This window comes from Clarias gariepinus, chromosome 1, assembly GCF_024256425.1.
Source record: "Clarias gariepinus isolate MV-2021 ecotype Netherlands chromosome 1, CGAR_prim_01v2, whole genome shotgun sequence".
NCBI lineage: Eukaryota > Metazoa > Chordata > Actinopteri > Siluriformes > Clariidae > Clarias > Clarias gariepinus.
Window position 1 is genome coordinate 15,762,627 of NC_071100.1, and position 72,089 is coordinate 15,834,715.

A 72,089-nucleotide genomic window follows, 5' to 3' on the forward strand; every position below is an offset into this window, starting at 1 on the left:
CACCTGCTTTGACTGGTATTTATATCATATAATAAAATTTGTCAATTAATTCTGTGTTCCACCTTTAATCTATCTGCATTCCAACACATTAGCAATTTTTTCCCTTTTGTTTTGAAATTTAGGGCCAATAGACCATCATAGCGTAAAGTATACCTTGTTTTTCAATGAAAATTAAATAAAATTATTAATTTTTTACATTTTTTTTTTATTATTTTGACTATTTGACTTTTCACAAAGTAATACATGTAAAGGTTTAGTGAGGAGGTTGTTTGTGAATCATTTAAACTTTTTTAATGACGGCACATAATCACACCTACTGTCTTCTGGGGTCAAAATGACCCCATTTGGTTTGACTGGTTATACAGCATAAGTATACATTATCACTCACCTCTGTGTTTCACTTTTTAGGCAACTATATTTAAACTTATTGGAATTGGCATTGACTTACTTGACATATAAAACATGTAAAGATTCTTTTCAAAAACATTAAACTTTTCAAATCAGTCTGAATATGCCCTCAGTTGCACCCGAGGCAGGTAGCAATGGCGTGATTTTTGCATATGTATGCATTGCATTATATGCACGTTTTGGATGTTTTGAAATCACTTTTGCGAGGGCAAAATTTGCACCTACTCCTTTTGAGTGATGAGCTATGAGTGGGATATGAGCAAGGGGGAGCTGCTGCAGAGTTAGAGCTGGAGCAGAACCACTGGATCTCTATAACCAATTTTTCCACTTGTTGCCATACACATGTTGCCCCGCCTTGTTTGTCATCTTCAGTACTATCTTTTGAATAGGCATGGGAAGAAAAAGATCTAAAGTAGACTTGATGTCATCTATATGAGACCTTGCATATGCGGTTGGACCATGGTGGCTTGACTCTCTTTCTGCTCTCTCTGCTGTCAGCATGTGCCGTCTGTCACTGGGAGGGATGGAAGACCAGAGCAATGTTTTATCCTTTGAATGGAAATATTCTTTCTCTTCTGTCTCAGCTGGGTCCTCTTCTTCAGATTCTTCTTCATCAGTTGATTTTTGTTCATCATAAGAAGTCCTCCACTTCTGACACTTCTTCCATTTCAGCTTCAGCTTCTTCCTCATCACTTGATTCTTCCTCTTCATCATAATAAGTACAGTCCTTCATTTCTGACAATTCTTCCAATTCAGCTTCTTCCTCATCATGTTCATAATTTTCCTTCATTTCATACCCATCAGTAAGTGATGTAGGGGCCTCTTCAGAAGAATTAGCTTATGCTGTGTACATTGGATCTGTCACATCTTTATTTTCCTGTTCTTCTGACCCCGAATCCTCATCATAAGTTGATTCTTTATCCTCATTATGTTCAGCATTGTCCTTCTGGTCATTTTTTTCCACAACACAGTTACAAATTATCTCACGAACCTCCTGTGCAGTATAGCGTTTTTGCCTCCTCATTGTGCTGCCTGTTTCTCTCAGACTTCAATGTGAAATGCCTCAACACCTGCTAGAAAAGACTTGTTTTTTTGTTTTGTTGTCATAACCTTTTCTTGATCCCACACATCAAAGATCCAAGAGCAAAGATGCTTTGGAAAGCAGTATTGTGTGATAATGTGGCCCATTGCACCACTTTGTCCTGTGGGGTGATTTTGACCCCACAGGACAACAGATGCTATTAAATTGAATAAAACACAAATAACTCACTAAAATTAATCAAAATTTCTTGTAACCATAAGAAGCACAGTGTTAAACAACCCCCATCATTTTCAGACCATTTGATGAATAAAAACACATTTTGTTGGCAAAAGATTTTTGGGGGGTCAAAATGACCCCAGGACAACACGAGGGTTAAGCTCAGAGTCTGTGTTAAAGCTCCAAGCCTGTCTGTGTTAAAGCTCAGAGTCTGTGTTAAAGCTCCGAGCCTGTCTGTGTTAAAGCTCAGAGTCTGTGTTAAAGTGTTAAAGCTCCGAGCCTGTCTGTGTTAAAGCTCCGAGTCTGTTTAGGCTCTAGATTTGTTAAAGCTCCTGCTCTGGAGAGTTCCTTTTAAGAAAAGTTTTTATTCATTGAATGTTTTGTTTAAAACATGCTTCGGCGTATAGCCTATTTACTTTGTTACTGTTTTATTTCCTTATTTAAAAAACCCTCACATACTCTCATTTGCGTCTATGGCTAATGTAACCCAGTGGCAATACAGGGTTTAAATAGCTTGATATCCCTTTAAAAGAAATAAAGGTAGTAATAGAAGCCAAAATGGCGTAATGTCCTTTAGGAAGAAATCAGCCAATCGGGAGTGATAGTTCCTCCCCTAGCTGAACATGATTGGCAGGTCACGAGGCCAATTGCGTGATTCAACCATGCGCGCGAATATGTGAGAGAAAGAGAGAAGACGAACGTGATTTATGGCGACAGGAAACGAGAGGAAAATTACAGATTTTAAATTAACAGAGTGATAAAAGTGAGTGTATTAGCAAGCTAGAGAACCAACACGGAAGAGGGCATAAGGAGGAGCAACCGAGAGTTGAAGTTTCCATCTGTATTTGTCTCGGTAAGCTAGTGAACTGCATGATGCTGCTATTGTTTGCTAACTGTGATACAAAGCTTACAAAGAGTACAGACATAGTAAGCTGATATTTAAGTTACCTGAATACAGCTGTTTTTTTTGTTCAATTGTTTGTTTTAAGAAATAGATGATTTTATTTTAATATTGTGAAGGAAATGTTAAACTTTAATGTTTAAATTCTGCTGTGAGTAGATAAAACAATTTGTTCTAAAAGGGGTACTCTTATCAGAGTATTGATATTGCAACTACAGCTATGTGTTGCAACTTAACTTAGGTAGAGCCTGTATTGTTTACAGTTTTTCTCTAATCCAGGGATATAAGAGTATGCCATTTTTGTTGATTTATTATCAACTGTTAATAATTAAGTATAAGGTGGTGCATGTTATATTCTAGATATTGAGTTGAGATTTGAAGTTGAACTAAAGTGTGATAAATAGGCTGAACATGTGGTCATTCAGTATTATGCAGCATGTGATGCTTAATGTTACATGGTTGTTATGCTTTAGTATGACTGTTGTACAACATATATAGAACATTATTTTAAATTTCCTGTTTAAAAAAAAAAAACAGGTCAGGTCTTATGGACAGAGTGAAACTACTTGGAAGATCCTTTTCTATCGATGGCGAGCCTCCCAGTCTGATCGTGAAGAGACACAGACCAACTCATCGAACGTTCCTTTGGTGGTAGGAAAGTATCAGTCGCCTGAGCTGGTACCCACTCTTTCATCCAAGTGCACACTTCTTTTAGAAAGGAGAAACTGTCACAAACCTGGTGACACACAATTTTGACATTGAACTATTGACAGGACTGATTAATACAGGAAGTGATCACAAAACAGACTTTAACGATTTCAAAAGGACAAAACCAGAGACTCAATTGTTAAAAAGGGCCTAATTTTTTATTTTTCATATACATGTCATGCAATTGTGTTTAAACTGTTATTGGCAACATAGTGTGAGTAAAAGATACTGGTTACTACTTACCTGGTCTGATAATTCCTTTTATGGGTACAGTTTATATCACTTAGCTCCTTTCGAACCTAGCACAGTGTTAGTTCACGTTTAGAGTGTAGCACGGTTACACTAACAATAAACCCACAGCCAGCAGTATCATGACAATTATTACTGTAGCTTTGTACAGTATGCTAATACTGTCCAAGCAAAACATTTTCAAAATATGTATATTGGGATTAGTTATTTGATAAATAAATAAATACATTTTTAGAAATTTCTGTTGTTTCATGTAAACATTATGTAAAGCTCTTTATCTGGACTATTTTGTTTTGTATTTTTGTGATTATAGTCAGCTTAGCGCTTCCATATACACTACCGTTCAAAAGTTTGGGGTCACTTGCAAATTTCTTTGTTTTTGTTTAGTGATTTATTTTCTACATTCTACAACAATACTGGGGATTTCTAACCTATAAAATAACACATATGGAATTAGAAAATTATGTAACAACAAGAAAAACAACAGTTAGTTGTTATTATAAGACACAGAGGTCAGCCTTTCTGTAATAATTCTTGCAAGAACAGTATTGTCAAGTGCATTTGCAAAATCCGTCAAGCACCAAAATGAAACTGGCTCTCATGAAGGCCATCCCAGGAGGGCGAGACCAAAACCTACCTCTGCCGCAGACGAGAAGTTCATTTAGAGTTATCAGCCTGAAAAATGACCAACTAACAGCACCTCAGATTAGAGGTGTTATGAAGACTTTACAGAGCAGAAGTAGCAGACACATCTCACCATTAACTGTTTAAAGGAGATTAATGAATTTTTTGGACACCTTGAGCATTCCTTTACAATGTAGAAAAAAATAAAAATCAGGAACCATTACGGAGTTAGAAAGTGATCTAAAACTTTTAAATGGTGGTGTATATAAGACCATGTATATTACATATATTTAAGACCATATATAAAAGACTATGTATCTTTGCTTTTTAAAACTATATTGGGTAGATCACGATCAACATCATTCCTCATGCAACCAGTGAGAATTGTTTGGTAGTTCACTCAAAGATGTCTTAAACACATACAAAAATCCTAAGCTATGTAAACACGGAGGTATTACAGAGAAATAATTATTCAGCAAACAAATGTTTTATAACATTCTCATTCAGAGACAATGATAATGTCACTTGATTTCAATGAAAAGGAGTTTTTTTTTAAAGAATGAAATGCTTTTAAGTGTGAAATACAACCCTAGTTCCTAAACATTTGGGGAATGCTGTGTAAAATCTACATAAAAACAGAATGCAATAACAATTGCAAATGTTTATGTTCACTCAGTACAGTGTAATAAGTTGCAGATAAAGTGTACACTAACGATAATGTAATCCTTTTTTACAGAAAAAAAAACAGTGACAAAACCGTGAAAGACTCTTGCACATTGTCTGGTCAATCTGATAAGAAAATAATTTAGATGTGCAGAGATTTTGTCTGATGTTTTTACTGTAAAGAGTGTAAAAAAAAAGAAAATCTACCAATACTTTTACTTTTATGATCATTATAATTTTTTAAATGCAAACTTTTTATTAATGTTGCTTTACAGATTGGTTCTAATTTGTTAAATATTAACAAATTACATTAAAAAGTAATTTACATGTTACCCGTTTAAAAAAAAATTAAACTTCTAATGATCTTCACCTTGAAATCTGTTCTTTTATTTAAGATTTTTACTATCTAAAAATTAATAACACTTGAATAATTTAGTAAAAATGTAATAACCAATAATCTAATAATTTAGACACACCAAACCTATTTTTATTTTACATATATTGACTGTTAAATGACAGGAATTTGGGCAAAAACTGCAAACCAACCTTTTTGCAAGTTCATATTTTCATATGAATTTTTCACTTTTTATATTTATATTATTTATATAAATATTTATTTGTTATACTTTACAGATATGAATATATGTTAGAATTATACTTTAAAAAAGTCCTATTACCATATGAATACCCCTCATATAGTGGAGGGATGACCTGTGGCATGTCCAGTAACTGACAGTAAAAACTTGTTTACTCGAAAATCATTATTTACTACTGTGATGGCAGCCCAACAGAGCCATGACCCTTGCTCATATGCTAACACAGTACTAAAAGTACAGCACAACTATAGCCCTTTCCATTTTTTGGTTAGCAATGCAGCACAGACTCAAGGGTCTGAGTTTAAAAATGCAATGCAAATGCTTAGAGATTGTTATTTAACCGACAGTAGAAGCCAACATGTTATCAACATGGCAGCAGACACTAACAACCTTAAGCATGTATCAGTTACATTGCTTTTTATACAGTTTCTAAAAAAGACAGTAATCTCCTGATAAGAAAACTCTTGTCAATAGTACATAAGATGAGTGGTATATATGATTTTTTTTGGTGGAAGTAACAAATCAAATTCAAAATTAAAATTTTATTTGTCACATACACAGTCATACACAGTACAAAATGTAGGGAAATGCTTATACGACTGCCAGTGACCCTAAAAGAGAATTAAAGTTTACAAATAAGAAATAAATATGAATAAAAGAAATACGATAGAAAATTAAAAAGAAAAATTAAATTAAACTAGGAAAAATAGAACTAAAAATAAAAATAGAAATGTGCTAGGAAAAATAGAACTAAAAATAAAAATAGAAATATGATGTACATAAAAATGTACATAAAAATAGAAATATACTGTACAAATTTAAATATACTGTACTGTGTGTGCAAATATGCATAGAACAAAGTGTCTTTGTGCAGAGGTTATTAAAGTGTCTTTGTGCACTGGTCCAGGATGTAAACGTAAACATGTAGTGTAGTTGTGAAGGTAGGTGTGCAAAGTTATTAAAGTGTCTTTGTGCAATGGTCCAGGATGTAAACGTACAACATGTAGTGTAGATATGAAGGAAGGTGTGCGTGTAATTGTCCATAGTGTCCATGGATGTAAAAAGATTGATAGATTTGATCAATTATGAAAAGATTGTGTTACTTCTGCATAGTGGTGTGGTTGAGAGACCTTATCGTCTGCGGGAAGAAGCTCCTCCTCAGTCTCTCTGTGTTGGCCTTCAGGGAGCGGAATCGCTTCCCAGACCGCAACAGAGTAAAGAGTCCGTTATTGGGGTGGCTGAGGTCCTTCACGATCTTCCTGGCCTTGGTCAAGCACCGCTTGCTGTAGATCGAGTGCAGGTCAGGGAGCTCGATGCGGATGATGCGCTCAGCTGATCGCACCACCCTCTGTAGAGCTCGTCTGTCCTGCATGGTGCTGTTCCCGAACCAGGTCGTGATATTTCCCGTCAGGATGCTCTCCATGGTGCAGGAGTAGAAATTCCTGAGCACCTTGGAGGGCAGTCTAAAGTCTCTCAAGCGTCTGAGGTCGTAGAGACGCTGCCGGCCTTTTTCACCACGGTGTTGATGTGACAGGACCATGCCAGGTCCTGTGTGATGTGAACACCGAGGTATCTGAAGCTGTCCACTCTCTCCACTGGGCTTCTGTTGATGACGGGGGTCTGGTAGTTCCTCACCTGCTTTGTACTAAAGTCCACTATCAGCTCATTTGTCTTACTGACGTTCAGGAGGAGATTGTTTCTCTGGCACCAGTTCTCCAGATTTCCAACCTCCTCCAGGTAGGCCGTCTCATCGTTGTTCGTGATCAGGCCCACCACAACAGTGTCGTCAGCAAACTTGATGATGGTGGTGGAGTTGGTAGTGGCCACGCAGTCGTGGGTGTACAGAGAGTACAGCAGGGGGCTCAGAACACAACCCTGGGGGGCTCCAGTGCTGAGAGTGAGGGAGGCTGAGACATGTCCGCCCATCCTTACTGCCTGTGGTCTGCCAGTCAGAAAATTGGACATTCACTGACACATTGATGAGCTGAGTCCCAGGTGCTTCAGCTTGGTGGTAAGTGTGGAGGGAATTATGGTATTAAATGCAGAACTGTAGTTGATGAAGAGCATTTTCACACAATTCCCCCTCCGAGTGTCCAGGTGAGTGAGAGATGTATGGAAGAGATGAAAGATTGCATCGTCAGTGGAACGGTTTGGACAATAAGCGAACTGTAGTGGGTCCAGTGTGTCTGGTAGTGAAGAGATGATGAAGTCTCTGACCAGGCGTTCAAAGCACTTCATCACTACTGAGGTGAGGGCTACAGGGCGATAGTCATTGAGGAAAGCAGGATGAGGTTTCTTTGGGACAGGAACAATGATGGACTCTTTGAAGCATGTGGGGATCACCGACTGAGATAAAGAGATGTTGAATATCTCAGTGAACACAGGGGCTAGCTGGTCTGCGCAGGCTCTAAGAATACGACCTGAGATGCCGTCTGGTCCTGCTGCTTTCCTGGTGTTCACTCTCTTGAAGGCTCTCCTCACGTCATGCTCGGTGATGATAAACGCGCTTCCGGTGCTGGCAGTGACTTCCTGTCTGCAGCCGTTAGCGCCGCTAGCATTAGCATCGCTAGCGTCTTTAGCTGCAGCCTCGAAGCGGGCATAGAAAGTGTTCAGCTCGTCTGCCAGAGACACGTCTGCGTTCATCATACCGGATGTTGGTTACTTTTGGTCCGTCCAGCGCACGACCTCCCTCTGAACCGGAACTTCCTGTTTCATCCTTTGTTTGTATTTTGGCATGAGGAAGATGGTGGCGTGGTCGGATTTACCAAACGGTGGACAAGATTGTGCCTTGTAGCCGTCCTTGACCGTTGTATAGCAGTGGTCCAGTGTCCTTTCGACCCTGGTGGGGCAGGTGATGTGCTGATAAAAGTTTGGCGCTGCGCGTTTGAGGTTGGCACTGTTAAAGTCCCCCGCCACAATAAGCGCAGCGTCCCGGTGTTGTGTTTGGTGCTGTGTGAGTGCCTCATGCAGCTCGCATAAGGCAGTGTCCGTGTCCGTGTCCGCTTGTGGTGGAATATAAACGGCTCTGATTATGACCGATGTAAACTCCCGAGGTAGATAAAAAGGACGACACATGATGGACAGAAGTTCCAGATTTGGTGTGCAGGAGCGTGTGAGAGAAACAACGGTAGTAATAGATAACAGTATAACAGTAGTAATAGATTAAATATTTGGAGGTTGACAGGTTATTGCAAGTTATAATGACAGTTGTGTTTGATTTAACATTTTTTTCTGTGTTTAACTACAAGTATTATTTATTACAACAAGAAAAACTAATTGGTAAATTGCAAGACAAATTATTTAAACTGAAATGACCCAGTGCGTAAATGAGTGTCATCAAACCTCTCATCACTACAATAGTGCACACAGAATGGATGTAGACTATATACTATAGGTCTGAGCTACTTTGACTGATAAAAACAACTCAAACTTTTTGAGTTTGCTCCGCACAAGAATACACTAGTGTGGGCCATGCTTCACTAAAAAGAGCGTTCATAAGTGTACGGGCATGTTATTCACAAGTTCAGACGCGTATCTTTCTTGTTACACTTGGTTACTCATGGCTCAAACATCCGTGGAATTCTTTGTATCTTGTTTTATTTTCAACATCAAAGTTCAACAGTTCTTATAGTTTTTTGCATAAATCCACTGTGGTTATAACGACTTGCTGTATCTTGTAGCTTACGGTCTTAAATTACGGTTACAACAACCTATTTGCTGTATCTTTTAGATTACGGTCAAAAGCTTGTGTTCTCCACAACTTCCGTATCTTAACTGAATTTTACCATGCTCAATAGTCATGCAACTATGGAATGACGTCACAGATGGAATGATGTCACAGAACAACTTACGATTATCATACTAAATTCTCAGCTAATAAACGTAATGCTTAATGCTTAACTAATGAAATAGAAGTAAACACAACAACAAATATATAAAGTGAAATATGGCTCTTACAATAAAGATACAAAGTGATTTCAAAGACTTTAGAAATTCACCAGTCTACAAGTCAGTAAATGGAGACACATTTTGGGACTGTGGTTCCTCCCATAAAGTGGCTGCCCAGTCAAAATAACCCAAAGAGCACAACAAAGACTCATCAAAAAAGTCAAGAAACAGCCCCAAGTGACAGCCAAAGATTTGAAGACATTATTAAAACTGGCTAACAGTGTTTATAAGTTTACAATACGGAAAACATTGAACAAGAACACACCTTGAAAATTTTGCTGCCAAGGGAGAGTAAACCAGTTAAGGGTTTTCCATTTTGAAACATTTTAAATGTTAAATGAGTGTGTTCAAATCTGTTATTGTTTTAAGCACATTATATTGATTGAACATCAAATCACATATAATGAGAAATTACACTTGATTTTTTCAGAAAAAATAAAAAATTAACAATTGTGTAAAAGTGTACAGGCCATTGCTCTAAATGACTTTTGTGGCCACAGGACATCACTAGTTTCTCACACGGCTCTGGTGTGATTTTGGTCCACTCTTCTTCTAGTCTCTTCCACAGTTTGGTGACTTTTTTTTCCCCACAGTTTTGGAGTTTTTGAACATAACTTTGTATTTTCCAGAGGTGTTTTATTGGGTTAAGGATCTGGGATGGCCATTTAATTATTTCAATGTGTTCAGCTTCAAGGAACTGCTTTACGCATTTTGATGTATGATAGGGGGCATTGTCTTGCATGTAAAATGCTGGCTGATAAACATTTGCATTTACTCTATGATGTAGCTGTAAAAAAGGGTTAACTCCTATCTACCTTTCACTGACTTCTTTACATACCTTTTGTTCAGTCTTTCCCCAGTTTGACAAATATAATGTTTATTATTGGACCCAAATAAATTAAACTTGCTTTCATCACTAAAGTGAAATTTGGACCAGTTCTCCTTTGGCTACACAACATGCTCCTCAGCAAAGGTTAGTCTAACCTTTTGAGTCTTTCTGCTAATGAGAGGTTTGGTAACTGCAGAGTGGGCTTTCAGTCCAAATGTTCCTAAATGTCCTTACTCTGTTCATTGCTGGCCTGGCAAGCTATTCCAGCTGCAATGTTGAACTGATTGAAGCCCATTAAAATTCTCTGCATTATCATGTCGTCTCTTGCATTTGTCTTTTGTTGATGACCAGCCTTTTTGGGGGACTTTTGTGACATTGTAAAGATATAATATTCTAGAAATCACAGATTTGGAATGTTCAACTTCTCTTCCTATGTCTGAAGGGGTCATCTCTTTGGCCTTCATCAGGACAACCTGCTGCCAGGGAGTTTTACCCACTAGTTGACTAGAGTTTTAGTCTGACTCATCTTGATGCCAAACTAGACTATGTTAACTTAGACATCTTCTGTTACATTGAACTTCCAGCTGCCTAACGCAGTATGTTGGCATAAAGTTCCTGCTATCTGGACAAACAAAATTAAAATTTTTAATAATCGTTTGTAAATAGCCATAAGAAGTGCTGGAAAAGCACCGAGTGTAAGCTCGGCCATGATCACTTGATTGCTGCTTGATTAGAAGATCAGGTCGATATGGCCCAAGCTCTTTAACCTTTTTTTCTTTCTTTGTCCAATTGCCTTGCGAAGGGGTATTTTAGCAAAGAAATTGCAAAATTTTCTCTCATATTTAGCTTCTACGTCAATCACTCTTCAGTACATTAACTAACAATCTGCTGACCGTTAATAAGACTCGTTGAGAATGGTCCAATCACATGAGCCCAAATATTTAAAAACAATATTGATTCACTAAGAACAAAAGTGGGAGGGAAGGATAATTTGAAAAAATTCAATCAGAGCTCAGCCTCAAATCACATGCTGTTCAAAAATGTACATGCCTACATAGACACTTGTTTGTCCGGCGGCCCGTGTACATGAACGCAAATGAATGTAATACGGTTTATAATTTTTAAAAATTGTGAATAAAGTATATTGAGAAATTCAGCGGACTATTGTGACTTAATGACTTTATTTCATTATAAAAAATAATTAATTATTATGTTAAATAATAACATGTTAAAGTAGCATTCTTCAGTGCCTAACTTTAAGGGGGCGGCGCCCCAGCGGCCCTTATTGACCATCCGCCACTGACTGCCAGTTAAATTAGCAGCAGGTGCCAGATAAGCACCAATAACTGGAAGGTATCTGAAAGTGTTCTCTAATTTTGATCAGTGATCTTTTTTAAATCTCATTAAAGTTTTTTATTATGTGTACACTCACCTAAAGTATTATTAGGAACACCATACTAATACGGTGTTTGACCTTCTTTCACCTTCAGAACTGCCTTAATTCTACGTGGCATTGATTCAACAAGGTGCTGAAAGCATTCATTAGAAATGTTGGCCCATATTGATAGGATAGCATCTTGCAGTTGATGGACATTTGTGGGATGCACATCCAGGGCACGAAGCTCCCGTTCCACCACATTCCAAAGATGCTCTATTGGGTTGAGATCTGGTGACTGTGGGGGCCATTTTAGTACAGTGAACACATTGTCATGTTCAAGAAGCCAATTTGAAATGATTCGAGCTTTGTGACGTGGTGCATTATCCTGCTGGAAGTAGTCATCAGAGGATGGGTACATGGTGGTCATAAAGGGATGGACATGGTCAGAAACAATGCTCAGGTAGCCCGTGGCATTTAAACGATGCCTAATTGGCACTAAGGGGCCTAAAGTGTGCCAAGAAAACATCCCCCACACCATTACACCACCACCACCAGCCTGCACAGTGGTTACAAGGCATGATGGATCCGTGTTCTCATTCTGTTTACGCCAAATTCTGATTTTACCATTTGAATGTCTCAACAGAAGAGACTCATCAGACCAGGCCACATTTTCCAGTCTTCAACTGTCCAATTTTGGTGAGCTCGTGCAAATTGTAGCCTCTTTTTCCTATTTGTAGTGGAGATGATCAATCAATCAATTAATCAAATTTATTTAAAAAGCACATTTAAAACAACTTCCGCTGACCAAAGTGCTGTACAAGTATAGAACAATAAGTCTGCAGGTACTCTATAGGGTAGCTACTTAATATTCATTAAGATGAGTGGTACTCGCTGGGGTCTTCTGCTGTTGTAGCCCATCCGCCTCAAGGTTGTGCATGTTGTGGCTTCACAAATGCTTTGCTGCATACCTCGGTTGTAACGAGTGGTTATTTCAGTCAAAGTTGCTCTTCTATCAGCTTGTATCAGTCGGCCCATTCTCTTCTGACCTCTAGCATCAACAAGGCATTTTCGCCCACAGGACTGCCGCATACTGGATGTTTTTCCATTTTCACACCATTCTTTGTAAACCCTAGAAATGGTTGTGCGTGAAAATCCCAGTAACTGAGCAGATTGTGAAATACTCAGACCGGCCCGTCTGGTACCAACAACCATGCCACACTCAAAATTGCTTAAATCACCTTTCTTTACCATTCAGTTTGGAGTTCAGGAGATTGTAATTGCCTAATGATAATTGCATAATGATAATTGCATTAATGAGAAATTAAACAGGTGTTCCTAATACTCCTTTAGGTGAGTGTATATGGCTATTGCCACTGATGTTTAGTTGTTAGCTGTAATTGAATATGAATATAGGTAAAGTTTAAAGATTTAAAATTGTCTAAACCAGTTGGTCTACTTTGCTGTGAAATATACAAAGTTCATAATTTAAACAAATTATTATATCACCAAATTATATTTAACTGTTTACTTCATTGAACAATAGTAAATGAGAAACTTTTGTACATAAGACTATATTTACAAATGTTTTTATTTGTCTTTATTAACATTTACAATGATATATTTTTAGAAAATGATGAAAACAGCATGGCCATATTAACTAAATATTAGTATATTTATTAATATAAACTATCTATAACTGTTTTTCTATTTATTTATTATAATTTTCATTTTTTGTTTTATTTGTTTAAGCAAAGTACTTTTGTTGTGTTTTTCCAATTGATAAATATAAATTAAAATTTTCTATGAGAGAAACACAGCAAACTCTTTCATAGATTTTACTATGTAACTATGTATTTTAGATGTATGAACATGGGAAGTCCAAAACAAATCTGCAATTAATACAGGTACTGGACATCAGGTGATAATTGCAAGCTGATTGAGTGTATATCTTTCCATCATCATTAATGTCCAATACAGTTGCCATCAAAAGCCTTCAAATGATCATAATATGAATAGGTTAGAGCGGAATCCATCATATTCTTAACAGTACACACAATAAATGTTTAGAAGTAAGGCTGCTTATGTTTTTACAGGTCAGCAAACCTGCTGGTACGGTGAAGAAGAGGTAGCGCTGACCTTTGCATGTTGAGGAAGTGTCACCTTTGCATAAATAGTCTGTGGAGACAGAAATGGAGAAAAAAAGTAGGTGTAAATGTTTAAAGAGTACTCTGACCTGCACACTGTTTGGCGAAATTTCGAAGAAATATGCAAATACTCAACTCTTGCAGTATGAAATATCAGTATTGAAAAAGAATCAATACTCTTGCATAATAAAATATTACTTACAATAAATATTTTTTACCTATGTTTTATTATTTCTGCACGAAACTAAAATTTAATACATTTGCATGGTATTAGTTTTCTTGAATATGTAATTTTATCACTTAGTGGCAATGTTACAACAGAATGTGTGATTTTCTTTCTGTTTTCAGTTTTCTACCATTAAGAAAACACATGCTTCTTGTCAATACATAACAGTAATATTTGGCAATAATGCAAAAACTGATAGGGAAAGAGATTGCAGTACATTTGTCAGTACTATGGGCACAATATCACTGGACGAATGGTTAAGTTTAATGTGAATCTTGGTCTCACCAGAAGGAAATGGTGTGATGTGGATGACATAAAGCAAGTTGTGATACTGCTCAGTGCTATAGGCATTTCAATGTATAGATGTTGAATAAAACAAGTTTTATCATAAAGTTAAGGCAAATATTTAAATTGTAGACAAAACACAAACAAACAAACCAACAACAACAAAAAAAACATTTACAGGCAACTTTGCTGCTTGTAATTGCCAACTATTCTCAGTAAAGGGAAAATGTAAAGCACCACAGAAACTTTATTCATCTACTGACAACACATAGCACATTATTATTTGTTTAATAACAGCAGAAATTGTGGTGGCTAGTTCATGCTCCCAAATCCACTTTGTCACAATTTGATTATGAGAATATGGCCATGCCATCTGGAAATAAAAACTCCATAGATGTGATAACCTGGTCATTTATGTTTCTCAGGCCAGACCAACAGAAACGACAGGTCATAACACTCCAGAGGCTTTTAGAGTGGCCACTCTGCATTGCTTTCATGCTCTTCCCTTCTGACTTTGACACACCCATCGCTCTTGTATAGGGTACAATGTAATACACTGGATCAAGAAAACAATAAAAACAATTTTATCAGGAGCAGAAGCAGCCAGATACCAGCATTTACCAGAACACTTACCAGAAGTCAGGATTGCTTAATGCATAAAAGCAAACATTATTTATTATTTATATAAATTATTTAGCGATTGTCCTACAATTGTGGACAGTTATTGATTGCTATAAACTCCTGCTAGAGACATAATGTTGTTGTAGTCTAAACTGCATAGTGTAGTTTGGTCCCTCAATCTACAAAAATGCTCAGTTTTGATTTAAGCAAGGTTTTGATTGGGAATCCAATACCAGCACTTACCATTTCAGGGTTTATTCTCAGGTCATCCACGGTTTCATAAACTGTCATTCCGTTATTAACACTGTCGGACCGCGTCTGTAATGCAAAAGAAACTCAAATTACACAGAATCTTATATTTTCTGTTAAATTTTAAACTGAATATATTCATATATTAATCAATTTACATAGATGATCCCATAATAACTAATAATGTTTTATTATTCAAGAGGACCTGACAATAGTAGAAAAATAAAATAAATAAAACACAAAAACTTTAAACCATATGGAATAAGAGTACCCTGAATTACACAAAAGCACTTAGTGATACCAGATCAATATATTTTTCTGCCTATCTAGAAAATAAATATCCCATATTTGTAATACTATAACAAAATGAGCTAGGAAAAAGGTAAGCATAGAAACATATACTGTACACTACTACTTAAAGTTTGGGAACTCTTGCAATTTTTTTTGTGATTTTTTTAATTTTTTTAAACTATGAAATTACACATACAGTATGGGATTGGGTAATTATGAAACAGCAACAGCAATTAGTTGTTATTTTAAGACAAATGTCAGCTGTTCTGGAACAGATCTTGCAAGAACAGTATTGTGTCAAGTGCATTTGCAAAACCCATCAAGCACCATGATGAAACTGGCTCTCATGTAGACCTTCCTAGGAATCAAGACCAAAATTTACCTCTACTGCAGAGGAGAAGCTCATTTAAAGTTACCAACATTTTTTAACAACATCTCGGATTAGAGCCGTTATGAAGACTTTACAGACCATGAGTAGCAGACACATCTCAACATTAACTGTTCAAAGAAGATTATTGCATATTTTGCAATAGAATACTCTATTTTGTCTAGATCTGGTGGCTTAGTGGTTAGCACTGTAACCTTGCACTTCCAGGGGCAAGGGTTTCATTCCCATCCCCGGTTTGTGTGTGTGGAGTTTGCATGTTTTCCTCATGCTTGATGCATTTACTTCTAAGTACTCCAGTTTGGATTTACTAGCAATTATAAAACCCCAGACTATTTATATTGACATTATTAGCTATTAGCTTTCCAACCGCAGGCCAATATCAAATCTCCCCTTTATCTTCTAGGAAAAAAATAGCACATCGATAATCTTTACACCCAAATAGAAAAAGCTGTTAAAAGTATAATACATACATCTTTCTTAGCAGTGGCTCCATTATTGACATCTGCATACACTGTTGTTCCAATCTCGGCAACACTGCCACCTGTCAGTAATATTTTAGATATATAAAACAGCATTACTGACATTCATCAGATAATTTATCATGCCATGGAACAATTATGAAGTGCTTTAGTCAACCAAATCAGACACTTAAACTATTTCACATGTTGGTGCCCTATACAATATTACTGGCTCTGCACACCTTTTTTTTTTTTTTTAACTGTATGTGTCATATCTATTTTTAACCTTAAATTTTCCTTGCCACCATTGTCTCTGGCTTGCTCATTAGGAAAAATAATAAATATAGAAATGTAAACACCTTAAATTGTAATGTCATACCCTGTACTTGCATATTTACAAAGCTGATTTGTGAGAATGTCTATATGTCTACAAGGGCTATATAAATTTGATTAAAAATGGAAGTGAGCTGAACTTGTCAAGTACATCTAGTACATCAAGTACCACTTAACCCAGAGTATTAGATGTATGTAAACACTAGAAGCTAATGTTCAGTACTGCTGAAGGTATTACACTACTTCATTTAATTTATAGTTTTATGTCTTTTATTCACCAGTTTAATACACTGGTCAGAATTGTAATACGATAAATGACCTTAAAGAAGCTATTCAAATAGTTAAATTACATATTACATTTCAACAGTGTAACATTTAACCTTATTACTATGCAACCAGTATGGGAGGCAACTACTCTGGATAATTCTCTTAGAATTAGCATACTCATGGAGAAACGAAACGTTTCACGTTTAACCTATTATGAAATTAGACTATTATGAAAATCCAAAATCTAATTCATTATTTTGTTTTCCTTGTTACGTTAAGTAAGAGTGTTGTCAGTAGAGTATTACGTTATCATACTGTAGATAACCTAATTCACAATGCGTATGCCCAAAATTTGACAAGGCATGACATTAAAAGTAAGGAAAACATTCTGATTGTGCATTTTGCCTTCACACTATCATGCCCCATTTAGACATTATTAGCAGAGAGGGGCACTGAAACAGACATTAGAGTTGACAGGAATACTATTTCTAGGCAATAGAACAGATTCTGAGCAACTGGTTCCATTGCTGATCACCCTAGATCTGGAAGGCCAAGAGTGACAATGGTAAGTCAAGACAGACTTATCTGGCATATTTGAAAAATTGTACAGAAAATTTTACTTTCTTAATTATTTCGCAGAAGTAAATTGTAAGAAATTTATATGTGCAACATTTATTTTATTTAAGAGTTTATATTAGTGTCTTACTGTAAGAGAGTAATAGAACATGTGTTTGTGTTAGTCAGAAATTACCACACCTTTGTGAGATCTCCACCAGTAGCTAATTGCAGCAATAACAGCAATAACCAAAAGGAAAGCAGCTCCACCTGCTATTGCTATCCACATAAAAGATTGTATCGTGTCTGCAAACACAACAAAAAGTAATAAATGGTCTGAATTCTGCAAATAAAAAACCCTCTCCCATGAATGGAATAATTAGAATTTCACATACAGTTGCAGTCAGATATTTAAATACAAATAAATTATTTAATTTTTATTTTTTATTTTTTTGGGGGGGGAGTGGGCAACATCAGTGTATGACATGCATGTTTTAATACTGAAAACCCCCAAAATCTAATGCAAAAATGTTATATATAAATAAATATAATCAACATTTGTCTGAATCCCCCTTAGCATTAACCTTTAACCGATCTTTTTGGTGGCAAGATTCAACCTTATGATGAAGAATTTTAAGATAGTCCTCCTTCATTATTCTATTGACTTTGTAGAATACACCAGTTCCACTGGCAGCAGAACATCCACAAAACATTATGCTTAAACCACCATGTGTAGAAGTTGGTGCAGTGTTCTTGAGATTTAATGCCTCATTTTTACTTCTCCAAACATACCTCTGGTCAAAACTTATATCCAGAAGGAGTTTCTTTGTTAGTGTGGTCAGCTACAAACTTTTATGGAACTTGAAGTTATTGATTTTGAGGCAGAGGATTTTTTTTTGAACAGTAGCCTTTTAGTTATAAAATGGGCTACAACTACCCAGTGCAAGAGACACACACCAAGACTGACCCTGGGACCATCTAGCTGTACCTCCTTGTCTTCTGATAGAATTACTAGTGCAGCTAATTATTTATATGCCGCGCCAAAGAAATCCTTATTTATAAAAAAAAAAAAAAAAAAGTCAAATGTCTCCACATTATACTATTAGATATTCCAATGTCAGAACTGTCAGGTATTTATATGCTACAATTTGGTTCTCACAATGACATAAAACATACCCCCATCTCCCACCCCGGGGTGAACATTGTGACTACAGCTCAGTGTCTCTGTAGCAGTCATGTTGCTGACGTTGTTAGTTGCAGTGCAGTTCAGTGTCACGTTTCCATCTGCTGGTGAGAGACTGAACTGCAGCTGAGCTCCACTCCCAGTCTTATAGCCGCTCCACAGGTAGGAGATTCTCTCAGCTCCGAGCGCTGCACACTTCATATAAACATCACAGCTGTTTGTCTGATTCTTCTTAATCTGCACAGCTGTTATGGGGTCTAAAATATAAAACAACAAATAATTAAAATCAGTCAATGCAATGCAACAACAGAGAATGTAGCAGAATGTACAGTAAGATATTTGATGGTTTTTAAGTTTGTACTGTAACATTACTAATAACTTTTTTTAACACTAAAAAAACTAAAAAATAATACTTATCAGTTAAAGTTGCCACATTTGCAACATGATTTTAAGCACTGCTCACACAATATTCACAGTTAGACATTAGCTACACACACTCACTCACTCACTCATTTTGTGTTATTTTGTACACGGTTTGGAGTCTATTTCAGGGGATTTGGGTATGAGGCAGAGTGTGTACCGATTCATTGGAGGGCTCGCACACACACACACACACACACACACACACACACACACACACACTTATTAAATCTATCATCTTAAAACAATCAAATTACCATGAATTATGTTCTTTCTTTCTTAACAGGTGTAGATTGAATTTATAACAATCTTAGGCCATGTCCACATGTAGACAAGATTTTTCTCTGTGGTTTTCGCCTTTCGTCCACACACAGTTTTGGTTGTTGAAAATTAGGCTTTTAAAAAACTTAGTGCAAAGTGAAGATTTTCCAGAACTCCATTTTCAGTGGTTACTTAACAGGGTGTTTGTGTTTCCAAGTGGACAAAGATATTTTTTAAAATGTATGTTGTGTGGATGGAATAATTTAAAAAAAACTAGAAGATAAACCTCAGTTTTTAAAAATACCCAGTAACATGTGGACATGGCCCTACTTACTTTGAATATAAACTGTAAATTCCTCTGTAGGCTGCTGTTTTTCAGTTAAATCTATAGACACTGAATATGGCCCAGAGTCTTGGAGTTGAAGGTCTTGTACAGTTATTCCAACTTTATTATTGTCGTCTTTTATCCGTCCAGTGAACTGGGAATTCAGGGAATGTGAGTAAGCTCGACTTTTAGAATACTCAGCAAACAGTTTCCCATTAAAGAACCACTCAACCAATGACACAGAGTCTTTTGGATATTTCACTGTTAGATCCAGGGAGCTGCCAGTAGCTTTGTACATCACTTTGTTCGTATCAGCCAAGACAACACATAGACCTACAGCAGGGAATAATATAACAAAAATCTGAATTAATAGTACATCAGGTTTTTGCCTATTGGTGTAAAGAGAAATTAAACAAACAACCACAACTAACAACTAAATAAGAAAAAACAATTGTGGTGCTTAATGTTTTTTTTTATGTTTTTGTGTCTATAATTGACAGCCTATACCTAACAACTACTTTAAAATTAAGCTCTTTATAAATGTATATTTTTATAATTTGCGGTAACCAAATTGTTGATACGGGCTGCAGATACTTCTTCACATACAGACAAGACTTGAGGTTTCCTGATGCTAACCATATCTTTTTCTGGAAATAAAACATGATAAGGGCTGACATGTATATGTGTAATAAAGTAAATTAAATTAAAAAGCAAGGGTGTAGATTTATCATAGTCCAGTTCAGCCAGTTCAGTTGTCATAAGGATAGAGAATAATTGAAACCAAACATATTTCATGTTTGCAGCATTCCATGTTTGGTCCAATTTCAAAACCAAACATGATTATCGTTATAATTGAACACATCACTTTGTTTGGTTACACATTTGACAAAATTTTTAGGCAGTTTTCCAAAATGCATATCTTTTGCTTTTCAATACATTTTTCAGGAGCAATGTAAAAGCCCCTAACTTATAATGTTATGACAGCAGAAGCTCATGTACTTTATCGTCATATAAGATTATATTCTCCATCTGTACTTAAATCATATCATATTTCTCTGTACATACCCTGAAGAATCCCATACATTAGAACTCCAGTGATGAAAGCATAATGTCCATGATATTCCTTCATTGCTGTATTAGTGAACTGCAGTTTCGTCTCACTGCTGCTCAGCTCAAACTGTTGACTCAACACTAGATGAAGTTCAGGACACCAAAAACACTTCCTCAATCACCGAGTGTCTGAGATCTCTTAATGTATAAATGTTTGCTGTGGGTGGCAGCAAAGACAAAAAGAGGCACCTACAGTGTTGTATATAGTGTCCATTTTACACTGAGTCTATTGGATGTGGTTTAACAGCTTTCTCACTTCTCAGACTCTCACTGTTGTTCTGCTAAAACACACTTAGCATAATGAAGTGGATAACGCCAAAATGCACTGATAAAAGGGACACTCTTTAAATTCTCTGTTATGGGCACATCATCACTTTTATTGCATATGCTTGATTGGTGTCTTCTGATGAGCTTGGTAAAATTACAGAGAAGTCTTTTACAAGACTTCCACATCCGCTCCTTCTTCCTCTCTGAATGCCAGTAACTCACTTCATCTCCAGATAATAGACAGGCAGATGAGGAGAAATGTTGTCAAGTTTATACATAAGGAAGTGTTGCTGTTTCATGTGGGCTAACTTGGTCCTGATCTGACACCAGTCCTGTTGTTTTCTCTTACAATTCTGGTAAATAGAAGATTAGGCTTTTGAAACTGACCTGAAGACAGTTGATTGGCCATGTGCTGTCTCATTTCCTGTTCAGAGCTGCTAGGGGTCTGTGTGCACATTGAGTGAATACTGCAGTGTGACCACAAGGCTTCACACACTACGCTTCAAACGCAATGTAGGTTAAATATGTACATATACTATGTTTTCTACTTTTACTGCATGTACTATACTGAAGTAACAAAGTGTCAAAGTTATTATTTTTTTAACTGATAAGGATCATTTTATTAATGCTTTGACATTATGATGTAGAGTACACATTTTTTATTCTTAGTAAATTAAAATTTTCAGTAGTCATTTTATGGCATACATAAGAGGTGGGGATGAGGGCAATACATACAGTAGATGTTTCTGAGAAAAAAAAATACTCAGCATATGTGGTGAAATGCTAGCCCACAATATTTACATTTTTCAGTGGACTGTATGAGAGGACTGGAATTAATTCCTGCTTTTATGAAGTAATGGAATATGCAACTCTCTCATACACGGTGAAAAGAGACTGTAGACCAGTAACATAGTGTTTTTTATTCAGAAATCTTTCAAGTTTCAAGATTCTTCCACTAATAAACCACAAATGTAAATGCTAATTAAAAAATCTGTAATGGTACACTGACCAGTCATAAAATGTAAATTATTTATATTAATCCCTATTTTTGGGTTCCACTTTTGCCACCGTGGCAGCTCTGGCACTCTGGGGCATGACTCCACCAGACCTCTGTGGTGTATAGGCCAGGTATCTGCAAATGTTTATGGGCTCTGTGCCTAATTGTAATTTAAAAAAAACAACAGAAAAATAAAACTTTGCTGGTCTAACAAAAGCAGAATAGGACTGAATATTTTTAAACACAGCACGTATTGTACCATTATTTGGCTTTGCATTTCAACAAATAATTTTCTTTAGCTTTTTTTGAAAACGACCCTGTAAAATACAATTTCTTAATTAATTAATAAATTTTCCCTTTTGACTTTTATGTTTACCTTATGCTGATGACATTGAGCTATTAAGTCATAACCAGTAAACATTATAAATGTATAACTATATTAACAATTTTCCAACTCCATCAATCTCACTTCATTCGTATATTGATATCCAACAAACGCACGGAAGAAGTAGGATATGCAACACAGTAATACTGTACCTATACTAAATCAATTAATGCTGCAACTCATGTAATAGCAGTATGTTTGCATTTTGTGTGGAATTCCCTAATTCTAATATTATTTGGCAAATATACAGTAAGTATGTCTGTTTTAGCTAAATGCAAAATTAATTTGCCATATTAATTTGTCAGTTTTTCATAAGGAACATCCCTAAGCGAGTGCAATGACCTCGCCTCTTTCATGACAATTTGCTTTTCTTTTTAGTTCTAATAAAACTTGAACTGCCTATATTATTTCAATTATCTGACAATATGCATGAAAATTTGACTAGGAACCATTACAATAGAAATAAAAAAAATTGAGCTTTCTTTTAAATCCTTCTGGGTGTCCAGATATTTAGATCATGAAGAAATTAGGAGACACAGTGATGAGTTCAACAAGAGAAGATATTATTATTGTGCACATCAGACAGCCTGGGCAATGTAGTCTAAAGAGGAACTGTAAAACAACCATATTTGTACCAGGGGAGGGGTTAACACATGAACCCAAAGCCGAGCAAAGGTATACAGTAGAAAAAAATAATCAAGGACATAAGCATTGTGTGAGCATAAGTAAAGGGACACTTACAAAAATCACACCTAAAATATTTAAATATTAATGATAATGTCAAATTTATATTAATTATTATATACAATAAATGTTTAAATAAATATCTCAATCACCCTGGATATGCCCTAAAATGTAATCATAAAATCAAGCTTAACCTTCTAAACTTATCTTATGTACTCTAATTACTGGCCAGGTGAGTATCCATTTACATATTCTCAAACAGAATAGTACTTACACTTTTACCCATGTGCCAACTGTAAAATGAGAAAAAAGTGACAACCATGACGAAGCCCACATTATTCCTCTTCAATCCTGAGGTTGACAATCGATTAAACCCTCCTTTCTAGCAGCTTAGAGTACACTTTCCCGGTTGTGGGTTTGCCATTGTGGAGTTGTTTGACTAACTTAGTGACCTAACCCCGGGGAGACAACGACGACCTCCAACTTCCATCTCTGCCTCTGCAGTAGAGGGTAGATTAGTTTGGTTCAGGAATTTCTTAAAGTGCCCTTTGCCCCATCCAATTACCTCCTCAGTCAAGGTCAGCAATGTTCCATCCCTGTTGGACAGTGCTTGGGTGGTTCCCTGTTTCCCCCTCCTAAGGTGCTGCACCTCGAAGATGCACCTTCCAGAAGCACCTTGGTATTGCCCGAAAGTCCTGCCACCATGGCTATTCTATGCACATATCCATTCATGTACCAAATGCATTCAGCTTCCTCGCAATTTACTCACTCACTTTACTTACGCAATTCCTGGGCCACAGAAACTAGGAACATGTAAATTAATATTCGAGTGATCTGTGGGAAGCTGGTGTGTCAGAATTACATGCAGTGGAATAAAAAGAGATTTACTTGTAACTTGAACATTAGGATGGTGGTATCAAGGTCTTTAATGTCTAGGAGGAGATAAATTAAAGGACATTGGCCATTGACCCTTGCAGATAACTCAATATTTGCAGTGCCTCTACACAATCAGTATGTTCTAGATGGAGATAGTGTTTTGACAATCCATGTTACCGATAATTTTTTGCTACTTAACAGTTTTACATACGCTTAGAATGACAAGCTTTTATATATATAAATATGTATAAGCTTGTCATTAATCCAAAGGCATTAATAAACACAATTAATCCACAAACCAGAATCAGAAACACAATAAAGTATAGAATAAGCTGTGAATTTAGTTTAAATTTGAAAAAAAATTTTTGAAAAGCTCAATGATGAAACTGCATAATGCCTCAGAGATTTCTCCTATGAAGAGAGAGTCCTTCATTTTCAATAAGACTACAGACCATAACTCGTGGGTGATGGCTACTTGAGTGACATAAGTGATTATGTAAAAAGACAACATATTTATATGCAGTAAAGCACAAGAGTCATAAGAGGAGATTGCATGAACTGAAATCTATAATAATTACTCATAAGTGGTTTGCTTCCAGATTACATTTGCTATAAATTTCAGTTCTCAATTTTATGTGGATGGCTTGACACAAAAGAGTCATTTCCCAAACAGAAGCACTAACAAGATGCTGGAAGTTTAAATCCTGTTTCTTAATAATAGAAGGTGTGTTATGACGCTTGCTAAATCCCATTTGTGTATTATCTGTGCTATAAAGGGTATTGTTAATGTGTGCATCTTGCTATCCGTGTCAAACTTGTTAAAACTGGTTGAGTCTGTAGAAAATAAAGGAGGAACTGAAAGTTGTGAGATCATGGAGAGCCTCTGGAGTCACAATCTGTTGAACTTAAACACATTAACTGTGAAAATGTAATTTGCAAATCACTTTACAAAACTCTGTCCCTTTTTATATTTCATGAAGTGTGGGCTAGTTCAAACTAAAATGAATAGACAAGAAAACTCTTTTCTTAGCTTTGCTGCATTTTAATTGACACCTAAACAGGACGTGAACTGCAAACTGGCAAATTCACACTAGAGCTGTAAAAAAAGCCAAAGTGCTTACTCAAGGGGGAAAACACCCAGTGGTTATTCAACAGGAAAAAGTCTGGAATCCAAGCTTAAAAAAACATAATTATTGATTAAAATCTCTGCATTTCTTTCTGTATAATATTTTCTTCTTCTTTCTTTAAAGAAATTACACAGCAGATATTTACTAGGGTACCAGAGAAATTCCTGAAGTTGAAACTAAGTGTTACGTAGGAAATATACAGTACTTTTAGACATGAAACATTTTGTGAAAACGTCCTAAGAATAAAATAATATTGTGGCATAGGCGGGGCGGCAGCTGACGACCATCATGCATTGCGGGGGTTGTCAATGTGTTTACCCTGTTGGGGAAGGGTCACTCATACCTCCAAGTTTCTTTGGGCGGTAAAACGCCACAATATGATACAATTGTACATAATGAAATACTTATAATCAGATTTGAGTTTTAAAATTCTAATGAACAGTAGTCACAGGAAAGGGTTTCATAAAAACATAGCTCCACCTTCTGGATTCTGATACATGCAGCAATTCTGATTTTACAGTGGCAAAATAAAGTATGTAAACCTTTTTGAAATTTCATGGTTTTCTGCATTAGTTTGTCATAAAATGTGATCTTCATTTATGTCAAGGGTGTTGACAAATATAATGCGTCTAAAATAATAACACAAAAAACCCCTTTGTCTTTATTAAACATACTTATTCAAGATTTTAAATGGAGTCGGAAAAGTGAGTGAACGTTTGGAATTAATAACTGGTTGACACCCCCCTTGGCAGCAATAACCTCAACCTGGTGCTTCCTGTACAGTAGCTGTGGATCAGACCTGCATATCATTCAAGAGGAATTTTAGCCCCTTCTTCCTGGCAGATCTGCTTTAGCTCTGTCATACACCATTCTTTGGATGTCTCATGTGTAATCATTCCATAGCATCTCTGTTGGGTTGAGGTCTGGGCTCTGACTTGCCTCCAAAAGCCATATTTTGTTTTTCTGAAGCCATTCTGTTGTGTACTTGCTCTGGTGTTTTCTGTCATTGTCCTGTTGCAAGGACTGCAAGTTGGGCGGGCCCAAATTATGAAGTTTTTTTACCATACTTTTTTTTTTTAATCAGATGTAGTGCTACATGTTCTTTCCTAAAAGTTAGATCTTAGCTTCATCAGTGCACATGATGAACATCATGCTAATACCGCCAATACTTCTGTGCAGTGTCAATGTGCTCTTTTGCAAACTTCAGGCATGCTGCAATGTTCCTTTTAGTAAGCAGTGACTTTCTTTTTGGTGTCCTGCCACCCTACTTGTTCAATGTTTCATGTACTGTAGACTCATGAACACAGACGTTAACCAGTTCCAATGATGTCTTAAGATATTTGGCTGTCACTCCGTGTTGTTTCTTTACCTTAATTGATAAGTCTTTGTTGCGCTCTTTGAAATTTGAAATTAGCCATTTCCATTTCCACTTTTGCCTTTTTTTTTTTCAAGAGATCCTTCCCAGTCCTTTTGTGTTCTTATGTTTTGCTCTAAATCAAAAGAAACACACATTACAAAGACTAAAACAGGAGTAGATTACTGCAGTGGTGATAGATTCGGAAATTGTGTGTCAACGAAGAATCTGGTGAAAAAAAGAATCTGGTAAAATACGAAGGAACTCATAAAGAAAGAGTGGTTAAGGGAAGACGAAAACAGAGATTGTCTTATTACCTAGGGCACATAATGTGACCCCTAATCTGGAACCAAAGCTCCATACAGAAGAACAGGAAACATAAGAATAGTAAAATTATTCTACACTTCTAAAATCTGAGGACAAAAGGATGTTGTAATCATTAATAGAATCTTACACTCAAATACTAAAAACTTAAAAAAATAAATGCAGGTTCATCAGACCTGCAACGGTCTGAAATGCTCATGACTGTTAGCTGTCATACTTGTGGTCCTATTTTCAGGAATAGGAGTAAGAGCTATTTATCAAAATTCCTAAAATAATCACTCCTATCTCCACAAAAATGTAGGGGAGTTCCAGAGGTGTTCTAACTGGTTAGGAATAGTGAGGAAATGTGGAGAGCTCATGAAAGAAACGTTTGGATAAAAATCGAATACTATTTTCTTTTTGTAAACATTGGGTGTGGTATGTATGGCCTATTTCGTATGCTATCTCCGCAGGTTACTGTTTCTGTATGATTTTTTAGTAACAGCAAAGATGCAGCTTTGAAACAGTGACACAGCCGATTGTGTCAGAAATAATAAATGAAACTCTGCTCCTACAGCACTGCAGATCATGTGCAGATTCAATCATTTCACCACCACTCAGTGTGAAATCAACAAAAGACAAGCTGTATTCATGGATTCGTGGGCATCATCCATGTGTGGTATTCTGTTTACACTGCTGACTCACGACTGTGTAGCAACACACAGTTCGAATCACATCATCAAGTTCGCTGATGACACGACCGTGGTGGGTCTCATTAGCAAGAACGACGAGTCAGCGTACAAAGAGGAAGTGCAGAGGCTAACGGACTGGTGTAAAGACAACAACCTGTCTTTGAATGTTGACAAGACAAAGGAGACGGTTAGGGAACGGACCACGCGCCTAATCGGCGGGAACATGGTTCACTTGGCCGCGGTGTATTATAAACCTGCGAATTGTTTTACTGTTTATGCTCACATAAGATTCATGTAATAAAAGCGAGGGAAATGTGGAAGTGATGTGTGGCCACTGAATGAGAACTAAATCAAAGATTTTGGTAACTACACTGAGTGTAACATCTGCATAGTGACACTAAACAGCTGAACAACTTCACTTTTCCGTTTACCTCTGAGAAAAAAAAAAGCTGTATAGTACAAAAAAAAAAGCTTGTAAAGTACAAAAAGTAGGCGCGTGCGCGCTCTCTCACACACACACACACACACACACACACACACACACACATACCTCCCCTGAGCCCTCGGTCAACATCCAATGAATCAACATCCAATCATCCAATATATATATATATATATATATATATATATATATATGTGTGTGTGTGTGTGTGTGTGTGTGTGTGTGTGTGTGTGCGTATAATCGAGGCTGGCTCGATTCAGGCGCAAGAGGGGCAGCGCCCCCTCAACTAAACGTCTGCACATGTTAATATATTTCTAAAATTAATATATTACAAGTTGATAAACTGATCTGCGGTAGCAGAAAAATCCGCTGAAAAAGGGAGGGACAGAGACATGAGGGACATCTAATACCGTATTGTGTACACAATACGGTATTAGATGTCCCTCATGTCTCTGTCCCTCTGTTGTGCGTATTCATTCACAGGCTGCAGCGCACGCACGCACGCCCGCACACACACACACACCTACCCTGAAGCAGTTGCAGCGTTTTTTTCAGTTACAACAAGCACAGGGATGAGTCTACGTCCGCTGAATTTGAGAGAAAAAAAGTTGTATTTTGTTTGTTTATATTTACAATTTTTATAAGAGTACAAGAAGGTAACAGTTTGGTCTGTGTAGTTAGTGCCCTTGTATAGAATAAATAAATGAATAACACATTCCAACCACCTCTCAAGAGAGTGCCATAGTTTTGCAAAAATACTTGCAAAACATCAGCATACATTGGGGGGAACTTCTGAGGTGGTCAGTGATTGATGGCACGGTCGTTCGGAGGGGGTTGTGATCACACCTACAGTTCTTTTGTTCTAAGCTGTCGGTCAAATATCTCTCCACTTGAAATGGAAGCACAAAATTGAGGGGCAACATGCAAGGGATTTCAGCATCTCGACGCACAGTATACTAAGCTGTTTATAAAGTAGACACTTTTTTGTAATCTTTCTCGTGTTTACCTTGTACTGTACAATGTATATTCATTTTTTTATGAATTGCTGTAAATAAACTACATATGCAGTTGATTTGAGTCTCAACAGTAGATGAACTCCAAGATACCAAAACGACTTCTTCACTCTCTGAGTATCTGTGATGTTTTAATATATGAATGTTTGTTGTGGGTGGCAGTAAAGGCAAACAACTGCACCTAGTATACAGTATATGTAATGTCCATTTCATACACAGTGTATTGCCTGTGGTTTAGCAGCATTTCCCATGAACTGTCATATATGCTCACTGTGTTTCTGCTAAAACATGCACAGCTATGAGTAACAACATGTTTGATCAGAAGACCTCCCAGAGAATGTCTACTTTACAGTAGAATTTTTTTGTCCATTAGCTAGATTTGTGAGAAGGGCACACACATACTGTATACACACTCACATGTTCATTCATACACTGCAGGCAATTTGGGAATGCCAATTATCCTAATTTGCATGTCTTTGAACTGTGGGTGGAAACCGGAGTACCAGGAGGAAACGCACCAAGCATATGGAGAACATGCAAACTCCATGCACACAGACCCCGATGTGGGAATCGAACCTGGAGGTGCCAGGCAAACAGTGCTAACCACTAAGCCACCATGCCGCCTCAATCAAATGCATTAGCATATAATTTGACATTAGCCACCATAGCATTTTTGCTAAGCAATAGCTATGCTTGCTAGCTTGTGGGTAGTAACTAAGGTAGGTAGGCAAGTTCCAAATTACAGCAAGGCTCTGTTTGTTCTACCAATTTGTCCTTTTATGGATTAACCAGGATTTAGGTGGAGTCAGTTCCTGCTAAGATGACCAGAGCACTCACAAAACCACTCTTAAAAAAACTTATACAGTAGGTGACGTCACAGAAAATATGTTCAAATCTTTTTATATGGTCTATAGTAATGAGCAAGGGGAAATCTCCAGTTCTTAACTTAGACTGTATAAAACGAACAAATAGACACAGGCTGGTGTTGAGAACCCACCTATCTAACTCTATTACACCTACAGTATGAGCTAACAAATTTATCTTTAGCTAAGCTAAACCACTATGGTTGTTAACTTTAAATGTTAAAGCATTTGAATGAACTCTGCACTACATCCTGTGTCAATTTCTACATTTCTTGTGGTAATGTAAATTACAACAACTCCAGTAAGCTGGTTAGCATGCAGCTAGCAGTTTGACAACTGCAACACAGATGTCACTCAAATCCACCTAAATATGCAGAACTTGTCTTTATAAGATTTGCTGACACTATAAGGATAAAGTCACTAAACAATTATGGCTTTCATGAAACGGTGACAAGGAAAAATCCTTTCCCTCCACTGGTCACAATCAGGGTTTATTGTCCTTTAAAAAACGGTAAGAACATTGAACAGTGCTGGTTGGATTGTTATATTGATGGCTTTTTATGTACTGCACATTTATGCTTGGTTTGTCTATTGAGTAATCCATTCTGGATGTTTGGTCCTGTTTAAAAAAGATTAACCGGAATATGGCTGCCAATTAGAATATATCTAGCTGTCCAATATGCACTGCGTCATTGTCTGTGTGTGACAGTTTAGTTGGATGTGTCAAAGTAAAATAAACAATAAATAATAAAAATTCCAGCAATTATTTAACTCAAAAGAATATAAACATACAGTAAAAACATACATACTGTACAGTACAAACATACTGATAAGCTGAGAAGATATTAATATAAAATCTAAAAACATAAGATATTTTGTAGCAGAATCATTGCTTTTAGATTTAACTATGAAGTTCTATTTATTTATTTTATCTCTCTTTTTTTTTAAAGCAAGCAAAGTGCTTATTCTTCAATTACTGCCATGGCATATTGGCTGCTTGTGTCACCTGTTGAAAAAACAAAACAAACAAAAGAAACCTAAACAAAATTTAAAATTGTATATTATTATTATTTATTTATTTTTTTGTTTTGTTTTTAGTATTGCTCATAGTTCTTACCGTGAGCTCTCTTACATTTTACACCCAGAATGACGGTCGCCAGCAAATACGGAGAAGACGCCATAAGACTGCTGATCAGTTTGAGCACTGATAATGGAGTTTCTAAATTGTGAGAGACCACACACACAAACACACACACACACATGTCTGATGCAGTGCTCAGACATTTAAGTAAGGTTTGTGCAGTTACTGGAAATGTGTTATTTTACCAGTTTTACATCTCAGTGTCTCTGTAGTAGAACTGGAGCTGACATTGTTAGTTGCAGTGCAGTTCAGTGTAATGACTCCTTATGCTGGTGAGAAACTGAAACGCAGCTAAGGTCCACTTGCAGTCTTATAGCCGCTCCACAGGTAGAATAGCAGTTAACGCTCTGCTCCAAACACTGGACTCTTAACATGAACATCACAGCTATTTCTGGACATTAGCCATGTCTGATTCTTCTCAATTTGCACAAATATTATTAGACCTGTTCCTTTAACACACATGTGCGCGCACACACACACACACACACACACACAAAGAAACTCCTGATATTGCAATAATTTACTGTAACACAACACATAGCTTTGGCTATAAGTTTGGAATGCATACACTAAAATCTCTTATTAAAAATACACTACCGTTCAAAAGTTTGGAGTCACTTGCAAATTTCTTTGTTTTTGTTTAGTGATTTATTTTCTACATTCTACAACAATACTGGGGATTTCAAAATTATAAAATAACACATATGGAATTAGGTAATTACGTAACAACCACAAAAACAACAGTTAGTTGTTATTTTAAGACACAGAGGTCAGCCTTTCTGTAATAGTTCTTGCAAGAACAGTAATATCAATTCATTTGCAAAATCTGTCAAGCACCAAAATAAAACTGGCTCTCATAAAGACCATCCCAGGAAGGCGAGACCAAAACCTACCTCTGCAGCAGACGAGAAGTTCATTTAGAGTTATCAGCCCGAAAAATGACCAATTAACATCACCGCAGATTAGAGGCGTTATGAAGTCTTTACAGAGCATAAGTAGCAGAAACATCTCAATATCAACTGTTCAAAGGAGATTAATGCATTTTTTGGACGCCTTCAGCATTCCTTTTTCAATGTAGAAATAAATAAAAATCAGGAACGTTATACATTATATGGCCTAGGAGAGAGTTAAAACAATTTACAACACATTAGTTTAGGTGGTTAATTTTTATAAGGGCAAAATTATGTACTTACGTTGAATATAAACTGTAAATGACTGAGTTGGATGCCTTTGTCCAGCAATGCTAAATGCAGACACTGAGTAAGTTCCAGAATCTTGGGGTTGAAGATCTTGTACAGTCACTCCAACTCTATCATAGTCCTCCTTTAATCTTCTTCTGAATTGAGAGTCCAGAGGTCTAAAGTTTTTCTTGGTACTATATTTAGCAAAGATGTTATTGTTAAAGCTCCACTCAACAGTTAACCCTGATTCCATTGCATACTGAAAAAGCAGATTCAGGGAGCTTCCAGCTTCAAGGACCTTCACTGTGTCAGATAAAACAATACTCACCTGCAGCAGAGGGAAACATGTCAATATTTGATGAAAACTACCCCACTAAGTGATCACATGTGTTTTTATATCTGTTTTTCATGTAATATACCTTACTGTACTGTACAACGTTGATTATTTGAAAGTGACGTCAACTGGACTTCTTTCTTGTCCAGTTGACATGACTCAGCTTCCAGATAACCTCAACTGGATGACAAAGAATGTTCACAGACATAATTTATTGATTGTGCATAATAAATTTACACAATATCATGGCCAAGGACATGCAAAAGCCTGTACCATTACACAGTAGCAAAATATTTTTAGTGCTCATATGTTTAGACTGATGCCTGTAACAACATTTCCAAACTTATTTTAGATTCTATGACTTTATTTCTATGACTTCTTTGACTTTATTGTAAGGTCTATTTCTTGTTGATGATGGTAAGTGTTGTGTACAAGTGTAATGGCCAATCAGTCTAATCATTTATCTATGATTACCGAGGCCCCCGATAACAACGGTTATTGGGCAAAATTAGCCATCACTGGCCATAAATTAAGTGGCATATTTGAAGCCTGTAAGACAGCACAGCAAATATATCTCTGTTCCCTTTCAAAGGCTACACTCGATGCTGCGTGAAAACGCTATGGGAAACATCTTGTCATGTTGCCGGTTGTGAAGCATGTGTGTATCAAACACGACAAATTTTGGCTTATATAACCTCGGTCAGGTGACATCATCTGATGAGACGCACCTGCAGGTTATAAATAGGAGTGAACCGGAAACATTCCTCAGATCTTTTGTCTTCACTGACCTTGTTGTGTTTGCGTGTGTGTGTAAACCAGCAAAATAAGAAAGTGTTTAACTCACCGATATGGCAGAGTTTTAATTGAGATATCCCTCCGTGTCTGATAAACACATATCGGAGGGCGATCTCTACACTTTACTGCTTCAAATAAAGTGCTCGCGCGCCCCACATTCCTTGAGAAGCACCGGGCCGTGGCGCATTTCTGGGGCTTAAAGCGCGTGTATCCAGCAGAGCTGTGAGAGACGGATTTAAAACTCCTACTGTATCTCTCACTTCCTCGTTGGATCGGGAAATCCCTCTGTCCGCTCGCAAGCGCGCGCTGCGCTTCTTGTGAATGGGCAAGGATAAACATTCTCTCTCGCGCCGCGAAGATGGAAATAGCACCCAAGCACTTAAAAAAAAAACAAAAAAAAACCATAGACGGCAGGTTCTGTCGGGTGGCCGGGGGGCGGAGCCTCAACAACGCTCTCTCCCTTTTTCTTAGCAATCTCCATATGAGTTAACCCTTTCATGGAGTAAGCTGTATCTATCCTGTGTTTTCCTGCTATCTACTTTATTTATTTGTTTAAATATAGTTGAGGTGGAAGCGCTGGGTTATATGATGATGCCCAGATAGAAGGGACGCTTCCAGGCTATCTCTCTCCTGGGACATCATCCTCCCTGAAAAGCTAATACTTCCTTTCAAGCTGTGTAGACTTTTATCTTCCCTGGAGGGAAAAGCTTTTCAGGCAGCAGGTCTGGTTGGTGCTCCATTGCACACCATGACGGTTTTGCAGGTCTACCAGGGTGACCTGCTGAGAGACTTGAGTACTGGCGGGGCTCTTCAAGATAGAGCGTTCTGGAATTACGCCGGGCCACAGACTTATGGCTGAATCTCAGCGGCATCAAGCATAGGATCGCGCATTCCTCCTTGATGCCCCTATTTCGCCTTAAGGCCTGTTTGGCGATGTCGTTAACTCGTTCGCCACTAGGTTTATGAGGCAAAGTTATATGAACAAGCCTTCAGAAATTTCTTCCCCGCTGTGCTCAAGAGTCGGGACTGTCGGCCACCCAGTCTCGACCGGGTCTGACGCTTGCAAGGCGTGAAACACACAAGGAGTGTGTTTTTGAGCCGGGCACCCCCCCGTAAAGATTGGGGTGCGTAGTGCCTGAGCTCAGACTGGCATACTGTCTTCGTAGTGCGTAGAGCTCAGACTGGCATATTGTCTTCTTCACAAAGAAGCCCTGAGGTTCATGTGCCCAGGACCATGGGGGTGGCCCCCCAATGGGGAGAGGCACGCAGAATTTCTTTCGAGAATTAAGTGTTCTCCCTGGCACCTCAGGAGGTCGGTGTTTTTGCTTTTTGGTGTTTCGGGCAACACCAGTCTCTTCGGTTTTTCCTGCCATGTTTCAGGATGCAGAACATCTAACATTGCGCCCCGTTTAACCAAGCCGCCAAGACTTTTGCCCCTTTCAGAAAAACAGGCAGCGTGGAAACTACTGCCAAGCATATCTCCTTGGGTACTAAGCACTGTAGAGAGAAACTACAGGATGCAGTTCTCACATTACCCTCCGTGTTTCAACGGCGTGGTCTCCACTTTCGTGAAACCGGAAAGTGCGCATCTGCTGACAGAAGTTGCTGGGGAATGGGGCCATGGAACATGTTCTCCTACCAGACAGTGAGTCAGGCTACTACAGTCGGTATTTCTTGGTTCCCAAGAGGAACAGAGGGCTACGTCCAATTTTTAGATTTTCGCGGGCTGTTCTGCTATCTGAAATAAATAAATACAGCTTCAAAATGATGACTGTCAAAGTGATTGCTCTTAAATCCTACCAAGCGATTGATTTGGGACAATTTATTAAAGGACGCTTACTTCATATAGAAATATTAACACAACACAGGAGGTTCCTAAGGTCGCTTTCGGGGGCGAAGCTTACCAGTAACGGGTCCTTCCATTTGGTCTAGCTCTCTCACCCGCACATATATGAAATGCATGGATGTAGTTCTGGCGCTTACGACTCCAGGGCATCCGTATTTGAATTACATAGACGACTGGCTGGCCCAGTCTCAGTAGCTAGCGCTTTGACATCAGCATGTCATCCTAGCTCATTTTTGTTTCTTAGGATTGAGACCCAACGCCAGGAAAAGCGTGCTCTTTCCTGTTCAGAGGACAACATATTGGGTGTCACATGGGAATCGATCGTAAGCGGGCACAGCTGTCTCCCGCTCGTGTTGAATCCATTCTCAACACCCTCAAGGAAATCAAGCTAAACCAGAAAGTGACCATCACTTTCATAGATCTTAGCTCTTATGGCAGCTGTATCCACGGTGACACCTTTGGGCCTTCTGCACATGAGAGCATTTTAGTTGTGGCTAAGAACCAGGGGATTTTACTCTAGGGCCAATCCCCAATAAAGGTTACGCGCCAGGTGCTTCGTACCCTTCCTATGTGGTTCAGACCCCGGTTTCTGACTTTGGGTCCCACTCTAAGTTCATCTTGTCATCGCAGATGCTAATGACAGACGCTTCCCTCATGGGCTGGGGTGCGGTCTTAGATGACCTTCCAGCCCAAGGGAGCTGGAGAGGCCATCTTCTCGCGCGGCACATCAATTGCCTCGAAATGATGGCTCTATTTCTGGCCCTAAAGCACTTCCTCCAGCAGTTGAGAGGCTACCATGTCCTAGTGCAGGTGGACAACACTATGGCAGTCTCATATATTAATTGCCAGGACGGACTGTGCTTGCGCCGCTAAATAGCTAGCGCACCAGGTTCCTGTCCCTCAGGGCGAATTACATTCCAGGGCATATGAATGTGGGAGCAGTTCTTCTGTCCAGTCAATCTCTGACACACGGGGAATGGAAACCCCACCCCAAAATAGTCAGTCAATCTGGGAGAGATTTCAGGTAGAAGAGGTGGACCTCTTTGCCTCGCAAGATCAGCAAATGTCCCCTTTACTACTCTCTGACTCTTCCAGCTACCCCGGGTCTGGACGCCGTCGCCCGTACATGGCTCTGGTTACGCCTTTATGCGCTTTTCCTGATAGCTCTGCTCCCGGGAGTCTTGGCGAGGGTCCATCAACAGTATTTGCGCCTCTTATTGATAGCACCCTTTTGGCCAACCAGAGTGTGGTTCTCGGATCTAGTATCCCTCTTCAACGGCTCACCATGGGTGATTCCAATGAGGTGGGATCTTCTGTCTCAGGCGCAGGGGACGATATTTCATCCCCAGCCAGAGTTTTGGAACCTTCACGTTCAGTCCCTGAACGGGACCAACTAAGTCAAGCTGGTCTTTCAGCCAGCGTAATTAAGACTATTCTAAGTGCTAGGGCTCCCTCCCCTAGAAGAGCTTATGCCCTCAAATGGAATGTATTTGAAAGTTGGTGCATGATGAAGCAGGTAGACCCAGTCCACTGCCGAAATGTTTCAGTGCTGGAGTCTCTGCAGGAAAAATTGTCCTCGGGCTTGTGCCCTAGTACCCTCAGGACGTACGTAACTGCTATTCTAGCCTGCCACAACGGGACCAACTAAGTCAAGCTGGTCTTTCAGCCAGCGTAATTAAGACTATTCTAAGTGCTAGGGTTCAATCCCCTAGAAGAGCTTATGCCCTCAAATGGAATGTATTTGAAAGTTGGTGCATGATGAAGCAGGTAGACCCAGTCCACTGCCAAAATGTTACAGTGCTGGAGTCTCTGCAGGAAAAATTGTCCTCGGGCTTGTGCCCTAGTACCCTCAGGACGTACGTAACTGCTATTTCAGCCTGCCACGTCCTGATTGGTGGGGTTACTGTGACACGGTCCCTTCTGTGGGTTTTATCTATCATGCTCGAAGAGCCAATTGACACCCCCTTTTTTTTTTTTTTTTTTGAACCACTAGAGTCAGCGCCTCAGGTTTCTGACCTTTAAGATGGTTTTTCTAATGGCCGTTACCTCTCTGAGAGGATTGGAGATCTGTCAGTCTCCCTATTCTGCCTAGACTTTGCCCCTGGGCTAGTCAGGGCCATTTTGCATCCTCACTGAACTATCTTCCGAAAGTTCCATTCTCAACATGCACCCTATTGTTTTTGAAGCCTTCTGTCCTCCGCCTTTTACAGCTTCGGAACAGGAGAGACTTACTGTGTCCAGTATGTGCTCTTCAGATTTACGTCCACCGCATCAGCCAGTGGCATAAGTCAGAGCAGCTTTTACATGTTTTGGGGCCGCAACCGGGGGGGGGTATTGGCGGCCGCCACTACACTGGGTGAGATATGCTATTGCCCTCTCTAATGAGGCGAGTGGGCTCACTTCGCCTCTAGGAACCAGGGCTCATTTAACCAGGGGGATCGCCTCATCTACTGCACTAGCAGGGGGTATTCCCCTGCAGCAAGTGTGTGACGCGGCGGCATGGTCCTTTCCGCACACATTTGTTCTTAATCTTATGGTTCTAAATCTCCATAATCTGGATGTTCATGCCACTCCGGGCTTACAGGTCCTCGAGTCAGCTTCCCAGATATAGGTCCGGGGCCCTTCTCGGCCTTGTGCGCACACGCTACACAACCTTGGGGTCCAGACACTTGCTGTGCGGCGGCGTTGGTATTCTCGTTCCCATAGCGTTTGCACGCAGCATCGAGTGTAGCCTTTGAAAGGGAACGTCTCGAGGTACTTTGCTGTAACCTTGTTCCCTGAAAAGGCGGAAATGAGATGCTGCGTCCCAATGCCGCACTGCCTACGTGACCGGACGTCCATTCAGACAAATCAATCTGAGGATTGTTTCCGGTTCACTCCTATTTATAACCTGCAGGTGCGTCTCATCAGATGACGTCACCCGACCAAGGTTATATAAGCCAAAATTTGGCGTGTTTGATACACACATGCTTCACAACCGGCAACATGACAAGATGTTTCCCATAGCGTTTTCACGCAGCATCTCGTTCCCGCCTTTTCAGGGAACAGGGTTACAGCAAAGTAACCCGAGATGCTCTATAACAAAACAGACCAAATCTGGCAAAAAATTTTCATTATACTCTGCCTTTCCTCATATGCACCATTATATTTACATGAATACAGTAAATATGGTAAATACATAAATACCATCAACTACAGAGCACATTTTTTCATGTTTTATTAGTGTGAACATTGTGTTACAGAGAACTCACTAAGAGCTTGGTTATGCGATAAAGTCTATGATTAGTTCCTTAAAGATCACGTATTGGTTTGATACATTTAGTCCTCATTGCTCATATGCCACTATGGATGATTTTCTAGCTTGCAAATATTTGGAGTACAAACAAAAAACAATAAGACAGAACACGTGGATTATATGGACAAGCTGACGCTGACAATACTGATAAATTACATGACATTAATTATAAATAATATTTTACACTCAATATACATTTGACTAATGTATATGGAATCTTTCTCATTGTAGAACGATGAACTCCAAATTGTTTCCAAGCAAAATGCCAAAAGTTCTGCTTTAAAAGAGATCTGCACACTTGCAGATGAGCAATTATCAATACTGCTCTGACCTATTTTACTTTGTTTTCGTCTTTTAAGTTATCTTTCATTAACTTTAAACCGGCTAATTCACCACCATTGAGTACATTAGGTATGATAGAGACACTCTTGTTTCTATTGGTATACAATGTACTCACAAGTCAACGTTTTTAACTCCGGATCCGAGCTGGCCGAGTGAGATCCTGACGGAGAACAAAGGATGCGACGCAAAGCGGCGGCCACGAGGGAAACGAGCTGGCGTCAGGACCAGGCTGAGAGCTCGTGCACATGGCACACCTCTGCCTAGCATCCTGCTCGCCAATGTCCAGTCACTGGAGAACAAACTCGATGACCTCAGGGCCAGGGTAAAGTTCCAGAGAGACATTCGGGACTGCAATCTCCTCTGCGTCACCAAGACATGGCTGAACCCAGCGGTGCCGGACCACGCCTTCCAGCCGGCCGAGTTCTTCTCAGTTCACCGCATGGACAGGACACGGGACTCGGGGAAGTCAAAGGGAGGTGGCGTGTGTTTAATGGTGAACAGCAACTAGTGCAACAGCGCAAGCGTTGTTCCTCTCACACGCTCCTGCACACCAAACCTGGAACTACTGTCCACCATCCTCATGCCAAAATACAAACAAAGGCTGAAACAGGAAGTTCCAGTTCAGAGGGAGGTCGCGCGTTGGACGGACCAATCAGTGGCCGCGTTACAGGACGCACTTGATGACGCAGACTGGGACATGTTCTGAAACAGCTCCGATGACGTCAGCGTGTTTACAGAAGTGGTTGTGGGATTCATCGGGAAACTAGCGGATGATACCGTGGAGAAAAAGACTATTAGAACGTTTCCCAACCAGAAGCCGTGGTGGATAAAACCATCTCTCTGAGATCTCGCACCGCTGTCTATGACATGGGACTCGCGTCGGGGGACATGGAACCATACAAGGCTGCGTCATACAACGTGCAGGAGGCGATGAAAGAGGCAAAGCGGCGCTACGGAAGGAAACTAGAGTCAAAACTCCAACAGAGTGACTCTAGGAGCCTATAGGAGGGACTAAGGACAATAACGGACAATAACGGACAATAACTATAAAGCACCAACATCCGGTATGACGAACGCGGACGCGACGATGCTAGCGGCGTTATGGTTATTCAACATCTCTTTATCTTAGTCAGTGATCCCCACATGCTTTAAAGAGTCCATCATTGTTCCTGTCCCGAAGAAAACCACATCCTGCTTCTCTTAATGACTATCGCCCTGTAGCTCTCACCTCAGTAGTGATGAAGTGCTTTGAACGCCTGGTCAGAGACTTCATCATCTCTTCACTACTGGACACACTGGACGCACTACACTTCGCTTCCCGTCCAAACTGTTCTACAGACGATGCAATTTCAAATCTCCTCCACACATCACTCACTCACCTGGACACTCGGAGGGGGAATTATGTGAAAATGCTCCTTATCGACAACAGCTCTGCATTTAATACCATAATTCCCTCCACACTCACCACCAAGCTGGAGCACCTGGGACTCAGCTCATCTCTGTGTCAGTGGATCTCCAACTTCCTAACTGGCAGACCAAAGGCAGTAAGGATGGGCGGACATGTCTCAGCCTCCCTCATTCTCAGCACTGGAGCCCCCCAGGGCTGTGTTCTGAGCCCCCTGCTGTACTCTTTATACACCCACGACTGCGTAGCCACTACCAACTCCACCACCGTCATCAAGTTTGCTGACGACACTGTCGTGGTGGGCCTGATCACAAACAACGATGAGACGGCCTACCTAGAGGAGATTGGAAATCTGGAGAAAGGGTGCCAGAGGAACAATCTCCTCCTGAACGTCAGCAAGACAAAGGAGCTGATTGTGGACTTGTACAAAGCAGGGGAGGAACTACCAGACTCTAGTCATCAACAGCAGCCCAGTGGAGAGAGTGGACAGCTTTCGATACCTCGGTGTTCACATCACGCAGGACCTGTCATGGTCCTGTCACATCAACACTGTGGTGAAAAAGGCCCGGCAGCGTCTCTACCACCTCAGACGCTTGAGAGACTTTAGACTGCCCTCCAAGGTGCTCAGGAATTTCTACTCCTGCACCATATAGAGCATCCTGATGGGAAACATCACAACCTGGTTTGGAAACAGCACCACGCAGGACAGACGAGCTCTACAGAGGGTGGTGCGATCAGCTGAACGAATCATCCGCACCGAGCTCCCTGACCTGCACTCGATCTACAGCAAGCGGTGCTGGTCCACAGCCAGGAAGATGGTCAAGGACCTCAGCCATCCCAACAATGGACTGTTCTCTCTGTTGCAATCTGGGAAGCGATTCCGCTCCCTGAAGGCCAACACAGAGAGACTGAGGAGGAGCTTCTTCCCGCAGGCGATAAGGTCTCTCAACCACAACACAATACAGGACTAACATTATCTTTTTACATCCAACACTGACTGGGCATTCATGACCCTTATGGACACATTCATGCACACTTTTGCACTATATATTTATATTTTCATTTATGGACCACTGCACAAATCACTTTAATAACAAGTCACTTTAAGAAGTCACTTTTATGCATATGTGCACACTCAGTCATTTCTACATTTCTACATTTCTGATTTGGACAAATTTCTATTTTCTTCTTTTATATTTTTCATATTATTATATTGATATTTGTATATTTTATTTTACTTTGTACAGTATATTTTACTAGTTAATTTTATTTTCTACCATATTTATTTTATTACAGTATATTTTACTAGTTAAGTAAAATTTATAGTATATTTAACTAGTTTTACTAGTTTATTTTCTAACGTATTTATTTTATTCATATTTATCTCTTATGTTTAAGCTTTTATTTTTAAGGTCACTGGCAGTCGTGTAAGCATTTCACTACATATCGTACTGTGTATGACTGTGTACGTGACAAATAAAATTTTAATTTTAATCAAGGGCTGATGATAAGCAGTACCTGGCAGCAATAAGGAAGTATAAGGGGGAACTTAGTATTGCACAGTAAGTACACAGCATTCAGTAACTTTAAAGATTAAATAAACAATGGGGGTGGGGAATACAGTATGTAAAAGATGAACATAAAGTAAGTGTGCAAGGTAGTGCAAGTAGCCATGGTGTGCATCACATATACTATAATAAGTAGAGCAGATACCATGTAGCAGTAATGTGCAATAGAATGTATCGGGTTTGTAGTAAGCATACAAAAAAAAAACCTCTATGCACAATAGTTTTACTAGATCAAAGTAGATTTTTTTGCTTTAATGAATTGGAAATTTCTAAAATAGGAACCACAGAGAGCCAAGCACTTATTCCTTTCCTTTATTCCTAATAACAGTTACAGCATACTGGCTCTCATGATGGCCTAAAAAAACATAAATAAATAAATTGATAAATAACCTTTAAAAGTTAAAGGGTTTACTCTAGACTGTATTATTATTATTATTATTATTTTGTTTACTCCAAGCTCTGTGACTTTTCACCCCCAGAATGATGGTCCCCACCAGATACGAAAAGCCTTCCACAAGTTTCTATCCACAAGATGGCTGTAATGGGATTTGAACGTACAGTCTCCAGCTTGGAGCAAATGCGTTTTTGTTGGACCCTTCAGTAGTGCATGTGTATTTAGCACAGAACCAGCTACAGTATTTTCAAGGCTGAAAACCAGCTGATTCAAGTCATGGGCCAATCAATTTGTGCATCTCTTATGGTTATAGTTTAGTTTGAGACTGTGGTATTCACTCACCAGAAGGACTACACCAATTGTTTTTTTTTGGTGTTGTACTTGTTTTAAGCTGTTTATCAATACAGATCAATATCTCTGTAGCAGAACCAGACCTGACTTTATTAGTTGCAGTGCAGATCAGTGCAGCGGCTGCAGCTGAGCTCCTCTCACTGTCCTATAGCCGCTCTACAGGTTGGAGACGCTCTCAGACCAGTGTGCTACACACTTCACGTCAAAATCACAGCTGCATGTGGACACTCACCATGTCTGGGTGTTCTCAATCTGCACAGCTGCTACGAGATATGAATGTGTATTTAAAATACAGTCAAAAACATCAACAACAAAAACACAAAAATAAAGTCTTTCCTTCCATAAATTCACCAAAAAGCGGAGCTGAGTGACCAACTAAGGTCTGTTCTAACATTTATTGTTGAGTTTCTATGACTGTTGGTCATGTGGACTTTTGACCGGCTGACTGGTTCTTCAGCAACTTCCATCTTTGTTACGTTAGTGAACAGGAATAAAAGACTATGATGCTCCAATAAGTATTCTAATTATTCATAGACATGTTTAATGTAAGCAGATGACACCCAACTTGTTCTCTCCTTTCCTCCCTCTGACACTCAGGTTTTTACCCGGATCTCAGCATGTCTGGCAGACATCTCATCTTGGATGACTGCTCATCAGCTGAAGCTCAATCTGAGTAAAACTGAACTGTTGTTCATCCCTTGTGACTCATACCCAGGTCAAGACCTTGTGGATCCCTGGACAACAACTAAATCACTTCTTCAGCCACTGCCCGCAATCTTGGAGAAACCGTGGACAATCATTTGTCATTTTCCCCACACATCGCTAAACTTACTCGCTCTTGTAGATTTCTTCTTTACAATATCAGAAAAATCCGTCCATTTCTTTCTTTACAGGCTACCCAGGTGCTTGTTCAGTCCCTTGTTATTTGAAGACTGGACTACTGCAAATCTCTCCTGGCAGGCCTGCCTCTGCACGATTCGTCCTCTGCAACTGATCCAGAATGCAGCAGCACGTCTCGTTTTTAACCTTCCCAAGTTCTTCCACACCACACCACTCCTCCGTTCCCTGCAACGGCTTCCTGTAGCTGCCCGCATCAAATTCAAAATGCTGATGCTTGCCTACAAAGCTAAAAATGGCCCAGCACCCACTTACCTCTCTGCTCTAATCACACGACGCACTGCGCCACGTTCCCTCCGATCCTTCAGCACTGCTCGTCTCATCCCACCATCTCTCAGGGATCGAGGGCGACATTCGTCCAGGCTCTTTTCTGTTCTGGCACCTAGGTGTTGGAATAACTCCTGTAGATGTCCGTACGCAGAGACTTTGACTATCTTTAAACGACGACTCAAGACGCATCTGTTTCTCCAGTACTTGGACTAACCCCCCATAAAAAAAAAAACTTCCCAGTTGTGTTGGACTAATGGCACTTAGTTATTAACCTAGTTAACCCAGTGTAAGTATGTATCCAGTGATGTAAACTTTAATGCACTTTTTGTAAGTTGCTCTGCATAAGAGCGTCTGTCAAATGCCTAAATGTAAATGTAAATAATAAGTCTTCTAAATATAGAGTTAATTTTGTTTATTAAAGTGCCCCAATTATGGCATTTTTGCTAATAAGGTTGCTAATATTGCTTAATGAGTCTCTTAAAACAGGTTTACATGTATGCAAGGTCAAAAAACACTTTAGTTTTCTCCAAAAATAGATTTAATTTTACCTCATTTCTAAATAATTCGTAAACGACTCGTGTGAAGCAGTTAGAAGATTCAGTCTGTCTAAACCCCTCCTTTCCGTGAGCCCTTACTGCTGTGATTGGTCAGATGGCGCGGTGATTTATGACTGGTCTACGCTACAGCCTGTGTCGAAAAAAAACCCCGCCCATGACCATAACTGAACAACGGCTCTGGAGACCCGTCAATACATAGAAAAGATGGCGTCGGTTTTACCGTGTAACGACCAGCTAATTTTATATTAACTGTGGCTACAAAAATCGAGAGGTCTTTTATCTTTGTGTCGGTGTTGCGTTAAAAGGCCGGTGAGCAAAAAGGACAAACACAAATAAGTAGATAAAGCAAACGTGTAATATACAAAACTAAATCAAGTAAACTAAAAAGGTGCACCACAACCAAACAAAGATATAAACAATATTTACAAACTATATATAATAAACAGTATGTGTATGTGTGCGAGTGAGTGGAGAATGTCTGAAGTCTGTGTTTATTGTATGTGTGTTAGAGAAGTATGGTTCAGTCTTACCAGGGTTAATGAAGTCCGAGAGGCCGATGCTGGAGGGTGAGAAGTCCGGGGAGTATGTCCAGTCAAAGATAATCCGGTTAAAAAATCTTAGAAAGAAAATGATCCACAGCAATCTCTCCTTCTCTCATTCAAACAAATAACGGAAGCGCTGTTTCACCATTACTACTCCGTACTACTCTACGGCAAGCCCCGAGGGAAAAAATGCAGTCGCACACGCAAAGTGTGCATGTGCCTTGCCACTTCGCGCAGTGTTGCCAACTCGTCAGTAAGGAAAGTAGCTATTGGCTGTCGTAGAAGTCGCTAGAAGTCGCTAGATGACGTCATCACGTAATTTGCATAATGCAATTCTGTCATATGGCTTTCAAAAAGATACGTGACACTTATTTGAAGCTTGAAATATGGTAAGAATGTGTATTTGTATCTGACAAAACCATTTGTAGCATTTTGACTTTTATCTCATAACATTGAGTTTATTCTTGTAGATTTACATTTTTTTATTTTTAACGTGGCACTAAAGCTCTATCGTACCGTCGTAGTTTTTATACATAATATATATTACTATATATATCACCATTTTTTTCATATTTAGCAGATGTTTTTATCCAAAGGGACTTATAAATGAGGACATTTAAAGGAATTAAAATCAACAAAAATAGCAAAGACATGCAAATGCTATGTCATGTCTCAGTTAGCTTATACACAGTGCATTTAGCAAATGCTGATGATAGAATAGAAAAAGAATAATACATGCTTATGGTAGGCCTCTGTTTTTATTTTTTTAATATATATAATAGCCTAAATAAAAAAACAGGAAAGCTAGTGTTATTAGTTTAGTTTTTTTAATGTCACAATTCCTACCCTCCTCCTTTACCCGGGCTTGGGATCGGCAAAAGTGACCCAAATGAGACACTTTGGCGGAGTTTTTTTTTGTTGTTGTTGTTGTTTGTTTGTTTTTCTGTTTTTTTTTTTTTTTTTTGCTTGTTTTTTTTTTTATCTTTATAATCTTATAATCCACTTAGAACCTTTAAACATGAACAGTTTAACCATAACATTGTAACATTTTTTAAATACCATCTACATTAACAATTTAACAGAGTAGTCCAAATTTTTTTGTTTTTTCCAGACCCTCCTCAACACTAACACTAGTTAACACTAGTTAACACTAGGGGGGGCTCCTGCGAGAGGACAGCCCTGTCTGTGAGTGCTTTGGGACGGGGGAGGGGCCGGCGGCGGCAGCTGCTGTGGCAAATTGAGAAGAGTCAGTACAGACACATCAGAGTCTCCAAAAGTCTCCAGTAACACAAGAAAAAGTCGCCAAATTTGTCGCTAGTCGCTTTTAAAAAAAATTGTCGCTAGAGGGATTTGAAAAGTCGCTAAATATAGCGACAAAGTCGCTAAGTTGGCAACACTGACTTCGCGAGTTTTAAGTTCAGTTTTGGTGAATGGTGGAGAATAAACCGGTAAAAAGGATTTCGTGTGCTCTCGTTTTTATTTGTTTTTAGTTATTTTATTTATTCTTTTATATTACAAAGTGTTTAAGGGAAACCGGCATGAATGCTTGGTCACATTAACAAGAGTGTGGTAACGTTAATTGTAAGATGGCGGGCAAGTTGTTCATGATGTAGAACGTGGGCGGGCAAGTTGTTCGTGACGTAGAACGTGGACGGGCTAGTTGTTTGTGATGTAGAATGTGGGCGAACATTATGCAAATACGTTACATAAGTGACGTGGATCCGTAACAGAGTAAAATTAGATTTGCTAACGACTAGTTTTGGCGAATGTAAGCCGATTCTTTTTTTTAATAGACAAAAACTCCATTTATTGTGCACTGTCAGCATCACAGATAGTGCAGATAGTTTATGTTCACATACAGCTACATGACGCACTGCATGAAAGAAAATATTTTAAAAAGCATAATAGTGGCACTTTAAGGCAGACTGGCCTCATTAATGAATCAGTCAATCAACAACCATCTGTTTTCTTTTTTTTTTTTCCTGAAAACATGTACAAAAACAGAAACCCTTTCATCACCTGCACAAGTCCTCCTGTGGTTGTAGTAGAAAGAAACCTTGATTTCACACTTATAAAAAAGTCAAAGTCAACTTTATTGTCAATACGACCATGCAAACAGAATTTACACATCGAATCGAAATTTCGTTCTTCAGACTCCAGATGTGCACAAAAGGATAAAAAAAAAGGAGTGCAAATAACTCACATATAACAAACGGACACAACAAGTAGCAGTAACAGGGGTGCACACAGGTTATGACAGTGAGACAGTAAATATAACAAGGGACATTTAGAGTGTTGCGGATTACTACTTAAATATTACAGTGTCACAGGAAAATGCAGTATGGTTGTTGAAATGAATTAAGTGCAATAAATATACGTGATGTAAAGTGCAAATGCAACTAGCAGCATGGAGATATATGATTATATTGTGCGTATTTATGTTTGTGCTGTTTTTGTTATGTTAAATGTAAACGTGTCCATGTTATCTTTTGAGTGAGTTGATAAGTCTGATAGCTTGAGGAAAAAAGCTGTTGCTTAGTCTGGTGGTCTTGCAGCGCATGTTGCGGTAGCGCTTGCCGGATGGTAAAAGTGTAAACAAGTCATGAGCTGGCTTGGTGGGATTTCTGATGATGTTGATGGCCCTCTGCAGGGCCTTCAGGTCAGCAGTTCCCGTACCAGACTGAAAGGCTGCTGGTGAGGATGCTTTCAATACCGCATCTGTGGAAGGTGGTGAGTGCCGAAGGTAGAAGGTCAGCTTTTCTCATCCTTCTGAGGAAGTGGAGGCGTTGCTGTGCCTTCTTAACTATGGAGGTGGCGTTGGTGTTCCATTCAGATCATCTGTGATGTGCACCCCCAGAAACTTGGTGCTTTTCACAGACTCTACAACACTGCTATTTACAGTAAGAGGGGTATGCGGCTTGTGGTTCTTCCTGAAGTCCACATTTTTTTTCTTTTGTTTTACTGACATTAAGTTGTAGGTTGTTTCTGTCGCACCAGTTGATGAGTTGATGTACCTCCTCTCTGTAGTCTGAGTCGTTGTCGTCACTGATGAGGCCCACCACTGTCGTGTCGTCTGCGAACTTGATGATATGGTGTATCTAGCACAACAGTCATGTGTCATCAGCGTGAACAGCAGAGGGCTCAGCACACAAAAGACTATTGTCTAAAGTTTCCTGTTTCTCCTGCTGCTCCAAATTAAATTTCTATAGTCATTAATGAAGGACAAGGACTCACAGGTTTATTTAAAGCTCATAACTTTAGGTTCCATCACTGTGTTTGTATCAGCTAAAACAGCACACACACCTGCTGCAGGGGAAAACATAATGAGAATCAGGCTATACAGGGTGCCTTAAAGTCTGGATTCTCAGGAAAGCAAGCAAATGTTGTAAGTCGCTCTAGATAAGAGCATCTGCCAAATGCCTAAATGTAAATGTAAATGTGAGCATTAAGCTGAAAAGTAACTTCTACTAGTAAAAAATCTTGTTGTTCATATCAACAACAAGATATATTCAAATCTTGTTGAACAGGTTGAATAGGTTTGAAGCCATATTTGGACCTAAATAAAATAAAAAAGTATAAAAGTTTATAAAAAAATGCATATGGATCCAGACTTTGGGGCCTCACTTTATATAAAAGGTTTACACACACCGACAGAGTCAGAAGCAGTTGATAAACCAAGACATAACCAAGACCTTTATCTATACAAGTATAACAATGACAAGGACACATACAAAAACATTTATAGTTAAATTCATTCTTTATTGTACATTATCCAGAGCCTAGGTGTTTTTAAGCTGATAGATTTCAGCCACATAGCTTTTAGAGAAAAATATAAGGTCATTATGACAAGTGTGTAACATTTGATACATTTTATGTTTATTTCTAAAATTTACCGCTTATTGTGCTATCTGTGTCTGTTGCCCACAGTTGGGCCCTTGAGCGCGGCCCTTAACCCTCAACTGCTCAGATGTGTAATAAGATAAAAATGTAAGTTCCTCTGGATAAGAGCATCTGCCAAATGCCCAAATGTAAATCAGTTGGAGAATTGTATTGCCTTAACCTTAAATTTAAACCTTAAGTTTATTTTGGGATTTATCTTTTGTTCAGTAATTGATACTGATATACTAATTTTTTACAAATCTAGTATTTTTACAGGTAAACCATGAGTAACATTGACTTAAAACACTGCACTGCTAAGTATCTGGTGCAAAGAGAGATACGTCACTTTCTTTTAATGCCTGGAGTTTCCTGAAACTCATGGTTGCAGATATAAAAATATTACATATAAATAGCACAAGTGTTCTTTTAATGTAGTGCCAAAACTATTGTACATATCCCTGTAATTGAATGTACAGCTGTAACATGCAACAAATAAAAACTTAGCAGCTACCGTATTTATCTTGATACCCTGATATCACAACTATAGTGATGGAAACATAGAATCTGTTACACTCCTGCATTGCCGCACACACACACACACACACACACACACACACACACACACACATACATACATACATACATTCATACAAATATACACATACAATATATATGTACAGATTAATATATATTTAACTTTTACATATTTGCTATGAGATGCTGAAATGGTGAAAAGTTAAACAATGAATGTTCTAATAAAACACCCACTGATTAATGAAGTGGAGAGACATGCACTACAGCACATGTTTATACACCACATGTTTATACACCACATGTTTTCACCACAAATTTTGCTTTGTGAGATTGTTGAGTTGGTGTTGTGGTGGCTCTGGCTCTGGGATGTTGATCAGAGGGACAGGGTTTTAAGTCCAAAGGGTTCAACTTCAAGTCTCACAAGCACTGGGTCACCCCTGTTGGATCTGTGCAACCCTACACCCTACACAACCCAGCCACAGCATGCAGTGTTGATCCCAAGTCCGGTTATAAAATAGGAAGGCTGTGACAGGAAGGGCATCCAACATAAAACCTGTGACAGATCTTGTGGATCAAAGAGTAAAAGGGACAAACCCTATACTAAAGAAGCTTCTTGAGGTAGGATGTAACCACAGACTGTGATGGTTACTCACTAAAAGGAACAGTGTAATTAATAGGCTTTGGTGCTAGAGCTCAGTGTCTCTGCAGAGTTTAAGTTGACGTCACTTGTACAGTGCTAGTAACTTTGTAAATGTGTTGGTTAAAGTGGAAGAGAAACTTGATATATTTATATATATTTAATATTTATCAAGTATTGAAGTCCCTGTTTAAGTTTTTACAATGTAATAATATTTTAAAACAATCCTCTGATTTAAATTACAGATGACAATACTGTCAAATCAATTTTAAGTGCATAGATTTGTAGATGTCAGAACAAGTTAACTATTTTATTAGTTTTTTTTTTACCCTAATTTTTTCATTTACAAAGAAATATTTAGGACATTCGTGGCTTCTCATGTTGCTATTTTAGATCTTTTAGCATGCTTTACTTTCCTAGGCAATAAAAAAGCCCTGTTTGTGGAAAGTTCAATTTAACTCAGCTTTCCAAAAATTTCAATTCATTCATGATTTAGCAAGGCGGAGGCAATTACTTTTTCAAATAGGACCAGGTAGGATTGGACAGTGTTCTCCCTTAATAAATAATCATCATTTAAAACCTAAATTATGTATTTAATCTGGACATATTTGCACATATTTGGGTATCTTGCATGTGTCGATGGTTTTAATCATTTAAGTGTAGCAAATATGCAAAAAAAATAATAATAATAATAAAAAATTCTGGAAGGGAAAAATAGTTTTTCTGGGCACTGTTTAATATTTGTATTATATTTGTATTATATTAATTAGAATTAATTAGAATTTTCTGTACTTCTGACTGAATATGAATATAATAAATGAAAATATAAATAAAACATTACAATATTTTAAAGCAGAGTATTTTTTCCTGTTTTAATAAACTGTAACGTTGTAGAGGCAGATGCGCAGAGAGCCAAGTGCTTATTCCTCAGTGACAGTTACAGCATACCGGCTTTTATGATGTCCTGTAAAATAATAAATCAATCAACCAATAAATAAATAAATAAATAAATTAATTAATAACTTCATCATAGAACATCTGTTTTCAGACTACTGCTTATTATTCTTATTATTTTATTGGGTATTTTATTTACCTCGAGCTCTGTAACATTTCACACCCAGGATGATGGTCACCAGCAGATATGGAGACACCGTCACTAGACTACTGATGAGTAACAATAGTGTTTCCACATCAAAGATTAAAACTACACACACACACACACACATCGGATTCAATGAAGACATTTTTGTAAAAGTTGTTATAGAGGAAAGGAATTATTTTAACACTATTAGATATTCCAATGTCAAAACTGTCAGGTATTTATATGCTACAATTTGGTTCTCACAATGATATAAAACATACCCTTATCTTCCACCCCGGGGTGAACATTGTGACTACAGCTCAGTGTCTCTGTATCAGTCATGTTGCTGACGTTGTTAGTTGCAGTGCAGTTCAGTGTCACGTCTCCATCTGCTGGTGAGAGACTGAACTGCAGCTGAGCTCCACTCCCAGTCTTATAGCCGCTCCACAGGTAGGAGACTCTCTCAGCTCCGAGCGCTGCACACTTCACATCAACATCACAGCTGTTTGTGAACACTTTCCACATCTCAGTCTTCTCAATCTGCACAGCTGTTATGGGGCCTAAAATATAAAACAACAAATAATTAAAATCAGTCAATGCAACAACAGAGAACAACAGAGAATGTAGCAGAATGTGCAGTAAGATATTTGTTGTTTTTTAAGGTTGTACTGTAACATCACTAATAACTTTTTTATGACACTGAAAAGCTAAAAAATAATACTCATCCGTTAAAGTTGACACATTTGCCACATAATTTTAAACACTGCTCACACAATATTCATAGTTAGACACACTGCATGAAAAGAGGTGTATCTGTACTAGAAGACCCCTGTATACACCACTGATTTTCGGAAGTATCTACAAGTACCACTGAGCGTATACATCAAATTCCACCAAGCTAGGATACTTCCAGATTGATACCAATTCGGATGTATCTTGCTGAGGAATCCTTCCACGATACAGCCATTTGTTGCCATGGCAAATAATCCACTCAAGGATTTTGTCAGGAGACATTCACACCTCAAGCTCCATTTACATTTTACACCTTTGCCCAACTCTGCTCTTCTCTATTGGTTATCTATCTCAACATTGATTGGCTGTTTTAAAAAAAACACTCCCAAAACCCTGACATCCATTGGAACATTTTTATTTAGCCCAACCCAAGCCCTCATAACTTAGTGACTTGATTGGTTATTGGGCAGGTATGTGGATAGACCCTATCGCCCCCCCGCCCCCCACAATACTATATATCCCCCACATCCTTAAAAAATGACAACAGAATTGATTCAGAATTTCTTTATTTAAATCAAACCAAACATTAATGAATATACAAAGCAAAGTAAAAATAAGAAACAAAAAAAATCATAAAATATGGAAAAAAATAAACAAATGTGCATTTATGAAGGTGCAATTAAATGAAATTAAAAAAAAAAGTGGGCATTCATGGACACTATGGACACATTCATGCACAATTTTTGCACTATATACTTATACTTTCATTATGGACCACTGCACAAATCACTTTAATAATAAGACACTTTAAGAAGACAGTCACTTTATGCATATTTGCACACCTTTGCCATTTTTTACATTACTTATGGACAAATTTCTATTTTCTTCTTTCTTCTTTCATATTTCTATATTATATATTGTAGCGTTTTTACGCCGGAAAGAATGCTGGAGAGACGAGTGAGCCTATTTGCTGCCCAATGCAATGGCTGGGAGTACTTTATTTAGCACACAGCAGGTATGGCATAAGCAGCACCTTCACTCAGGAGCCTACATCCAATTCATCGTCAGCCTAAACTGGAGCACATTTCACACGTCACACCCCCCCACACACAACCAGGGCCGAAGCCACTAACCAAACAGCTTTCCCCATCATGGTGAACACACCGACGTCCCCGCAAGGCATGCTGGTCGCCAGCCGCCGCCCCGCCCACGCCACACTGCCCCCACCCGAGCTGTGACCGTCCCCGAGGCGTGGAGGCGGTCGGCGCTGGGAACGCCGGCGTCCTTTGGCAGGTGAGGGATGAACGCGAACGTAGTCCTGAGGCGGTCCGGCCTCCACAGAGTTCGATGTTTCCCCGGCGTGCGGCTGGTGAGGCGCAAGACGGTCCCGGTGGAGCAAAACTCGTGCCCGCCCTGCCAACCGCACCCGGTAGATGACATCGGAGAGCCGAGCTATTACCGTACAGGGGCCCACCCAGTGAGACACACGCCCGGCCGAGAGCCCCCTCCTCCTCCTTCCGGAGGAACACACCCACACCTGCTCGCCAGCAGCAAAATCTCGCCCCTGGCTGTGAGTGTCCACGCCCATTCGCCCCATAGGTGCCCGCGAGCACTGGGTGGGGCCCTTCTGCCTGGCGATGAGCGGTTCACAGTTCAGCTGTGAGACCGGCGGAGCGACTGCGGGTGATGCTTTGGGTGACGCAGGAACACGGCTGCACGCTGGCTCGGACGGCTGATCACCACCGGAGGGCCTGGAGGACTGCACGGGGGGAACGTCCTGCGTCAAGGGTTCTACGTCGCGACGGCGCTCCACTCGCTCGCAGTACCGGCCACGCGCTTTGCTGCCCGGCCGGCAAGGAAAAGCGCCGGTGTTAGCGCGCAGATTTTTCCCGTTTGGTCTGCTACCGGAAGTTCCGACCCCCGGGTGTGTGCTGCTAACCTGTCCGGCTATGGTTTGGGTCCGAGCAACCTGGCTACCCCGAAGTTACCACGCAGAGTTCCGCTGGACAAGTTCAGCACCGCACCCCATCTACCCAAAATGTCCAACCCCAAAACGCAGTCCTCCTCGACATTCCCCACAACAAACCCATGGGAATAAGTCCGTCCACCCACCTGGACTCGCGCTGTGCGACACGCCCTTACCTTCACGTAGCCCTCAGCAACGGTGCAGATGTTGAAGGCAGGATCAGGCCGTCCGCAAACACGCTTGCTTTGCCCCAGTAAGCCAGAGCGCAGCAGCGAAACAGTGGAGCTGGTGTCCACGAGCGCCCGCAGTAAGACGCCATCCACCACACAGTCGATGTAAAGCCCAGCGCGGCTTACCACGCGTCCTCCCGGCGCTAGTTTAGCGGCTGCTGGTGTACGCTGTCCCGTGCCTCGGCCTCGCCGCGAAACGTCGGAGAGTTGCTCGTTGCCTAGCCGCAACAGGTAGCCCTGTCCCCGCTCCGCTACTCGGCGGCCCGCTTGGATTTTCAGAAGGTCCTCCGTTGTGCACTTGAACCCGTGACTCTCCATCCCACTTCTGACACCAATGTAGCGTTTTTACGCCGGAAAGAATGCTGGAGAGACGAGTGAGCTTATTTGCTGCCCAATGCAATGGCTGGGAGTACTTTATTTAGCACACAGCAGGTATGGCATGAGCAGCACCTTCACTCAGGAGCCTACATCCAATTCAGCATCAGCCTGAACTGGAGCACATTTCACACATCACACCCCCACACACACAAACAGGGCCAAAGCCACTCACCCAAACACCCTTCCCCATCATGGTAAACACACCGACATCCCCGCAAGGCATGCTGGTCGCCAGCCGCCGCCCCGCCCACGCCACAATATATTTTGTTCTTATTTGTACAGTATATTTTTATTCTTATTTTATCTTAGGTAGCACAGTATATTTTTACTTTTACTAGTTAATTTCATTTTCCTGCAATATTTCTTTTACTGCAATATGTCTTTATTTTTACTTGTACAGTATATTTTACCAGTTAACTTTATTTTCTACCGTATTACCTTTTATTTATATTTATTCTTATGTTTAAGTTTTTATTTTAAGGTCACTGCTAGTCGAAAAAGCATTTCACTGCATATCGTACTGTGTATGACTGTGTACGTGACAAATAAAATTTGAATTTGAATTTAAATTTGAATTAAAAGCAATACTAAAACAAACATGCACCAGTGCTTGTTAAATGTCCAAAATAAATGTCCTGCTAGCCCGGTCTCATTAGATATTACATGCTTGGCACGGCAGGCATGGCACGCAATGGCAGCCTCCTCATCGGACATCAGTTTCAGTATTGCAGTCTGCCACAGTTCTCTCTCTGCATCTGTGTGAAAGACTCTACACCTGGACTCCAGCAACTGCAAAACACACCATACATTCAACGTTGAATTGAAACCGCTTTAATACATACATTTGTAAACAACATTGTCTAATTCGGACGTGACAAACTTTTAAATATGCTAGACACGTACAACAATGCAAGTAACAAAAAGTAGATGTGTAGCCAAATGCTTAGGCTAACTTGGCAAGGTAAAATTTACTACTGCATTGTCAGGTAACATAAAGGTCAACTTACCGCAATGCCCACGTTATGCGCCCTCTTAGCTCTTTTATGCACATAGCTTGACTCTTCCTGCGGTCTTCTCTCATCAAACTTGTGCTTAAATGCATTAAGACGCTGGATAACCTCTTTGAGAAGAGCAGTGTGTGCAGTTAGCTTCTCCTACAAACCTTCAGGCTGAAGAGACAAAGGCACACCATGGCTAATCCCCCCAGCCAGCTATGATAAGAAGGACAGCACCTCTTCCTGCTAGTCATTAACATACAAAAGGCCTTTACACCTCACAGCCATCACCTCTCACTGCTAGCTGTGAGGATTCGTAGAAAGTTTCACTGATTTCTGTATACATCCACATACATGAGATATCTGGTCATTTCACAAAATTTCCTTTGCATTCTACACTTCCAAGCACTCTGCCTCATACATCTGGCAAACTTAAAGTTTACCGGGGCTTTCCTATACTGTATTTGTCCGGATACAGCGGACACACTTTCACTCACTCATTTTGTGTTATTTTGTACAGGCTTTGGAGCCTATCTCAGGGGATTTGGATATGAGGCAGGGTAACCACACAGAGTGTATTGGAGGGAACACACACACATATACACACACATACACGCACACACACACACACACACACACACACTACAGGCAATTTGCAGAAAATGCATCCAGCATTGTGGAAAACATGCAAACTCCACGCACAAAAACCTGAGGTGGGAATCAAACCCTTGCCCTGAGGTTCAAGGTCACAGTGCTAACTGAACCAGATGAACATAAATTATGTTTTTTCTTTTTTTTTTCTTTTTTTCTTTCTTAACAGGTGTAGATTCAATTTATAACAATCTTAGGCCATATCGACACGTAGCCGGGTATTTTTAAAAACAGAGATTTTTCTCTGTGGTTTTTGCCTTTCGTCCACACATAGTTTTGGTCATTGAAAATGGAGTTTTTGGAAAACTCAGTGCAAAGTGAAAATTGTGCAGAAGTCCATGGTGTTGTGTGACCAGGGGGAAACGGAGATTTCGGCTTGTTGTAACGTCACCTTGTGCCGATGATGTAATTGTCTGTGTGCCGGTCTACTTGATTTGACGTCATCTTTGTTTATGAGAATATTTTGTGCAATAGTGGACGTACCTACAGTAAACTAGTGACTGTGTTAACAGTGATTAGGACTTTTTACATGCGTGTACATACACACACACAGTTACGTACACATTATGTTAATGAACAGAGGTGCCTGAATGTACTACTAATCTCACTGCAGCTACATACTGTACAAAACTCTGACGACACAGACCACGCAGACAGTGACGGCTGTTTTTTCGTCGGATTTCGACAAAGTGCAACATGTAATGACGTTTTATATAGGCTCCTGATCGGCCCCCCCTGCTGATTAAGGAGGCTCCTAACAGGAGCTTAACAGGGGGTTTAGCGTTTCCAAGTGGACAAAGATTTTTTTAAAACATAGGTTGTGTGGACGGAATCATTTTAAAAAAAGAAGATAAACCTCAGTTTTTAAAAATACCCAGTAACATGTAGACATGGCCTTACTTACTTTGAATATAAACTGTAAATTCCTCTGTAGGCTGCTGTTTTTCACTTAAATCTATAAACACTGAATATGGCCCAGAGTCTTGGAGTTGAAGGTCTTGTACAGTTATTCCAACTTTATTATTGTCGTCTTTTATCCGTCCTGTGAACTGGGAATTCAGGGAATGTGAGTAAGCTCGGCTTTTAGAATACTCAGCAAACAGTTTCCCATTAAAGAACCACTCAACCAATGACACAGAGTCTTTTGGATATTTCACTGTTAGATCCAGGGAGCTGCCAGTAGCTTTGTACATCACTTTGTTCGTATCAGCCAAGACAACACATAGACCTACAGCAGGGAATAATATAACAAAAATCTGAATTAATAGTACATCAGGTTTTTGCCTATTGGTGTAAAGAGAAATTAAACAAACAACCACAACTAACAACTAAATAAGAAAAAACAATTGTGGTGCTTAATGTTTTTTTTTTATGTTTTTGTGTCTATAATTGACAGCCTATACCTAACAACTACTTTAAAATTAAGCTCTTTATAAATGTATATTTTTATAATTTGCGGTAACCAAATTGTTGATACGGGCTGCAGATACTTCTTCACATACAGACAAGACTTGAGGTTTCCTGATGCTAACCATATCTTTTTCTGGAAATAAAACATGATAAGGGCTGACATGTATATGTGTAATAAAGTAAATTAAATTAAAAAGCAAGGGTGTAGATTTATCATAGTCCAGTTCAGCCAGTTCAGTTGTCATAAGGATAGAGAATAATTGAAACCAAACATATTTCATGTTTGCAGCATTTCATGTTTGGTCCAATTTCAAAACCAAACATGATTATCGTTATAATTGAACACATCACTTTGTTTGGTTACACATTTGACAAAATTTTTAGGCGGTTTTCCAAAATTCAGGAGCAATGTGAAAGCCTCTAACTTATAATGTTATGACTTCAGAAGCTCATGTACTTTATCGTCATATAAGATTATATTCTCCATCTGTACGTAAATCATATCATATTTCTCTGTACATACCCTGAAGAATCCCATACATTAGAACTCCAGTGATGAAAGCATAATGTCCATGATATTCCTTCATTGCTGTGTTAATGAACTACAGTTTCGTCTCACTGCTGCTCAGCTCAAACTGTTGACTCAATACTAGATGAAGTTCAGGACACCAAAAACAATTCCTCAATCACCGAGTGTCTGAGATCTCTCAATGTGTAAATATTTGCTGTAGGTGGCAGCAAAGACAAAAAGAGGCACCTACAGTGTTGTATATAGTGTCCATTTTACACTTTGTCTATTGGATGTGGTTTAACAGCTTTCTCACTTCTCAGACTCTCACTGTTGTTCTGCTAAAACACACTTACTGTAGCACAATGAAGTGGATAACGCCAAAGTACACTGATAAAAGGGACACTCTCTAAATTCTCTGTTATGGGCACATCATCACTTTTATTGCATATGCTTGATTGGTGTCTTCTGATGAGCTTGGTAAAATTCCAAAAAAGTCTTTTACAAGACTTCCACATCCGTATCTTCTTCATCTCTGAATGCCAGTAATTCACTTCATCTCCAGATAATATACAGGCAGATGAGGAGAAATTTTTGTCAAGTTTATACATAAGAAAGTGTTGCTGTTTCATGTGGGCTAACTTGGTCCTGATCTGACACCAGTCCTGTTGTTTTCTTTTACAATTCTGGTAAACAGGAGATTAGCCTTTTGAAACTGACCTGAAGTCAGTATATTGGCCATGTGCTGAGATCTGCTAGGGGTCTGTGTGCACATTGAGTGAATACTGCAGTGTGACCACAAGGCTTCACACACTCCGCTTCAAACGCAATGTAGGGTATATATCTGCATATACTATGTTTTCTACTTTTACTGCATGTACTATACTGAGTGTGAATCTGCCAGTTTGCAGTTCACGTTCTGTTTAGGTGTCAATTAAAATGCAGCAAAGCTAAGAAAAGAGTTTTCTTGTCTATTCATGTTAGTGTGAACTAGCCCACACTTTATGAAATATAAAAAGGGACAGCGTTTTGTGAAGTGATTTGCAAATTACATATTGAACAGAGTTTGTGTTTGAATTTAAGAACTAAACTATGAATCTATTAACCGTAAGACAAATTAAGCAAAGCTTACTAGTGAATGCATTTATTATGTAAATACACCAGTGTTTTCATGATTTCACAAACAGTTCCATAGCTTTTCACAGTTAACGTGTGTAAGTTCAAAAGATTGTGACTCCTGTGGCTCTCCATACTCTCACAACTTTCAGTTCCTCCTTTATTTTCTACAGACCCAACCGGTTTTAACAAGTTTGGCACGGATAGCAAGATGTACACATTAACAATACCCTTTATAGCACAGATAGTAATAAATGGAATTTAGCAAGTGTCATAACACACCTTCCAATATTAAGAAACAGAATTTAAACTTCCAGGATTTAAACTTTCTTGGTAGTGCTTCTGTTTGGGAGATGACGCTTTTGTGTCAAACCATCCAAATGTAATCTGGAAGCAAACCACTTATGAGTAAATATTATAGATTTCAGTTCATGCAATCTCCTCTTATGACTCTTGTGCTTTAAAAGGGGGGACCAGTGGGTGTGCCAACTACAGGGGCATCACACTACTCAACTGGAAAGAGTACTTTTATACCCCTTTTCCACTGCTCTGGTTCCTGTGCCGGTTTCCAATTTTGGAACCATTGCCGCGCTTTTCCAAAAAAAATAAATTGGTGCCGGTGCCCAAAAATAAGCACCGAACCGGCCCCTAAACTCTGCTGGTCTAGTTGCGAGAACCCGTGACGTCATGATCAGTGGGCGGAGTTATAGGGAGCGTAAAAAAAAAAATGGCGGAGACCCAAATTCCGTTAATGTGGAGTGTGGACGAAACAAAAGCGTTTTTTCGGCATTTTGGACATTTGCCGAGATTTAGCAGAAATTGGAAAGTGCTTTAAGAAAAAAAAAGTGTATAAGGAAATAAGAGAAGAACTTATAGTCGCAGGCTTCACATGAACAACCGACCAAATAGTGTATAAGCTAAAAAAAAAACTGAAGAAAGACTTTCAGCGTTTATAACACGTCGAATAAGCTGCTTTTAGATACTGAAATACATTTTCATACTAGTTTGGAGAATAACCAGTAAACTGACATCGGCCATGGTCGTTTCTGTTTAGTGGCCGTGGCCTGTGACGTATTATAATGCAGCTCCCGCTGAGCTCCTGTCTAGTGTAAATGCGGGCCGGTTCTCGGTGGTTCCCAGTCCAGCACTGGCCAAGCACCAGAACCGGCACCTGGCACCTGCACCAGTGTAGTGGAAATGAGGTATAAGGTGCTGGAAAGGAGGGTTTGACCGATTGTCGACTCCAGGATTAAAGAGAAATAATGTGGGCTTCGTCATGGTTGTCACTTTTTCTCATTCAAATTGTCATAAAAAAGGGTCATTGCACTTGCTTAGGAATGTTCCTTAGAAAAATCTGACAAATATGGCAAATTAATTTTGCATTTAGCTTAAACAGACATACTTACTGTATATTTGCCAAATAATATTAGAATTAATAGAATGACTTAATAGCAACGTTTGCATTTTCGAAATAAATTGCAAAGATGCTGCTATTACATGAATTAATTGATTTAGAATTGGTATTACTGTATGTTGTATATTCTACTTCCTACACGGGTTTGTTGAATATGAATACACACATGGAGTAAGATTGATGGAGTTGGAAAATTGTTATTACTGTATAGTTATACATTTATAATGTTTACTGGTTATGACTTAATAGCTTAATGTCCTCATCATAAGTTGACCATGAAGGTCAAAAGGGAAAATTAATTAATTAATTTAAGTCGTTTTTAAAAAAAGGTCATGCAAATTATTTGTTGAAATGCAAAGCCAAATAATGGTACATTACGTGCTGTTTAAAAACATTCAGTCCTATTCTGCTCTTGTTAGACCAGCAAAGGTTGGGCAGATCTTTTTTTTTCCTTCTGTATTTTTTATTACAATTAGGCGCAGAGCACATAAACATTTGCAGATACCTGGCCTATACACCACAGAGGTCTGGTGGAGTCATGCCCCAGAGTGCCAGAGCTGCCACGGTGGCAAAAGTGGAAACCAAAAATAGGGATTAATATAAATAATTTACATTTTATGACTGGTCAGTGTACCATTGCAGATATTTTTTAATAAGCATTTACATTTGTGTTTTATTAGTGGAAGAATCTTGAAACTTGAAAGATTTATGAATAAAAAAAGAAAAGCCAAAGTGCTTATTCAAGAGGGAAAATCCAGTGGTTATTTAACAGGAAAAAGTCTGGAATCCAAGCTTTAAAAAATATAATTATTGATTGAAATCTTTGCAATATAATAATATTCTTCTTCTGTATTTAAAGAAAGCACTTCTGGATTCTGATACATGCAGCAATTCTGGTTTTACAGTGGCAAGATAAAGTATGTGAACCTTTTTGGAATTTCATGGTTTTCTGCATTAGTTTGGCATAAAATGTGATCTTCATTTAAGTCAAGGGTGTTGATAAATATAATGCTTCCAAAATAATGACACAAAAAACCCTGATCTTTCATGTTTTTATTGAACATACTCATTTAAGATTTTAAATGGAGTCGGAAAAGTGAGTGAACGTTTGGAATTAATAACTGGTTGACACCCCCCTTGGCAGCAATAACCTCAACCTGCTGCTTCCTGTAGCTGTGGATCAGACCTGGCCATCATTCAACAGGAATTTTAGGGCAGAACTGCTTTACTGTAGCTCTGTTATTTTCTTTAGAGGTCTCATGTGTAGTCATTCCATAGCATCTCTGTTGGGTTAAGGTCTGGGCTCTGACTTGGCTCCAAAAAACAGATTTTGTTTTTCTGAAGCCATTCTGTTGTGGACTTACTCTGATGTTTTGGGTCATTGTCCTATTGGAAGGACTGCAAGTTGGGCGGGCCCAAATCATGAAGTTTTTTTTCACCATACTTTACTCTTTTTAAATCAGATGTAGTGCGGCATGTTCTTTCCTAATAGTTATATCTTCATTAGTGCACATGATGAACATCATGCCGATACCGTCAATACTTATGTGCAGTGTCAATGTGCTCTTTCGCAAACTTCAAGCATGCTGCAATGTTCCTTTTAGTAAGCAGTGGCTTTCTTAGTGGTGTCCTGCCATGGTGTAGTCACAGTCCCAAAGTATCTCCATTTGCCTAACTCTGCTAACTCTGTAGACCGATGAATTTCTAAAGTCTTTAAAATTGTTTTGTAACCCCTTCCAGCTTTAAAAAATTAACAATTCTTGATTATTGATCCTCTGAAAATTCTTTTTTAGTGAGGCATGGCTCACATGAGCATATTCTTCTTGTCTGGAAAAAACTCATAAAATGTGCATGGTTTTTAAACCAAGTAGCTCTAGTCCACACCTCCAAACTAATTTTCTTAACAAGACTCCAGATATGCTAACACCTGACTCCAGTTAACATTTTTGAGGTCATTAACTCAAGGATTCACATACAGTACCTTTCACTTCATTCCTTTGTTACTATTTTAGGTACATTATATTTGTCAATACCCTTGACTTAGATGAACATCAAATCACATTTTATGACAAAGTTATGCAGAAAACCATGACATTTCAAAATGTTCACATACTTTTTCTTGCCACTGTGTGCAATATACAATTTTTCATACATCAATTCGAGAGTGGTTGAGGGAAGACAAAAACAGAGATTCTCTCATTACCTAGGGCACATAGTGTGACCCCTAATCTGGAATAAAAGTTCCATACAGAAGAACAGGAAACATACGAATAGTAAAATTTTTCTACACTCCTAAAATCTGAATACAAAAGAATGTTGTAATCATTAATAGAATCTTACACTCAAATACTAAAAACCTAAAAAAAAGTAAATGCAGGTTCATCAGACCTGCAATGGTCTGAAATGCTCATGACTGTTAGCTGTCATACTTGTGGTCCTACTTTCAGGAATAGGAGTAAGAGCTACAGTATTTATCAGAAGTCTTAAAATAGGAAATCACTCCTATTTCCACAAAAAATATAGGTTCTGGAGGTGTTCTAACTGGTTAGGAGTAGTAAAGAAATGGCGTTTAGGCAGAGACACATGTGAAAGAGAGATTTTAGTAACAATGATTGACACAGAGCTCATAAAAACACGTTTGGACAAAAATCAAATACTTTTTTTTCCTTTTGTAAACATCGTGTGTGGTATGTATGGCCTATTTCATATATGCTCTCTCCACAGGTGACTGTTACTGTATGTTTTTTTAGTAACAGCAAAGATGCAGCTTTGAAACAGTGACACAGCCGACAGTGTCAGAAATAATAAATGAAACTCTGCTCCTACAGCACTGCAGATCATGTGCAGATTCAATCATTCATAAATATATACAGTATTTATATACACATTCCATATACTTATAATAAAACTTATAATACTTTTAGATTCTACACAATATGTGGCTTAATTGTTTTTCATTTTAATGTTATAGTTCATCAATATATTTAATTTGAGAAATAAAAGTCATAATTCCTAAATTGTACTGTACATCAGTTCATTGTTGTACAAGTATTAACCTTATACAGGTAGCATAGCTCCAGCAACTGCAGCTGAGCTCCACTTGCAGTCTTGTGGCCGCTCCACAGTTAGGAGACACATCTACATCACAGCTTTTTAATCTGCACAGCTGTTATTGTACTTTAACACGCAATTAAAAAAAGTAAATTAACAAAAATTAGGAATCTTTGTAACTGCAGAAGTGTAATTACACTCTCACCCAACCTATAATGTCTGTGATTAGTAAACACTAAACATTAAACATACACAGATACTCCCTATGGATATATTTATGGTTTATCACTATAGATGCAGTAACTAGCTAAAATGTGTTTGTCTTGGTTAATATACAGATAATGAAGATCACCTAATATCATCTTTAAGTAGCCTATATGTGTTTGAGCCTGTCCTTTATTTTCATCTGCAACCCCCGAGAATGTCCCAGAGTCTTGGGGTTGAAGATTTTTTTATAGTTACTTTCTCTTTATCGTGGTTCTCTTTTAATCTTGCTTTGAACTGGAATTGTGGAATGGTATAATTATGATCTGATCATATTCAGCAAATGTTTCATCATTGAACTTTCACTCAGTGAGAGACACTGTCCCACTGTTTTCTATCTGGAAATCCAGGGAGCTCCCAGCAGCTCTGAGCAGTGTCATTGTCTTCTGATCAGCCAAAACATACATAACTGCCATAAGATAAAAGATAACACATTGCAGACTATATGTCAGAAAGATTTTATTTATGCCCACTGATATTAAGTTATAATGAGATTTGAAAGTCTTTAGGCTCCCAGATAGAAGTCCTTACCTAAACCACTATAACACTGACAATCCAATTAATGGTTAATAAAAGACCAGCCTAGTTTTGAACATTGAATGATTCATATTAGTGGCAAGATATGTTCTATCTACAACCTTTAGGAAATGAATTCTTATATTTGGGTTCATCACTAAAATCTGATGTGTCTTTTAAACAAAAACTTTGAGCAATTATTTTGTATCTTTTAAATTTCAGAGCATTTTCAAAAAGCCATGTACCTAACTAAAAAAATATGAATATAGATTCACCATGTGCATTATTAATGTCCCATATTTGTTCCTGTACCTACCCTGAAAAATAACAATCATCAGAACAGAAGAAAGCATTATATCCATGATTGTACTGCATTGCTGTGTTAGTAAATGACAGTTTCCTCATGCTGCAGGTTGATTTAGACTGTTAACTTAACAGTAGATGAACAAGATACCAAAACCACTTTTTTTTTACTCACTTAGTATCTGTGATGTTTTAATATATGAATGTTTGTTGTGGGTGGCAGTAAAGGCAAAAAACCACACTTACATTGTAGTATACAGTATATGTCCATTTTACACACAGTGTATTGTCTGTGGTTTAGCAGCATTTTCCATGAACTGTCATAGATGCTCACTGTGTTTCTGCTAAAACATGCACAGCTATGAGTAACAACATGTTTGATCAGAAGACTTCCCAATAAATGTCTGGATTAAGTGGGAATTAGTTTGAAAGATATTTATTTTAAGATTGGAATTTCAGTTGAGCTTTTTTTGTCCCATGTAAATAAAATTTTGAATACTGAATTCTGAAATATGAATAATGACTAAAATATTTGAATAATGATTGTTAGTGATTGGAAGTTTGGAAATTGAAATAATACACAGACACAAATATTAACCTATATTAAATAATTTGAAATACATTTATTTGAAGAATTTCTGTTTCAACATACAGTAAATGGCTGACCTTTTTCTCATTTAGCACCCCTAGCAGAAATCATGCTCAACTACATCCAACATGGTAACAGCATGGTAACAGACAAGTGGCAAGCAAAAAGGTGCAGTTTCTTGAATATCTACTGAGGGTTGGTTCTAAAACTGAATTAATCTTTATAGACCCCAATGTTAAAGTTCCCAACTTTACGGTAGAAAAAAAAGATTTGTGAGGAGGGCACACATACTGTACACACACTCACATGTTCATTCATACACTGCGCGATTTGGGAATGTCAAGTATCCTAATTTGCATGTCTTTGAACTGTGGGTGGAAACCGGAGTACCAGGAGGAAACGCACCAAGCATATGGAGAACATGCAAACTCCATGCACACAGACCCCGATGTGGGAATCGAACCTGGAGGTGCCAGGCAAACAGTGCTAACCACTAAACCACCATGCCGTCTCAATCCAATGCATTACCATATAAATTGACATTAGCCACCATAGCATTTTTGCTAAGCATTGCTAGCTATGCTTGCTAGCTTGTGGGTAGTAACTAAGGTAGGTAGGCAAGTTCCAAATTACAGCAAGGCTCTGTTTGTTCTACCAATTTGTCCTTTTATGTATTAACCAGGATTTAGGTGGAGTCAGCTCCTGCTAAGATGACCAGAGCACTCACAAAACCACTCTTAAAAAAACTTACAGGTAACGTCACAGAGAATATGTTCAAATCTTTTTATATGGTCTATAGTAATGAGAAAGGGGAAATCTCCAGTTCTTAACTTAGACTGTATAAAAAACAAAAAAGGACCCAGGCTGTTGTTTAGAACCCACCTACTGTACTCACTGTAACTCAGTTATTATCATCATCATGATTATCATGAATTTATCTTTAGCTAAGCTAAAATGCTATAGTTGTTAACTTTAGATGTTAAAGCATTTGAATGAACTCTGCACTACCTCCTATGTTAATTCCTACATTTCTTGTGGTAATATAAATCACAATAATTCCAGTAAGCTGGTTAGCATGTAGCTAGCGGTTTGACACTTGCAACGCAGATGTCACTCAAATCCCCCTAAATATGCAGAACTTATATTTGTAAAATTTGCAAGTTAATGACACTATAAGGACTTGGTCACTAAACAATTATGGATTTCATGAAGAAAAAATCCTTTCCCTCCACAAGGGAAACAATCAGGGTTTATAGTCCTTAAAAAAAAAAAAGTAAGAACATTAAACAGTGCTGGTTGGATTGTTTATATTGATGGCTTTTTATGTACTGCACATTTATTCTCGTAATCCATTCTGGATGTTTGGTCCTGACCGGAATATGGCTGCCAATTAGAATATATCTAGCTGTCCAATATGCACTGCATCATTGTCTGTGTGACAGTTTAGTTGCATGTGTCAAAGTAAAATAAACAATAAATAATAAAAATTCCAGCAATTATTTAACTCAAAAGAATATAAACATACAGTACAAACATACATACTGTACAGTACAAACGAACTGGTAAGCTGAGAAAATATTAATATAAAATCTAAAAACATAAGATATTTTGTAGCAGAATCATTGCTTTTAGATTTAACTATGAAGTTCTATTTTTTTATTTTATCTCTCTCTCTTTTTTTTTTTTAAAGCAAGCAAGGTGCTTATTCTTCAATTACTGCCATGGCATATTGGCTGCTTGTGTCACCTGTTGAAAAAACAAAACAAACAAAAGAAACCTAAACAAAATTTAAAATTGTATATTATTATTATTATTTTTTTTTTTGTTTTGTTTTTAGTATTGCTTATAGTTCTTACCGTGAGCTCTCTTACATTTTACACCCAGAATGACGGTCGCCAGCAAATACGGAGAAAACGCCACGAGACTGCTGATCAGTTTGAGCATTGATAATGGAGTTTCTATATGTGAGACAAAACACACTCACATGCGCACACACACGCGCGCACACACACACACACACACACACACACACACACACACACACCTCTGATGCAGTGCACAGACATTTAAGTAAGGTTTGTGCAGTTACTGGAAAGGTGTCATTTTACCAGTTTTACATCTCAGTGTCTCTGTAGCAGAACTGGAGCTGACATTGTTAGTTGCAGTGCAGTTCAGTGTAATGACTCCGTCTGCTGGTAAAAAACTGAAACGCAGCTGAGTCCCATTTGCAGTCTTATAGCCGCTCCACAGGTAAAAGACACGCTCTGCTCCGGGGGCTGCACACTTCATATAAACATCACAGCTGTTTGTGGACATTGGCCATGTCTGATTCTTCTCAATTTGCACAAATGTTATTGGACCTATCACACACACACACACACACACACACACACACACACACACACACACACACACACACACACACAAAGAAACTCCTGATATTGCAACTGCAATGATTTCATGTAACAGAACACATAGCTTTGGCTATAAGTTTGGAATGCATGGACTAAAATCTCTTATTGAAAACATATGGTCTAGGAGAGAGTTAAAATAATTCACACCACATTAGTTTAGGTAATTAATGTTTATAAGTGCAAAATTATGTACTTACTTTGAATATAAACTCTAAATGATTGAGATGGATGCTTTTGTCCAGCAATGCTAAATGCAGACACTGAGTAAGTTCCAGAGTCTTGGGGTTGAAGATCTTGTACAGTTACGCTAACTCTATCATAGTCCTCCTTTAATCTTCTTCTGAAATTAGATTCTAGAAGTGTGTAGTTCTGTTCTGTACTGTATTCAGCAAAAATGTTATTGTTGAAGCTCCACTGAACAGTTAATCCTGATTCCATTGCATACTGAAAAGACATATTCAGGGAGCTTCCAGCTTTAAGCAGCTTCACTGTGTCAGCTAAAACAATACTTACTCCTAGTGAAGAGAAAAACAATACATGTGAATATTTGATGAAAACTACCCTACTGAGTGATCACATGTGTTTTTACATCTGATATTCATGTAATATACTTCTGATATGCAAACATTACTGTACTTTGTTGATTATATGGAAGTTGAGTGATGTAATCTGGACTTATTTCTTGTCCTGTTGACATGACTCAACATCCAGATACCCTCAACTGGATGACAGAGAATCTTCACAAACATACTTCATTGATTGTGCACATGTGCACAACACAATATCATGTCCAAGGACATATGAAAGCCAGTACCATTCAACAGTAACAAAATATTTCAGTGCTCACATGTTCAGACTGATGCCAGCAACATTTCCAACATTTCAATTTTTTTTTTAGATTTTATGATTTTATTTCTATGACTTCTATGCTTTTATTGTGTGGTCTATTCTCTTGTTGATGATGGTAAGTGTTATGTGTATAATGGCCAATCAGTCTCATCATTTATCTATGATTACCGAGGCCCCTAGTAACAATGGTTTTTGGACAAAATTATCCATCACTGGCCATAAATTAAGCATATTTGAAGCACAGCAAATATATCTCTGCTCTTTAACAAAACAGGCCAAATCTGGCAATAAAAATAAAAATAAAATAACATTATACTCTGTCTTTCCTTACCTGCACCATCATATTTACATAAATACATATGGTAAATACATAAATACTACCAACTACAGAGCACATAAAAAAAATGTGTTACAGAGCAAACTAACTAAGAGCTTGGTATTAAAATCAGTTCACTTCATGATCAGTTCCTTAAAGATCACATAATAATTTGGTACATTTAGTCGTCCTTGCTCATATGCCACTATGGGTGATTTTCTAGCTTGCAAACATTTGGAGTCTAATTCAATGTGTTGTTTCCACATTCCACCTTAATAATAAAAAAAAAAAAAACATTAAATCAGTTAAACAAACAACCGTAATAAAGCTGAAATAAACACACCTGGTATATGTGGATAAGACTGAACACATGTGGATTATACGGACAAACTGACCCTGACAATACTGATTAATATTGATTCATAAGCACCGTTATTGACTGATTATATTTAAGCGCATTCATGGGGTCATTATTAGCGCTTCCTTACCTCTTTGGCAACATTCGGCAGCCAAAAATCTTTGTGTTAAATGTAGATGGGAGTGATGACAAAATGAACAAAGTGATATTTTATGGAAAATAATGCTGATTAAACATTATTGAAATATATATTATATGTAATGGTTTGATTATTTCTGTTTTGGCATTTGAGTTTAATCATACACAAAACAGGGCTATTTAGATTCATGGCAACATTCATGGGATAGCACACTTGATTAAGACAGAACTTAACAAAACACACGCAATATTATGTGTAAGGTATGACGGCTCCTACATACACTCATACTGCTAAAGCTCAGAATCAAGTCACTAAATAAAAACAGATTTAAAATAAAAACACGCATTTAACTGTGCAGTCAAACACAAAGTGACAAAGTGACACTAGGGATGAAAACAAAGGTAAAAGTAATTATAATAATAGTAATAACAATTGTTATTACAGCAATACTACTACAACTAATAATAATAATAATAAATAGGGAAAGTATTACCAAATACCCAAACCACATATATTTAAGGAACAAAATTAGAGTAAATTTGTCATTACACTTAATTATAAAATGATGGTCAAACCACACACATTTTAAAATAAAACATTTCTATTGTGCATTAGACTTTACTTAAAGGGACTCTACTTTACACATTATTTATTTTACCTGATCATAACACTACTAATTAAAGTAATTTTGTATGTATTGTTTCTGTTTTGCTTTATAGTGTGATTTGTGTATAAAATATTGATACTCCAGTCTCCAGTACACAGACAGTGATGTTGTTACCAACATTTCTCACAAGAGGGACTATAACTGTAGTAAACGTTGCTGTCCTGAAGTGTTGTTAATATGAGCACTCAGTAGTGCAGCTCTGAGGGGAAATGCCAGAAAGGTGTTCATAACAATGTGCTGTTATGTCTGTATTTTTGCAGTACAACAGTTTAGGGAGACAAGGGTAGCTCAGTGGCTCAAGGGTAGCTTAGTTTAGGGGCCAGGGGTAGCTCAGTGGTTAAGGCATTGGACTACGGTTCAGAAGATCCCAGGTTCAAACCCCACAACCACCAAGTTGCCACTGTTGGGCCCTTGAGCAAGGCCCTTAACCCTCAACTGCTCAGATGTGTAATGAGATAGAAAAATCTAAGTCGCTCTGGATAAGAGCGTCTGCCTAAATGTAAATATATATCTCTTGTTTTATTTAAGTTGGCTGCATTTATAAACTGTAGTAGCCACATAGCTGTTATAAAATTTATGTTCTATGCAATCAAATGAAATAAAATATGGTTTCCAACCATATGACACCAAAAATATTTCTGCGGCTAGAGAATGATACGTGCTAGCAATTACTTGGAAAATATGTTAAACAGCAGTGATGAGCTCTAAGTGTAGTGTCTGATCATTTAGAATTATGCATATTTTTCGCTAATGTTTCTTTTTGATTCTGTAAGGCTGCTTTGTGACAATGGCCACTGTAACTAAATTAAATTGAATAATGCCAGATAATTTAATTAATAGAAATATATTTTTTAAAACTCACTAAACATAAAATGAAATGACATTTACCTACTGTACCAGTTACTGTACCATATTCATTTATCTTTTATTTGCTTACTTACTAACTAGTATTACTGCTTTTTTTTAGGGCTCTAAAACTACGGCAGTATGAATGACAATGGAATGTCGCAGAACGTGCGAGTTGACGCCCTTGCACCGATAACTAACCATTAAAATGTTTGATTTGAATTAAATGCCACTAGTCCGGGATAGTTTCATAATATCTATTTTTAAAATTGTTTCTATTTAAACATTTTAATGAACGTCTATATTTTGACATTTCACTGTTGTGTAGATAACGAATGTGAAAATTTTCCAAAGATCAGGGAAATTTATTTACCCCTGACTTATGGCATGAATAAAAAAGCTTATTTGCTGTGAATCATTATATTTTAATGATCATGAAAAATGACATATCTTTCTTAGTACATACCCTGAAGAATTCCAAGCATTAATGCTTCAAAGATTGAAACACGATATGCATGCAAGTCCTGCATTTCTGTGTTAGTAAATGTCTGTTTCGTCTTGCTGCAGCTCAGCTCAAACTGTTGACTCAACGCTAGTTGAAGTCTAGGTTCCTAAAACACTTCCTCATTCACTGAGGTGAGTGTGTGTGTCCACGCGCTCGTCTCATATACAATGTATGAGCTTCATATTATTTTATAATAATGAAATGAGATGCCCAAATTCGTGCTTTGAAATTCATAGTAAGTTTCTTATATAGTTTTTGTAATGTCTTAACAGGGTCAAATTAATAAAAGAAATGGCAATGTCTCGGTTTTAATGTTCTTAAATTAATTTAATTACCTGATAGTAGGCTACATTATGATCTAATAGTGTTAACTATGCGAATGTCCTGATTCGTGAATATGCCAACAAATCTTATTTAAAGCGTAAAAATGTGTCACCATCATCAAAAGACTATTTATATGTAATTTTATCATATTAAGTAAATATTATTTTTTGAACACAAAAGGGCTTAGGGCTTTTCTTCATGTTTTTGCTGTTTGTGTCCAGCATTGAATAATAATTTCATCCATTATTTAACCACGATTGGGTATATATATATATGGCAAAAAACATTTTAGGCAGAGATGTCTGCTCGGTCTTGTTTATTTGTTTTAAAAACCCCAATTCTGCAAATTCCCCCATCAGCGAAACCGGTTTGTTAACTTCACACCTATCATGAATAAAAGGTCTTTTTCTTTTCTAAAAAAAAAAAAAAAAAAAAAAAATTCTTTCATTTTTGTGAAGCTGCTTTGAGACAATGACCATTGTTAAAAGCGCTATATAAATAAAATTGAATTGAATTAAATTAAATTGAAAAGGTGAGAAGAGGCATTACAGTAACTGGGGGTTGTGTGGGTGAGCTTCACCTTAGAGCGTGCTGTCACGTTGTATTCAAAGGATATTTCAAAAACAAAATCATGTTTGCTTCAGCATTGGAAACAATATTGTATTAGGCTAACTTTATTAAAGATTATACACTTTTTTATTTTTTGTAAAATTTGTCTATTTGCACACACACACGCAGGCATCTTTAAATTTGAACAGAAAATAATAGTGGACTGGTAGGAATGTTCTTTTTCCTATAACTTAAACGGCTGAATGAAG

At 38.4% G+C, this 72,089-nt stretch overlaps 2 protein-coding genes and 1 pseudogene across 2 annotated transcripts; all 3 read right to left on the bottom strand.

Annotated features, from left to right (window-relative positions):
- Positions 1-13,607: 13,607 nt before the first annotated feature.
- Positions 13,608-20,697, bottom strand: si:cabz01074944.1 (signaling lymphocytic activation molecule). The gene is made up of 7 exons (XM_053505243.1): positions 20,634-20,697; positions 19,578-19,901; positions 18,581-18,819; positions 17,581-17,722; positions 16,237-16,307; positions 15,082-15,156; positions 13,608-13,737 (listed from the first exon to the last, which is right to left on the bottom strand). The coding sequence occupies exons 1-7, from the start codon at positions 20,695-20,697 to the stop codon at positions 13,657-13,659; spliced, it is 996 nt and encodes a 331-aa protein (XP_053361218.1). The 3' UTR covers positions 13,608-13,656.
- A 9,539-nt stretch (positions 20,698-30,236) lies between these two features.
- Positions 30,237-48,858, bottom strand: LOC128520388 (uncharacterized; annotated as a pseudogene).
- A 1,711-nt stretch (positions 48,859-50,569) lies between these two features.
- On the bottom strand, positions 50,570-57,679 carry LOC128530478 (SLAM family member 5-like). The gene is made up of 5 exons (XM_053504447.1): positions 57,616-57,679; positions 56,587-56,910; positions 51,012-51,290; positions 50,743-50,853; positions 50,570-50,613 (listed from the first exon to the last, which is right to left on the bottom strand). The coding sequence occupies exons 1-5, from the start codon at positions 57,677-57,679 to the stop codon at positions 50,570-50,572; spliced, it is 822 nt and encodes a 273-aa protein (XP_053360422.1).
- Between the last annotated feature and the right edge of the window lie 14,410 nt (positions 57,680-72,089).

Excerpts from the sequence above, each read along its gene's own strand:
- si:cabz01074944.1 (XM_053505243.1), bottom strand. The coding sequence starts at position 20,697 with ATGAAGGAATATCATGGACATTATGCTTTCATCACTGGAGTTCTAATG. Across the intron at positions 18,820-19,577 it reads ATTTACAGTTTATATTCAAA|ACCCCATAACAGCTGTGCAG; the intron begins GTAAGTAGGGCC and ends TTTATATTTTAG. Across the intron at positions 16,308-17,580 it reads CTGGTGGAGATCTCACAAAG|GTGGCAGTGTTGCCGAGATT; the intron begins GTGTGGTAATTT and ends TATTACTGACAG.
- LOC128530478 (XM_053504447.1), bottom strand. The coding sequence starts at position 57,679 with ATGAAGGAATATCATGGACATTATGCTTTCATCACTGGAGTTCTAATG. Across the intron at positions 50,854-51,011 it reads CCCCGGGGTGGAAGATAAGG|TTTTAATCTTTGATGTGGAA; the intron begins GTATGTTTTATA and ends GTGTGTGTGTAG. Across the intron at positions 50,614-50,742 it reads GAAATGTTACAGAGCTCGAG|GACATCATAAAAGCCGGTAT; the intron begins GTAAATAAAATA and ends ATTATTTTACAG.